A 72,089-nucleotide genomic window follows, 5' to 3' on the forward strand; every position below is an offset into this window, starting at 1 on the left:
CCTCTGGATGCATGGTTTTCAATTGCTATATTTTCAGTTTCACTAGTCTTTTCTTCCGTTTTCCCTTTGCTGGTTGTTAGTCTCATCTGATAAAGTCTCAGACCATGTATCTTTCATTTCTCTATTTTCTTGTCCCTCCATACTGATCCTTTGATGGTCTTTTATAATTATTTAAAGCTCCTATATGCAAATTATATTATCTCTATTATTTCTTGTTCCGTGTCTTAATTCACTTTTCCCCCACATTACTTTCACATTTTCTTCTCCTTTGCATGCCAGCAATATTTGATTAGATGAGGGACAGTAAATTGTATCTTATCAAGTAAAAGAAACACTTATATACTTATTTTTTAAGCTTTGCTCAGGAATACACCTACATAACTTGGAAATAGTGTCTCCCTTTCAAGTCTTGATTTTAAGCATTGTGGAATAAGATCTGAAAAGCCTTAGTCAAAGAGCAGCTACTGGAGAAATACCTACTCTCACTGATTGAAATATAAATTATTAATTTCCATTTGTGACCTGAAGGGATTCCTCGTCTGTTTTCATAGAACTTTCTAACACACTTACTTATTATTTCTACTACCCATTGCATGTTCTCATCAGAAGCAGCATGACTATGATGGAAGGAATTTGGGGGCAGATGCACACTCAGACTTTTAAATCAAGAGCTACCTCGTACATTGTCAGGCACATACTTGGCATTTAATAATTATTTTATGGGTCGATTGATTTGTTCACGGCTTACCAAGAACATCACCTGTTTCTTTTCAATATCATTGATAAGAATTTACAAAAGAGCAAGGAATATTCTGGGGGCACTTTTATATGACCACCTCTACCCAGCCAGTTGATTGATTGGACATTTGTATAAATAAAATTCTTAATATAGATGTGCCTTTTCTTTAAAGCGACATGTACATATAGCCTTTGTCCTAATTTTAGAATCATATAGCAATTTCGTCAATTGAGAATAATTTGACATGTCTACATAATACCGATGGAAAAGTCAGTTTACCATTACAATGCTTTAAAAGTGGTCACTACTTACTGATAGGAGAAAAACTGACTCAAAGAATATTGTATACATACAGACATAGATATAGATATATACATTATCAGTATAGTCCTTTTCTCTAAAAGAAATACAAGGTATATATTTTTTTCTTGATTATAACAATGATATTATTTTGGAAAATTTAGAACATATTGAACAAATGTCCATGTAATAAAAGCCTTTTTTTTCTTTAAGAAATATTCTAACATTTTCTTTTTTGACCAGATATAATATTCTACTACTTGGAATAAAACATCTTTATAATTATTTTATTAAATAGTTTTGATTGATATATGCTCATTAACTTAGGTGAAGACACACTTTGCTTAAATACTGCAGTGGATATTTGTAATTATTTTAGGTTTAACCTCAAAAACAATATTTTTATATAGACTATATGAAGATCAATAAAACACATAAACCTAAGGAAAAAAATAAAACTCTTTCTGTGAGTTACCTAAAAACCTTATGTATAATTTTTTTAAAGGTGTTGGTTTGAATTCATTTTTATTGAAAAATAAAAGAGGAATGCAATATGTGTAAGAACTGTTGAAAATTCTGAAAATGTAGTTTGATTAATGCCGACTTCACATATCTTTTATTTTACTCCAAAAGAAAAATGTATAGGCAAACTATGCCCTTGGGAATCACTGACATTTCCATTTGTATTATGTTCACTAATACCTGAAGATCTGCTTCCAAAATTCAAAGCCTGCTGAGGTTATAACTGTAGAAAATAGAATACAAATATTATAGTTTCAAAATGTTACTACACATGTGTGTGTTCACGCAGTGTGTAATTTACTCAAAAACAAAGATAACTACCATTTATGTGCACGTTTTCAGGTGCATATAGTAAGTATTTAAAAATCAACACATGCTTCCTTAAACGGGTTAAAATACTGACTTAAAATAAAAGGGAAAAATGGTAAACATTTCAATTTTCCTTGACATAAATTGCACATCATAAACATTACTCATTTTCCTCCTCCAAACAACCTTAAAGGAAGCTGAATTATTTTACTAATTCAAAACTTTAAGATGGAACTTAGGAGGTACGTGAACAAATGTTCTTTAAATATGATAGTTACATAGTTCCTGACTATATTCCAATGAAATGAGACCTCGTATAAGTAAAAAGTAAAGCAAAATTCAGGAAAGCCTGGCAAATGTTTAGATGGAATTGTTTGCTCACTTCCTGCATTTTATAAACAGACTACTTAGACAGCATGGACGAGTAGAATGCTCAAGGCAATTTAAGTGACATGAGTTCCTATCAACTGGGTTTCCATGCATCCATCCACCCATCCAGTGTAGGCTGAACTATGTACTCCAGGAAATACAAGTCATGTTCTTGGTCTTCCATTCCTGTGGGTTAAATGGGACCTTTTGTAGATGTTATTTTTAATTTGGGGGTAGCCCAACGGAATGGGGGTGGGTCAGTCCTATTACCAGAGGCAAAGAGAACGCCATGTAGAAAGCAGGAACTCTTTTGGCAATATGACAAGGAAGGGTTACTGGTTTAGCGTGTTGAATGGAGGGGCATTTGGCACAGGGTGCACCTGGGGCAGGCTTCTAGGGTGTGTGTGTGAGTGATTATTTTGTCATGGTGTGTTATATCAGTGGGTGGAGCCCCATGTAATGAGTGGGAAGGTGTTGTACTCTCATCCTGGGGAGGCCCAATATGTCTTCAAACAGAGGGGAGGGTGTCTCTTGAGAGTATGGGTGGCTCCCAATGGGGGAAGACACATTAGTGGGTCAATCCCTCAGTGTGGCTGCAAGTATCTATGAACCTTGTCCTTCAAGTAGTGAAACCTGTTTGTTGCTGGGGTCCCTGAGGGGAAGGGGAGGGAGGAATAGGATAGATGGAAGAGGGGGTAGTCAGGGGGCAATGAAAGTGTTCTGCACCATCTTGCAATGATGGATACAGGACATGTTAAATTTCACCAAAAATTTATAAAAGTGTCAAGTCTAAAATGTAAATCATAATGCAAACTACTGACCATGGTTAGTAGCTATGTTTCAATATCTGTACATCAGTTGTAACAAATGTACCATCCACATGTGAAAAGATCATAATAGGAAAGGGAGAAAAGATGTTGGGTATATGAGAGTCCCCTATATTCTGGATGTGGCTTTACTGTGACCTAAAACTTCTTTGAAGACATAATGAAAAAAGTAAGAACTGAGGAAGAAATGGAAAGAAAGTGCCACTGTACATACAGGACAACAGTTATTACAGCGATGAAAGGCAAAACCTCAAAAATTTAAAAAAAAATATTTTTCACTTTTTTAATACCCCAATTTTTTTCACTTTACTTTAGTTTTAGTTTTTCTAGATTATTATGTATTTTATTTCTTATGTTTAAGCCTATCGTTACTGTATCATTTTCCTTTTAATTGAATTTGGCAATAGACTTGGCTTCATTTTTTAAGAAGTTTTGGATCACAGAACGGTTCAATTATGGCAAGGGAGAAGCATTGGTGTGGGGTGTCAGTGATGGGTGATATGTGAGAGGAAGTTCATCTAGGCACACATGTAAGGTATATAAATATGTTCAAATTGTTCATGGGGCATTACCACAGTGGGTAGAGATTCACAGAACAACTGAAAGAATATTGAATTCCCATTCTGGGGAGCTCTGCCACATTCTCTAATGGAAGAGCAACAATCCCTCAAGTACAGGGGCAATGACCAGTGAAGAAGGATGATCCATTGATAGGCCCATGCTACTGATGACTATGCTTAGGAGACTTTTGCTCTTGAAACTGCAACTTAGCCTAGTATTATAGGGTACCTAAGAGTTACTTCCTGAGTGCCTCCATGTTGCTCAAATGTGGCCACTCTCTAAGACAAACTCAGAATATAAATGCATTACCTCCCCCCAAGCATGGGACATGACTTCCAGGGATGAGCCTCCCTGGCACCAAGGGATTACTACCAAGTACCAGCTGGTGATGGAACTGGAAAAAGACCTTGAATGAAAGGGGGAAATGGTAAAGGCAAATGAGTTTTCTCATTTTTCCTTGAGCATTCTACTCATACAATGGCTAAGAGACTTCAAAATGAGTCAGGAGATCATCAGAGGGGTAATGCTTATGCATGTCTCAGTAGGATCTCATAGCCAAAGTAGATACTACCCCAAATAGTGGGGTTCCTGTGGCTACAGAAACACCTAGGGCCTATGGTCATAGTAGATAGCTCTGGAGTTTGGTACCTTGCCAGTGGGCCCTACTTTGTAGTTCATGCTCCTGAGTGTGACGAAGTTAGATTTAGATGTGACTTCTCTACACATGCCCCTTCTGTCCCTTTTATTGAACCTAGAGTTGACACTGGGATTTGTAAGTATATGTTCAAGAGATTGAATCTTTGGGCTGTCCAAGTTCCAGCTGGGCAGTGAGCCTCAGCAGAGTTTCAACATCTACTCTCCTGTTCATTGGACTCACCCAAGACAACTAAAAAGGAAGTGAGGATTGTCATCCACCACACCAAAGAACTGAGAGAGAATACAACTGCAAGAAAAAGCGTTCCATCAATCAGCCATATGGGATCCAAGTCCCCTCTCAATTAGAGGTGGAGTGGGCGTCACCATCCCAGAATCCTCAAGACTGAGGAATAAAATATGGACCAGAGTGGACTTACTGGTATTCTACTATAGGCTTATTGTGATTCTAGCAATGGAAGAAATTATATCATTGGTATGGAGACAGTGTCCACTGAAGGTGCTGAAGGCAGTGAGAGGGAAAATGAGGTGTAATATGGGGGCATTTTTGGAACTTGGAATTGTCCTGAATGACATTGCAAAGACAGATACAGGACATTATATATCCTGCCATAACCTAGAGAATGGAGTGGGAGAGAGTATAAACTACAATGTAACCTATAATCCATGCTTAGTGGCAATGCTCCAAAAAGTGTTCATCAATTGCAATGAATATACCACCCTAATGAACGAAGTTGTGAATGTGGGGAAAGTGGGAGGTGTGGGGCATATGGACATCCCCTATATTTGTTATGTAACATTTTATGTAATCTATGGATCATTTAAAAATAAATTTAAAACAGGTTAAAAATAAAAAGGAAGAAAGCAGAAGGGGGAAGTTGACAGAAAGCAGCCCTGTCCTTGGGAACTCTCTTCTCATGATCTGGGGCCCATGTAAGTTTGTCAGCACAGGAGGACTGGGAGGTTCACAATGTCCCAGAGAAGCAGGGAGGGCCCCTAGCTCAGCTGGATGTACCATAGAGCAGACCCCCAGGGCTACTTGGCTATAATGGCACCCAAGGTGACATTAAGTCTGCTGGGACCAACCAGAGAGAAAACCCAGTGAGATTTACCAGTTAAGGAAATTAATTCAGAAAGCCAGCAGGGCATGCAGCAACTTGAAGGAATATAGCAATGCCAAAAAAAAACCAGACGGATCTCCAACATGGTACACAAGGAGCCATCCCTTCCTGGATTCTGTGAGTCCAGGGAAACCAGTGGAAGACAGGATCTTGGCAGTTTTGTCCAAGAAATATTGCCCAAATTCCAAGGAAATTGCATTAGAATAAGATATAAGCAATGTTAGAGCTGATTTTTTTTCTCTACAATCTAGGATGTGGGATAATGGGCTAATTCACACAGAGATATGTGTTGCAACGTCCACAAGAGTATGTCTATTACCAACCCATCTTTGATTTTGAAGTGAGAATTATGCTCAGGACAAGGGAATGGTGAATGCCAAATTCTAGTAGCAGAGATTTGTCAACATGGGTGGGAAAGACCACCGGAAGGTCAAAGGAGTAATTCATTTGTCACAGCTTCATTCTGGAGAGGTGACCTTTCACGTCAACTAGGGCTGATGATGATTAAGATAGTGTCCTACCTCCTTTGGCGCATTCCAATGATGCATGCCCGTGATGTATGGGAAGTTCGCAAAACAACTAACTTAATTTCATGGAACCATCAGTCCCAGAGGGTATTCATTTGTTCACATATCGGCCTCAGACAGAGCAAACTAATTAAATTGTTCCCACTGGCATTGACAGAGCACACTGTGAGGACACTGATAGAGTTTACTGGAAGAAATTGAGGAAGCTTCTAAGGACGTAAGAACTTGTTTGTTTGTTTTTTTAAATAAAGGAACAAGGACCCCAGATATATCAAGCCTCGTCATATAGACATGGAAGACATAGAACCTTTCCCATTCTCTCTCTTTGACTCCTGACCTGTGCTTTTAGGGAGATACATGCAATCATGTCCTTCCAATACTGCAATTTATGGAAATGTGATAGGTATTCTAAAGAGAGAGAAAAACTTGTCACATCCTCAAGAACAGTTTTGATCTCAAGGAAAATAGTTTTTTTAAAAAAATAGTTATGACTGACAGAAACAAATAGATTGACTCATACAAGCATAGGATGTCAAACACCCTTCTGTTCAAGAAAATTGGCTTCTGGTTATGACTATTGGTTTTCTTTCTACTTTTTCTTAATATCCCACTCTGCAGACAATTTTGTCTGTAGGTAATTCTACTTATTCATATTTGAGATAAAATATATGTAGGCGGAAACTCCCAGACCTCAAGTATACTTTGTTAAATCTATCCCAAGATGTAGAATATTTCCATTACTGGAGAAAATTCCCATGTACCCCACACTGGAAACCACTGTTCTGTTTTTATTGCCATCTTTTGCTTGTTGTAGAAATTCACATAAGCAGAAGTCCAACATAAATATCTACTCTTTTAGGTCCTGATTATTTCACTCAGCATAATATTTGTGGGAATAATGCATGTTCTTGCACTGATTGGGATTTGTGTGCATGTGTATGTGTGTGTGGTGAGTGATATTCCATTGTATGAATGTTAACATTTGTTATTCAGTCATCCTGTTGAGTATCCTGGAGTTTTTCAAATAAATTTTCTACGTCTAGTAAGTAAAGATTGTTTCTTCGTCTTAATTCTATAATGGATTATGGAAATCAGCATTGATTTCAAGACATTAAACCTGAACTACATTTCTGGACAAAATGCACTACAGGATGTTTTATCCTTTTTATATATTTCTAGATTTCATTTGTGAACTTGGTATTTGAGTTAAAATTCTCCCTGGAGATTCCTTTCTCCGCTTTGGTTATTTACAAGGGAAGGGCCCTTTTAGTTATTTCTGAACAATAAAACACAGGTAAGACAATTAAATAGATGACTTCACACACAAAAAAAAAAGCAGATAAAATACAGAGAACTTAATGCTTTTGTTAGCCTATCCCTCCTCACTAGGAGAGTTGATCTAATCATTTTTATCTCAAGTTCATCCTGAACACTGGATATAAGCAGGAGTTTTGAGATTTTATCCTCCTCTCCCTGACTTCAACTCCACCCCTGGTACATCTTTCATCAACTATCCATTATATTTTGGATACCAGTGTACCAATTTAGATGGCATTTTCCCCATTAGTTATAATTTTATATTTTGTACGGTTATCCAGTAGCCTAAGCATCAGGAACTATGGCATTCAAGTCTACACTTTGGTGCCCTAAGAGTTTTGTCTACATCTTTATTACTTGATTCCTTCTCCATTCCAAACTCTACAGGAACAGCTTAGCAACCACTCTTGATTTTAAAATCTACAGCCTTGATTCTCAGGGAACTGTGATGGTTCAGAAATGTATGTACCCCCACAAAATCATGTTCTTAAAGCTAGCCTATTCCTGTGAGTGTGTACCTGTTAAGTAGGGCCTTTTGATGAAGTTAGTTCAGTTAATGTATGCCTTGGGGTTGGTCTTAACTGGAGTTCTTGGTAAACGGGAGGAGTACAGAGAAAGAGAGAAGACTACAGAAGAAGGTGATAGTAACAAAACCCAGAAGAGAAGGGAGAAACCAGTAGCTGCCACCATCTGCCTTGCCATGTGACAGAGCGGTCAAGAAGTGCCAGTAACCAGTTGTGGGGGAGAAAGCATCACCTGATGATGCTTTGATTTGGACATTCTTATAACCTTCATGGTAAACTGATAGATTTGCATTGTTAAAGCAACCTATTTTATACTATCTTCTTTGAAAAGCTTAGCAAACTAAAGCACTGACCAGTTTATGTCCAAGAGGAAACCTTCCATCAGCTTAGAATTGCTCTCCTCTCTACAGTTCCTTGTACATATTGAGTGTTTTCAGCAGATCCTCTCATACACCTATCATGCTCTTTTAAGTGTAAATATTAATTTCCAGGCTTTGAACAGGTAGAAGATTCGACTATATTTTAGCATTGAATTCAACAGGCCATTAACATTGGGAATTGAGAAAAGAGAAGATAAAGCAAAGGATTGTAGTTAAGATGTACAATGGATTATCCTCACCATATCTGAAAAAAAAGACTCTTCCAAAGAATAAAGACTCATGCTCTTACCTAATTATATCATATATAGAATAAAACACTTTGAAATTCAAAAGGAAATTTAGTTTAGCTGGGATATACTGTTTTTTTTCCTTGTCTGCTATAATTTTTTTGTTGATATTAAATATTCTAAAATGTAGATTTTTGAGCCTTAGAATGATGAAATAAAGATCAGAGTGAATGCACTTGTGATGGTTAACTTCATGTGTCACCTTGGCCAGGTTTTGGTATCCAGTTGTCTGGTCTACCAAGCACTGGCCTGATTGTTACTGGGAGGGTATTTCCTGGACTTAGGTCATCGATAAGCTGATTGCATCTATGGCTGATTATGTCTTCAATCAACTGAGGAGCTTGTCTTCGACACTGAGAAAAGCTTCATCCAGTCTGTTGAATGTTTTAAAAAAAAGTGATGATTTCAGCAGACCCGAGAGAGAATTTCCATCTCTACTTCAGGCAGTCAGCTTTGCCTGGGGAATTCTTAGAAAACATTCATCTTCCCCTATATATTTTTTGTAACATTTATGTATTCTAATTACATTTTTTTTTAAAAAAATAGGCGTAATACAGTAGCATTTTCAGGACATTGGAATTGTCCTGAATGATGTTGCTGTGACAGATACAAGGCATTACATATCTTGTCATAACTTACAAAAATGTGTGGGAGAGAGTTTAAACTATAATGTAAACTCTAATCCATCCTTAGTAGCAATGCTCCAATATGTGTTAATCAATTGTAACAAATGTATCACACTAATGAAGGATGTTATTAATGTGGGAAAGTATGGGAGTGATAGAGAGTGGGGCATATGGGAATCCCTACACTTTTTATGTAACATTTATGTAATCTAAGTATCTTTTTAAAAATTTTTAAAAAGGAAAAAAAGAAAACCTTCACCTGAGTTCCCAGCTTGCAGCCTGCCCAGTGGACTTGGTCTTGCCCATCCCCACTGTCATAGGAAACAACTGAATAAAAATCTCATAATATTTATAGATATCTCTGGTTGGTTCTCTTTTCCTTGAGAACCTTGACTAATACAATGCTCTTCAGCACTTTGCCTCTAAGGGTGTTACTCCAAATAATATTTGAATTTCTTTACATTCAGTGGGCTGTGTAGTTACCATCTATGACTGAAGCCTTGCTGCCAGTGTTTAGACATGGGTGCATGCTGTTCACATGCATTAAAAATAGCTGTATTCCTCATAAGAGTGACATTGGCTCAAATATATTCAAAACCTCCAAGCTTTACTAGTTAAGCCTTCATTAATTGAAATCCCACTGTGTATTTCCCCAGTTCCCCTATCAATTCCATAGAGTTACAGGGAACTTTGCCTTTGTTAGAAAAGTACAATTACACAAACATTTTCTTGGGTTTCCCAGAGATTAAGAAAATATTTATCAGCAAGGAAAAAAATTGAAGTAAATTTCTATGTCATATTGCACACCCTTAGAGATGGCAACTTTTAAACCACATTTCAATGGGTGAGCAAACGTGAAGGGGATGTGTTTTGTCAAGGAAGGATACCATTCCTCATCAAACAAGACTGTCACTCTAAGTAAGTAGATACAAAGACGCATAGATAGAAGAACACTGATGTTCAGTGAAACAGTGAAAACAGTAAGAACTAAAATCTGGTTGGCCAGCTTTGAAACTAAATAGGATCTTTTAGAATGAAGAATAAGAAAGGTGACTTAGCAAACTTACGGATTAATACCCTTCAGCAGAAAAAGTTCATGTGTGTAATTAAATCAACAGTAATAGGAACAGCTTCTTTGTGGAACGGTCATACAACATTGCAACAGGCTGAAATCTCAGGCATCTAGAAGGAACAATACAGAAGTGACAAAACAGGCATTTCTCTCTTTAATACTCTGCCAGCATAGCTAGGCACTTATAAAAGAAAGGTCGAGGGCGTAAGGAAAATATCTGTCTGGTGAGTTGAAGGAACATAGTGAATCCTTGGTTTATCAATGGCAGCAGGTCTTCCTCTTTTCTTCCTGTGAAACTGATAGGTTTTCACAAATCTAAGAACAAGTTTATCTTCATTGATTCTGGGAGACAAAATGCTTTCCTGAGACTATAGTTTTAAAATAAGATGTAAAGGAGAATACGTGTTTATATCTGAAAACAATACATATGTGTACACTCTGTTATATTAAAACCTAATAACTTTCATGTCCAAAAACTATGCCTCCCCCAAAATGAATTTTCTCCTTTACTACTGAAATCCTACATTCTTAGTGTAAGACAATTTGCTATGATTCCATTGAGTGGTCAAACACATCTATGATAGAAAATATTCCTGCTTATATTTTAACCCATCACCTAAAGCGAGAAAATATAATTCACATTCAGAGAAAGATCCAGAGCAAATAATCTGAAATGATATCATTGCTCAAATCTCCCTATGCCAACTGAAGTGAAGTAGATTAACACCAGGAGATCATTGTGATTTTATTGTAAAATGTAGGTTTTTGTTTCTTTTTCAGGAGACACCAGGGATTGAACCCAGATGTCACTCATGAGACACAGGCACACAACCAACTGAGCTACTTCCGCTCACCTAAATAAAGTTGTATAAAAATCATTTCCAGGACAAGATTTTGGCATCTACACTAATGAATTAAGGAGAGATTCCATAAATGATTTCATTAAGGTGAATGAATAAACACTTAGTCAAAGGTTATATAAACTGAACAAACCCATCATCCACTATTTTTTTAAACTAAAATACATGTCTAAATAGTAGTCTTCAAAGTAAGCACATGTGGCTCATCAAATGCCGCAGCTTCCTATCTGCTACTGAGGACCTCCTTTCCAGAACTAAGAGTACTTGTTTTTATTCTTATTCCAGAAAAAAAGATGACTACCACTCCATTGCACTTTAGCAATGCCTTCTTCATTTTTATCAGTTTTGTACTAGTGATGACAAATAAGTTGAGGACATGATAAGGACTTCATTGTTTTTAAATTCTCAGAATAATTAGAAAGTGCTAATCTTCTAAGTAGGAATCAAGAAGCATCCTATTTTCTTGGTGGGACTGTTCAATCCCATTTGGCCCTGCTGAAGGTCAAATTGGAATGTACACGCAGGTTTGTAAGATTAGCAAAACATCTCCCGGTGGCTACCAAATTCGAACTACAGGATTTATAATAGAAATCCCTCAGCCTTGAGTAACCAAAGGAGAGTCAAGTTCTGTCTCCCAAGTCTTCTACTTTTCCAGTTAAGTGATGCCAGCGGAACTGTTAATTACCTGGCAACTCTGTGGCAATTACCTGGCAACTGTGGCAGCACATTTTTATTAAATCTAGCAATGCAGTTTTTAATTTAGTTAGAAGAGCTTAACCTTAGAAAATTTTTTTAAAAAGAGTTCCTTTAGCAACAACAATTTTTAAAAGATACAATTCATATTTTTTCTGAGGGACTACTTATATTAACAAATGTATGGATAAATATGTATATTAGATATGTATTATGAAACTATAGGCAGCATCATAAACTTATGTGTGCTGGCATATACACATGGGCATGTACATATGTACATGTATATTACATATAAAAGCTGTAGTATATTTGTGATATTATACATCATTCATATAAATATATATGTACAGCTAAGAAATGAGAAAGGTTTAAAGTAAAATATTGTATTGCACAATATTGAAAAAAATGAACATGCCTCGGAAGACTATCAGTAAGATTCTGATTCTGTATAAATTTCATTAGGTGCAATCAAATTACTCATACGCTTCTTTGTGGACCCTTGAGTAAACTGTCTAAGAAAATGAAGACCGGCTCCTTTCAAAGCACTGTATAAATACTATTTACAATGCAGACATTTTCATATTGTTTGCTTGTACAATGTGATGTGGAATCTGCCCCAGCTTCCTTCAAGCAGATACATCCTTGTAAATTTTGCACAGCTCTAGGAGAACACTGATTGGGAATTGTTGCTCCTGGGGCCAGCACAGCCAAGGAGGGACTAGAGTTCCTGCAGCAGACATGGACCTATTCCAATTTCCTTGCTTCGTAGCTGTTTGGAGACAAGCAATGGAATGGCATGAGACTGAGTATCCAGGGTCCGTGAATGTCAACCCCAGCTTCCTCCTCATCGTGGCAAAGCAATGTACCATTGTTTTTTCTACATTCTTTTTTTTTTCTTTATTTTTTTAATATTACATTCAAAAAATATGAGGTCCCCATATACCCCCCACTCCTCCCCTCATAACAACCTCCTCCATCATCATGAGACATTCATTGCACTTGGTGAATAAATCTCTGAGCACCGCTGCATCTCATGGTCAATGGTCCACGCCATAGCCCACACTCTCCCACAGGCCACCCAGTGGGCCATGGGAGGACATACAATGTCCAGTAACTGTCCCTGTAGCACCACCCAGGACAACTCCAACCCCCGAAAATGCCCCCACATCACATCTCTTCCTCCCACTCCCTACCCCCAGCAGCCACCATGGCCACTTTCTCCACACCAAGGCCACATTTTCTTCGATTACTAATCACAATAGTTCATGAATAGAATATTCATCCTGTGGACCATAGAATGGTTATGCCCACGCCACCTCTAGATCAAGAGGGGGCTTAGATTCCACATGGATGCTGGATGCAATCGTCCTGCTTGCACCTGTAGGCAGTCTTGGCTCCCTGGTGTGGTGGTTGACCTTCTTCACCTCCATGTTAGCTGAGTGGGGTAAGTCCAATAAACCAGAGGGTAGGAGTTGTAAATCTGTTGAGGCTCAGGGCCTGGCTATCACATGGTCAGTCCAGAGATAGAGATTCAGGTCCCCTGGGTATACATTAAACCCCAGCACCTACTACAGTTCTGGTAAAAGTAACAGGAGAGGCTTGTGAACAAAGATTACATCTGAGACTTAATTGTTTTCTGGATGCCTTTCCTGGAAGGTTGAGCCTCAAGCTTGCTTCTCCATTTTTTCCCCGTGATACAGTAAGCTATGCAAGAGCTGGAAAACCCCTTTGTTTTAGGTTAGCAACGAAGTGGACATTGTGGTGGCCATCCAACTGATACATGGATTGAAATATTTCTATGGTACACTAAGAGGCTACCAGGAATGGACTCTTCTGAATGCAAGCAAGATTTGATAGGGAGCTTTCCCCCTTCAAATGCCAAGAGGTAGTCAAAGGTTCTTGCAATGAAGACAGTGTGGCAAAGGAACAGGGTTTGAATAACAATTAGCAGATTCAAGAAGCATAGGGACTTTGTTTCTTAAACGGTGCATTCATTAAAAAATGCCGGGATGTGAGAACACAGGAAACAAAGCCCAATCGCACACCAGATTAAATTCATTCTTGATGGATTTTAAAAATACAAATGTACCAAAAAAAATTTTACATTTAGAGAAACACACAGAGGGTTATATTGATGATGTCATGTGAGATTTGTTGAGCAAGAATAAAATCAAATGAGCTATGTTTTTAGAATAAAATTTAAAATTATATTCTACTGATATTTGCAGCATTACCAACTCTCTGGATCACAGTTTGCTCAGACACTGTTGTCCTAAGGAAAATAAAAATGGCTCATTTTACTCTGATGTTTCCCTATTTGGACTATAAATAGGTTGATTGCCCTACCAATAGCCAAAGAGTAAATTAAAAAACGAGGTTTTTACAATCACAACATTAAGGCCATATAGCTTTACAATTATTAAAGATCATGGCATCTGGGTTCTAGTTTACCAAGTTTCAGTAACTTCAGATATTTACTTTTGGCTATTCTACAAAATACTAGAAAGTAGAGAGATATCTATATAATGATTCAATAATCAATCCTTTGTTAGTTTTTAACTGTTAGTTATAAATGGAGAATTGTACATCTAGACCTAGTCTCAGTTATTCTTAAAATTATGCTCTAGTGATTTTAAGAATTATTTTTATGTAAGCACGTGTTTGTTATTAGGCTATTGTGCTGCCAAACATCCTCCCCCCCCAAAAAAAATCTCTACAATTTTTTATTTAACTTATCATTTTAGAAATGTATTAGGCTCATGTGTTAAGAATTAAAGTTGGGTTAGATAATATAGCCCAATTTCCCAACAAATGAGTTGATTTCTTAGGGACTTGTCCCAATATACACAACGATGTAGAATTTCAGGATGTCTCCTTTTATGCGCATTACCATTTCTATTTGTTTGTCAGTGAAAGGAATTATCAGTTCTTTCTCTTTCAGGCTTCATGGATGTTCCAGATAGTGTCACTCTTTTGCTAGGTTTGTTTTCTCTTCACAGTTGTGGGCAATGCTTGCTGTCTGTCAAGGACGTTATCTTGTTGGCTTGGGATGTGTCTTCTCTAAAAGCTGGACATCGGTAAGTGGGAAAAACCCTAGAGGGCAGAGCAGGGGGTTGCATGAATTAAGTGAACGCTCTTCTAGAATGTGTATATTTATCATTTGCAGTGACTTGTATTTCAGATATTGACTCATTTCTCTTGTAAAGCATGACACTGCAACTTCACACTTAATGGAAATAACAAACCACAGCAAAATTATTTGGGCATTTTCAATGTGCTGTAAACCTAAGTAGCATTGGACACTTTTTTTTTTATTATTGATTTTGTAATAATATTACATTAAAAATATATATATATGAGGTCCCTTTGAACCCTACCACCCTCACCCCACCTCTCCCCCCCCCCAGCAATACTCCTTCCCATCATCATGACATAACATTGGACACTTTTTGTATTTGTCTCCTTTCACTCATGAGCTTGTTAAGTATTTGTAAGTACTTAAATCTTAGGCATTCTAACCTTGTTTTATCCAAAGTTTCAGATGGATCTGGACAAGTCTTAGAACCTAAGGTGAGCAGTACATAGGGAGAAATAAATTCCTAGAAAATTTTGAGAAAACACTGAAAGCAGATACAGAAAAAAATGATTCCACTCAGGGGAGAGCAATTTTAATATAGCTCGGCTTGCACTGTGGAAATTCTTTCCTGAACCTAGACATCCCTCACAAAATTAAAAAAAAAAAAAGTATGCCATAAAAATACAAAAACCTTAGGGAGATAAAAGGAGTAGAGTGTAGAACTGCTTTGTCGATGAGTTAGCAACTTCTACCACAAAGACAGGAGGTTGTCCCTTGGTTTTAGTCAGCCTAAGCTGGTTCAAGGAAAAGTCTCTAACTCAGATGACCAACAAAGCCTAAAACGTGGACGTTCACTGGCATGTTATCAAACATTGGTCTGAGTTTAACAACAGAGTTTTGGTTTCTTCTAGCGTCTATTTCTTCTAGGATTCTTCTGTAGCTTTCTTTTCCTCCACCCATCTCCTAACCATTATCCTCTTCAAAGATGCTTGCATACATCATTTTCTCATCTCTTTGGGCAGTTGAGTTCATTCCTTTTCTTCAAGGGTAGTCTAAAAACTGGTGACTTTCATTTTTAAAACTCTTCTAAGCTATACACCAAACTCTTAACTATCTACTTAACAGCTATAGTTAGTGGATAATATTTTTTGTTTTGTAGAGATAGCAGATAGCTGGTTGACAGTCTTTTAAAAGGCATGCCTCTCTTTTGTATTTTAACTGATAAGCTTAGATTTGGGTTTTGCCATGAATTTCTTTGAAAGCATGTCCTTAATATATATTTCAGTACATATTTTTCTTTTGAGGTTATCTCTTTTTCCCTGTTCTTGTCTTTCCACCTTTACATAATCTTTATATTGACACTTCTTTCTCTATCTTAATTTTCCTTTTCTATTTTCTTTAATTTACCTTGTTAAATCAACAGTTTAAGGGTTTTATTTTAGTTCAGTTAGTACTCTGTTTAAATCATAGACTTTAAAATGTCTTTCTCAATTTATTGAAATGAAAAATAGTAAAAATAGTATTTATTTCTGAGGTAGGATGAAAAAGTTAACTTTATTTGAAACTCATGTAAAATATTTCACATATTTTTGCTTATCCTTTTCTTGCACATCTTGTAATTCTTTGGAGACAATTTAGAATAAGAATCTGATTGTGTGGATTATGAAATTTTAAGTGAGGTCAGCGAGAATAGATTATTCTCTCTCATGGTGCTCTATTTTCAGTCATTTCTTTTTTGCCTAAACGATAGTAGATAGCTCAGGACTATTTGTAGAATGTAAACTTTCTGTACTCTCCAGGTTTGTGGATTTGTTGTATGGCTCTTACTTGTGAACGATACCATGGGTCTAACATATATTTTTATTCTTGAGACAGATATTTTTCCCTTAAACTGTATACATTATTCCATTTTTTCCTGGACTCTATTGTTCCTAAAGAGATTTGGGTAGGCTCTCTCCCTCTTTTTTTTTTTTTTTTTTTGATGGGGTGGGGTAGGTGATTTGCTTCTTGCACATAGATACTTTTAGGAGCAAGGATTACTTCTCCATCATTGATTTCACTCTCTCCAATGGCTGTATCCCAGGCTTGATGTGATCTACTGACAAGAACACTTAGTCCAGTGTTGAACCTGAGGGTCACCGTTTCCAGCTGTTTGCATAGGTAAACACTTTTAACCTGACAAAGACTCTGCTGGGAAAGACTGCATTTGAGAAAACTCAAGAAGAAACTTTAAACACCTTTCTCCAAATTTGCACAGCTGGTGAGTGGTAGAGCTGGGATTTTAACTAAGACAGATTGGTGCCAAAATTTAAGGGACTGACCGACATAAAGGCCTTCTGGTGTTTCTCTTTTAGATGTTAGCTTAACCAGACATGTTGAATCTTTTTGATTTACAGCCTTTTAAAATAAGTCCCTTTTAAAAGACATGACCTATTAATTTCATTTCGTTAAGCCTCCCCCCAAAAATTTTAATTAAGCCATCTTACTGTTTTATAATTTAAAATGTGATTTTATTAACACACTTGATGTATTAATATGTATACAAAATGCAAAGTTTAATAATATTAATGTAATATGTAATATTAATGTAATACATAATATTAATGTAATATTAATGTAATATTAATGTAATACATAATATTAATGTAACAATTAAATGTAACACATTTAACCAGGATAGGTAACACAAAGTAGGATTTTAAAAGAAAATCACCTGAAGACTTACATAAATTAAAATATCAGGGTAATATTGCTTTTTATATTGTGTGAGATCAGGGATAAAGCCAACAAACATTTAAAAGACATTACGTCTTATTTGTCTAAAAATATCTGGATTTGGGATATTAAATGATTTTTTTCTAAGCTATATACCAAAATAAGTAAAACACTATAATGAAAAATTATTGAAATATTTTTTATCTTAGAACCTACTGAGAACATTAAACTCATATTCAAATGATTGTTCTTTCTGACTCTCTTCAAGTCAAAACATGTAAAGAATAAAATATATTTCCTAGAATCTTTGAATGTCTTGCTTGAAAATATGTGAGTCCTTATTAACCTCTGTAAGCCAACAGAACAGGTGTTACATGAAATTTTAAGAGACTGCAATCTAATTCACTAATTTTCTTCAGAGAAATTGAGAGCAAATCATTCCTTTCTGCAACAATATTTCAAAGTAATAATATGGATGTGTTTTATCAACTTCCAACGGAAGCTAGAGGAGCTCAGTTTGATGAACAAGATTTACATAAGATACAGATGCATTGCTATTTATTAGAAAAGTGGATTCACAAAAGAAATACACATAATTAAACCATTAGATTTGGCAGAGGAGTGTCTCTGTGAATGAGTATCTTTACAATTCCCTTTGGAGTTGTCAGAGGCTGCTCTTTTTCTTTTTTTCCCACAGCCATTGTAATAATCACATTTCTTTACTTCAGTTTTTAGACAGGGCTGCATTGACTTCAGGTTTGAGAAATTATTATATCTTGCTTTAAGTGGCTGTTAAGAACTCCTCTTTAGTAAATTTTTGAAAAGACACACGTTTCCTTTCTCTCGTCTCTTTCACCATATTTTCAGAGCCTTGGCATGGCCTTAATTTTGAATTAATTGTTCAGATTACGCACAACAGGCAAAGATCATTCATTGAATCTAGAGAGTTGTTTTTCTTTCTGTTCTATGGAAGCCGTAAGGAACACTTGTGAGAACTACCACCACCAACTTCTGTCTTCCTCAGTTCAGCCTGTTGAGCTAATCTTAGCCTGGGAGCAACAGCTAACCAACCAAAAACAGAGTACAGTTAGCAGCTGCCGGCAGAAGCCAACCCCAAAATCGACATACCCACATACTAGGACTTTCCAGTTTTTAGCAGACTCAGTAGGAGAGTAGAATGAAGGTGCCAGAAATTTAGTGTATTATCATACCACATTCTCCACCTCTGGGCATTATTTAGCCACCATTTTCTGTACACACAGTGTATGACCAAGCACATCAAAGCATGCTTTGCTGTGGGGCATGCCCAAGATGCAACCCCTCCCAATTTGTCCATCTTATAGCCCAAAGCTTTGAACTCCTCCCCTACACAAGCCAATGTAATGCTGCTGCTACTTCTATTTAGAAAGGCTGATCTAAGACTTAAACTCTTTGCCTTGTGTGATCAAACCTTGGCACAGACCCCCAATCTCTGCACCAGGCAAGAGAACCCAGGAAACTTGTGTGGGTCCCCTTCAACTCTGTAAGTGTAATACTTTATTAGAGCCAAAAGAATATTTGGGCTGATTGCACATCATGACCATGCGTATTGTAAAAATTCCAATTCAGCAATATTCCCAATGATTGAGCCTGCTATGGGTCAACATGAAAACTGATGTTTGGGAGAAGGAACAAGCTCTGATACTTTTAGGGTTCGAGAAACTCATGTGGTTGCACAAAAGTGTACATACAAACAGAGCGTTCTTGACTCTGGTTAGAAAAAAGCTAGGGAAGCAGATTTGGCTCAACTGATAGAGTGTCCTCCTACCACATGGGAGGTCCAAAGTTCAAACCCAGGGCCTCCTGACCCATGTGGTGAGCTGGCCCATGCACAGTGCTGATGCACGCAAGGAGTGCCGTGCCACGCGGGGGTGTCCCCCGCATAGGGGAGTCCCACGTGCAAGAAGTGGCCCCCATAAGGAGAACTGCCCAGCACAAAAAAAGCGCAGGCTGCCCAGGAGTGGCACTGCACACACAGAGAGCTGATGCAGCAAGATAATGCAACAAAAAGAGACACAGATTCCCAGTGCCGCTGACACGGATACAAGCAAACAGAGAAGAACACACAGCGAATGGCACAGAGAGCAGACAACTGGGGGGGGGGGGGGATAAATAAATAAATAAATCTTTATAAAAAAGAAAAGCTAGAATCTACTTTTCAACCTTCTATTATCAAACACCAGAGAATATCAAAATCCTCAAGATATCCACTGACATGCAAATGACATTAACAAACAAACTGAATGTTATGTGCTCCCTCAAATATCCACTTAGTCCTACTGAAATCAGAGCCAAATGCAGGGCCAGGCGTGGCAAGAGAATCAGATTCACAGTGGAAAAGCCAACACACCGCATCAACGTTTATCAAATTTACAGATGAACCAGGAAGGAAACTCAAGTACACGTCTAAGGTTTCAGATTTCTCCGTGACTTGGATGAATGAATTATGTCCCCAGGCAAGGGTGCCTTCTTAACTCCCATTTCATTGAGTGTGAAACCTTCTATAAATAAACTTTGAATAGATTCAGGTGAGCCAGGGTGTGGCGGCATTTGTTAATAAGGTCTTCCAAGATCCTATTTAGGTGGGGCCAACTGACTCAGCAGCAGGCCTTAAGCCCTAGTATTGGGTCCTTATAAGAGAAAAAGAAAGCCTCAGGGAAGACACAGAAGAGCTGGTGGCAACAAGGAGAGGGAGATGTGCCTGTGAGGGAGGCAGAGATGGACTTGAATTGAAACAAGCCTATGTCAGAAAGCTATGCAATTTGGAGAGAAAGCATGGCCTTGAGTCTTGATTTTGGACTTGCAGTCTTGGAAACCAGGAGCTAATCAAGTGCTTGTTGGCTAAGCCAAACCACTGTGTGGTGTTCATCATAGCAGCCTGGCAAACTGACACTGACCCTGGGTAGCAACTAATTTTATATTCTGAACCTCAAAATATAAACTGTCAACTCAGATGTTTAACCAACTGGATATCAGTGATTTAATCACACCAGAGAAACAGCCATTAACTGTTGTCAAGGAACAATAGCGATGCAGCATTTATAAGAGAAAGGGGAGAAAAATAATTGTGTAGAGTCCAGAGCACTTAATCTTGCTGCAGTGAAGGATATTGATTAGCTAGCAGCCAACAAAGTGGCCAAATGGGGCCATTTGCCTTTGAGCAGTGTGGTACAAAGTATTAAAGAAAGCCATTTCAACTTTTTATGAATTTTCCATCATATCTAGCAAGAACTGTGGCTTGAGTGTAATAGGATATCTCTGCTTAATGCCTTTCAATATCCCACTTCCATTTTAGTTAATGAGCCTTCACAGAGTTTCTCCTAAGCAAAACCTAGATATCCCTTGAGGGTTCATTGCACTGTATCCTTAAGAGCAGCAGCAGTTTTCCTTTTCCTTTCCCAACTCTAATAGTGCTGAATTCCTCCTTTTTGCCAATTCTAGACAATCTGTCCATCTTCCTAACAAATAAGACATAGCTCCTTTAAAGAACCATACTCTACCTCCAAATATGGTCTATTATGAAATTCAGTCCAGACTTTACGCTCAGTTCATTGAAGAAATTTATATCCTGTAACCATTTGTGATTAGTCCATCTTCTGCATAAGTGATCACCTAAAACTCTGGTCCCTTAGTTCCTTAATCTACTTACTTCCCAACGTGTTTCATCTTGGATGCCAGGCATTTTAGCTTCCCCTAAATGTTTGAATGAACCATCAATGGCACCTGGAAAATGACTGTTCATCCATCCCAAGTTCTAACCATCATGTCCTATCTTTCCAACTCACTCTTTCCTAAACAACCCCATCAGGGCCACCCCTTCACTTAACCTGCCACCTTTTCACTCCCCTTCACTCCTAATGTCTGCACTTTTCTATTAAGTCAGTTTATAGTTCATGGTCCAGCATTTTCATCATTTCCTTGCAGGTCCTTCAATTGCCTTGCCCATTTCTTCTTCTGTTATGCCCTCTGCCAAAACTCCGGAGCAGTTTAGACACTTCCATCTATTACTCACCATTATCACTCACATCTGAATAAGCTCAATAAAAAAAAATCCCAAAAGAGTGTGATTGGGCTTGGCTTGAAATGACAAACACTGATCTCAGAAGGAAATGCAGTACTGCCCGTACCGTCACACGGAGGTGGACCGAATCAGTTCAGACATGGTCCTGGTCCTGGTTTGCATCCCACTGAACATAGGACATCTTCATGGTGATACTTCAATTAAGTATCCAGACTGGATGAGGTTGGGTTTTATTCTAGACTATTAGAGTCCTTTCCAAGCAAAGTGTAGGTCAAGTCGAGAGAGTCCAAGGGAACAGGCAGAAGAGGGAAGGCAATGGAACCCAGAAAAGAAAGGAGAAACAACCTTATACATTACATGGCACAGAAGCCAAGGGTCCCCAGCAGCCAGCCGCAATATGCCAGTCTTTGGGAAGAAAGCATCACCTTGTTGCCACATCATTTTTGAACTATTCTTCGCCTCAAAACCATGAACCAATAAACTCTTCTTCCCAACCCACTGTATGGTATTTGCTATGGCAGTTAGGAAACAAACATGTTTCCTCTGTGAAGTGTCTTTCCCTTGCCTGAGATTATTTTATAGGTTCTCTTCACTCTCACTAAATGTCAAATGGTCCTTCCTCACTCTGGACTAATGACTTTGCCTGAAACCAGCCAAGTCTTTACTTTTGGTTTTCCTCTTTCACCATTAGCAGGATACCACTAACTGAAACAAAACACTGTTTTCTCTCCTGTTACTATGATAAAAAATAGAACTTGAATCTAAAGTCCCCAACACTTTGAGCTCTGTATTACATCCCATCCACTCTTGCCTATGTTGGGATCTTTACTCCAAACGTAGTGTCTGCCCCTTGCTCCAAAGCCCTCTATTTCTATGCCTCAAGTATCCATACAGTTATGGTCTCATTTTCCTGAGCCACTTGAGAGTGAATCTCTCTAGACTATTGTCTATATACACTGTCCTCCGTCAAATAATCTAACAGTCTTTCCTCAATGCACCTGAATGAGTTCTCTGCTAGCTCCCATCAAAATCCTTCTTTTCAGAGTCAACGATAACCCCCATTTTCATCTTCTTCAACCTCTAAACATTATATGTACAGCATCATGGCAGAGCGGAGAAACTGTACTCCAGAGGCATACTCAGAATAAATTCTGATTCAGCTACTTAAGTGTAGATTTTACTTAACCTCTTTCTTCTAGTTTCATCAACCACAAAATAATGTATTGTCTCAGATGTTTTAAAAGGATTAGAGTTAATAGTATTCTATTCAAATACAGGTTTTTAAAAAAATCTTTGCTATGTTTCCTCATTAGATGTACTTCATTACTGCTGCCTTCCTGTGTGTCTTCCCTTTTTTAGCCGTATCTACACTTACAACAGGTGATGTCAATGCTCTGCATATGTGAGTATCATAATACTCTGATGGCTTTCCCATTTATTACGTTAGTGTTGACCTTCCACTTTAGTTCCAGGATCAAACACCCATTGGTAATCAAGAGCTAGATGAAAAACTAGAAGAACAGAGAAGGTAAGATTCACACAGTAGGTCAACAGAATCCGATAATAGGAAAAAGTGAAGGACTGTGAGAATGGTAAGAAAAGATGACAGAGATATATACATTTGTTCCAAATAACATGCTCTTGTTCAGGACTTGCTAAGTTATCAGGATTTTCCCTTGGGATTGTTGTAATCATTGGAGAAGTGAAATAAAAAATGTTGGGAATATTATTGAATGCAAGGAGACAGAGAAAGCGTTCTTTTCTATAGTCAGGTAAGAGGTGATGGTATCTTCCACAAAGATGGTGGCCATGGAGGTGGTGAGATGTGGTTTGTTTCAGGGTATACTTTGATGGAAGACCCAACAAGAATTACATGGGGTATGAGGAGATGGTTTTGGTTTGAGCAACTGGGTGAATGAATGGAGCATTTCTTGTGATGGGGAACCCTAAGGAGACAAGCTTGGGGTTTCATATATTTTGCTGAAGATGTCTACTGGACATCCAACTCAAATAGGATAATTTAAGACCTCACAAACATTAAGTGAGTTTTGAAAAATCGTAAGAGTAATGAAGGTAAGAGTGAGGAAATTTGAGGGGTTAATGGCCAAGTTGGGTAGTTTTGTGTGTTCCTGCTTCTCCCATAATCTTCAACATTCAGAATCCTCATCCTTCCTGGTAGGCTGCTGTGGTAAGACTTCTCTCAACTTATCAATGTAGTGATAATTTATCAACACTGTAGGAAATGGGCAAGTTATTTCCTCCTTCCATCTGTCCTTCTATGCAGACTTGACTCATGGCCCAGCCTCTGGAAATGTGCCAACCCCTAATTCCATTTAAATGGACTCTTTCCTTGTTTGAGTTTCAGAAAAAGATTGTATGGTAACTATGAGCTGCTCTTCCAACTTTATAAGTCTTAGTTTATATTTTAAGTGCTTAGATGTTCCAGTCCTAAAGGGAGATTTATACCCATTTTGGAATGTTAATTATTTTCACTTCATGTTTCCTTAACTCGGATAAAAAGAAAGAAGCACATTTCAAGTTAGATTTTAAAGCTCATATGTTCCTACACATAATGGCATAAAATTAAAATGTTCCCTTCCTCTTCTATTTTGAAATATCAAAGTTTAATGAATTATTCTCTACCTCAAGTATTTTACTATCACATTTAGTACCTCTCCTGCCAGCCATCATTGCTCTAAGCAGAAATCAAGTTTTGCTACTAGCCTTCATAGGAACATTTTCACATTTGTAATATCAATGATTTTACTGTGAAACATTACCAAATCAAACTTTACTGCTCTCTGATTAAAGTGACCTTAAGGATAATAACACTATAAAGCATCCAACTCAACTCAAACTAAAACTTGACCAACCTTGAAATTCGTTGCCCATGGTCTGCATTTGAAATAACTCTAGAGATCTTTCTTTTTGAACAACTTACTCCCCTTTATCTTCAGGATTATGCTGATAGAATTTAGATGATTAAAATATACAATATTTATCAAGGAGCTTTTACAGATAATATTCAACATGTGTTACTGAGTTACTCTACTGATGAAATATATCATCTGAAGAACAGAATTCATGAAGCAAATCTTACCAGTATTTAACTCTGAGGAACACTATAATTATGGTAGTTAATTTATTAAAGAACTACCATGTTAATAAGAATATCATTGTGCTAAACACTAGAGATGCTCTTTAATCTTTACAGTAGACATGTAGGTTGTACACTATTTCCCCATATTTATTTTGAGGAAATGAACATTATAGATTTTAAGTGTTTTACTAAATGAGGCAGATAATGGGCTCTGTATTTCTGCAAAGTCTACTAACCTCATTAAGCTGCCTCTTACATACATAGTCATATACTCCATCAGAAAGTGTCACTCCACTTTGGTTAACATGCCAAAGAATTTCAGCTTTGCGGTAAGTAAGTCACAATGACTGAGAAGAGCTATCTGCCAAAGAATTTAATGTAACCAGGTAGGCAAGAAGCAGCTTTACATTTCCAAGTAGTTATGGTTGGTGATTATTTTCATATATTCTCATTACAAAATCCCTATATTGAAAGCATATTCAGACTGTGAAAAATAGCCTAAGAGCAACCTTCAATCCTACCTGGATTCCTCAATAGTTAACATTAATCAAAGGCCTTTTGAGGGTTTTGTAATTAGTTGCACAATTTTTTTCTCAGCAGGGAAAAGAATTTTGGAAAGATAACAAGCTGGAGGATATATTTAAGCTACACACCCCAGTAAGTTTTATTATACAGGCATGAACTTTGCTTCAGTTTTGGACAAAAGAAAGGCATCATAATGAAGAGCCCTACAGAGCGGTGAGAGAATTTGGATTGTCTAAGAAATATCTAGCTCATCTTCACAGGTAAATGATCTTCTACAACCTGATAAAAAGTGAAATAATTTGCAATTGATTTTAAGTAAATATATGGAATAAACACATTCATTTAGGTGTTGGAAGCAGAAATGAATGCATTCTGACATATGAACGTGAAATTGTGAGATTGTCCATCTAACCTGCTAGAAGGAGCCACCATGTTTCCTGGTTAATTTCACAGTCAACTATTACTCATATACTTTACTGCCTGTAATTTCTGGACAATGCTACTTCCTTTTCTTCTGTAACCATCTTTATCTTAAGTAGGTTAACCCTAAACACCACGTTTCTGTTTGTTTTTTAAAGCTACAAATGCAATGGAGAGAGAATATGAACTTTACTGAGGGTAAAAGCAGTAAGTACAGCTGATGCAGAAAGTACCTTACACTAGGAACTTATTTACTGGTTGATGTTCTCTTTTGAACCCCTTTTGTCAAGGCAATTCCTGGGTACCCTATTTTCAGCTAGTTATATCAGCTCACAGCTCACCTGTTCTGTCCATTTCCCATTCCCCTTTCTACCAACAATGGTGCCCTCCCATGGAATGCCTGATATTCAAATATTTTCATGATACAGAGGAGTTGAGACTGTATTGGTCTCCCTTGTATTCTTCTCTGTCTCTTCTCGGTGTCTATTTGCTGCGTCTTGTTTCTTTGTCCGCTTCTGTTGTCTTCAGCGGCACGGAAGTGTGGGTGGCGCCATTCCTGGGCAGGCTGAACTCTCTTTCACGCTGGGCGGCTCTCCCTACGGGCACACTCCCTGCGTGTGGGGCTCCCCCACGTGGGGGACACCCCTGCGTGGCAGGGCACTCCTTGCGCGCATCAGCACCGCACAAGGGCCAGCCCCACACGGGTCAAGGAGGCCCGGGGTTTGAACCGCGGACCTCCCATGTGGTAGACGGACGCCCTAACCACTGGGCCAAGTCCATTTCCCTCCCTTATATTCTTAATGGCAATTGTTAGAAAGTTCATTTCAATCTGAAAATCTTGTCTTCCCATTAAGATATTTTTTCAAATAAAGTAAGTGTGTATGAAAGAGGGAAGGAGAGGGAGATGAAAATACAAATTATTTAGCAATCTCTGGGGACACTGACTGCTGAGAACATTTGTGCACACACTTACCAAATTAATTCAGGGAATCAAGATGTGTACTTTAATTACTGAGCTTTCCAGGGGAGAAATGAGCTTAAGGAACTTAAAAAAATTTAATGTGAATTGACGATATACCTGGAGACTAACAAAATTATAATCAAAATAATGACTTTTGCTCAATATGGCATATGGAAATGATCAGGGAGTGTATATTCCTTCCCATTTCAACCACAAATATCTGAAAAAATAGGAGAGGCCATCAACCCAATATCAAGAAAGAAATCTTTGGTTAACAGAAATTAAGAAAACTTCATCAAAGCTATAGCATGAGCTGAAATCAAGAGAACAGGGGGTAGTTGGGCCATTATCAAGGTATTAGCAGGGGGATAATGGATATGTGGATATTCCCATAGAAGGAAATATTTAACAACCCAAACACTGTAAGCATGGGTAATTAACTTTATTCTTAGTTTTTCTGGTCGTCCTCATTAATATTCTCACTGTTTTGCATCACAAAAGACTTCTCTTTACCTGGAAAATCATAGAATACGTGAGAAGTATAAACATCCTTCTTTTTGAAGGTATCTGAAAGCTAACAAGATGGTAAGGGTTTGAGAAGCCAGGAGAAACAACCTCAATGCCTGGTAGGTAGTGTTTTCCTCAGCAGGTATTTAGTGATTCCCCACTGGCAATTGAGGCAAGAGTCTTTGAAAGTCTGGAAACCTGAACAAAGCTGTTAGCATTCTCACTGTAACATGGGACTATATTGTACACAAAATCCTGCCTTGATCTATAAATATATATGTCTTCAGTCTTGTGTGCACATACGTATTATCTTACTGCAAAAATTGAACATACACATTCTTTGCAAAGAAATTTAATATTGAAATGAAAATTTAAGTCCCCTTCATCACAAAGTCTGAAGGTCAAAAGAAATAATTTCTCACAAAAAAAATTCGGATCCAGTGCCATTTGGTTATCAAGTAAGATAATAATGTAGGAACTAAGAAATACTAATAAATTTCCTCTAGGGTTTAGGGAGAAAACCAGAACGGGAATAACAAAGTAGTTCTGAATGTACAACAAAACTCAAAGCAGTGATGAGAAGGAATAACAAAGAGATGAGCAGGTAGAAATAGGTTTTAAACCAGACATTTCATGAGTTACATAATTATCTCAAGTTTCATTATTTTAATTGGATATTCACAGCCTTGGGTTTCTTTATGGCACCTCACATGAGACAGTGAATGAAAAAGTGATGTTTCAAAAATTATACTTTAAGCATTGGAAAATTAGGGAGGCTCCCTGAAATCTGTAATGGTCCTAGGAACAGGCTGCATTAGATAGATATTTAAACACTTGGAGGAATATGCAAATACAGTAAGTAATGTACAAATTGTATCTACAGAGATAATAACGGGAGTTTTCCAATGATCACCTCTAATCACAGTTTGCCACTGAAAGAGAAACAAAATATTCAGTTGCCCAATGGGCAAAAATCATACCTAGAGATGACAGCAAGTGATTTCTTTCTATTTAGCAACAATTGTCCTATTCAGTTTTTTTTTTTTAATTTACTTCTCTCCCCTTCCCCTCCACCCCCCAGTTGTCTTCTCTCTTTGTCCATTTGCTGTGTGTTCTTCTGTGACAGCTTCTATCCTTATCAGCAGCACCGAGAATCTGTGTTTCTTTTTGTTGCGTCATCTTGTTGTGTCAGCACTCCGTGTGCGGCGCCATTCTTGGGCAGGCTGTGCTTTCTTTCGCCCTGGGCAGCTCTCCTCACAGGGCGCACTACTTGTGCATGGGGCCCCCCTATACGGGGGACACCCCTGTGTGGCAGGGCACTCCTTGCACGCATCAGCACTGCGCATGGGCCAGCTCCACATGGGTCAAAGAGGCCCCAGGGTCTGAACCACGGACCTCCCATGTGGTAGGTGGACACCCTATCCATTGCGCCAAGCCTGCTTCCCCTTTTCAGTTTTAAGGAACTTTTGGGCGTGTTTATAATTTTCAGCTTAGCCAGTGGTAATTATGTAAATGTCCATTTTATATTATAGCACCTCTTTGATTGCACTTATTCAAAGCAGATATTACCAAGAAAATTAAAAAGCCAACATTTAAACTATTTTCTTTGAGATGACTACTCACTGTCCAATAAAGATGAGCAGGAAATGGTAATTATCTATGCTGAAAAGTCATTTTAAGAAAAGCTTGCAATGAATAAGAAGCTTAGAACATGGATTTGTAGATTAACCCACTGCTCACCTACCAATTGCTTGGGGGCATGGTTAATAAGTATTTCCTTAGGGTACACTCTAACCAAGAGGCTCTAAGAATCTGTGACTCATGAAGTTGGCTAGCAGGGCAGTTCTCTTCAGAAGGTTTCCTAGGACCCAGTTCTTGCTCTACTTGTTTCTGAGACTTTGCCTGTAAATAATGTGGAGATAGCGCAACCATCATCTCCACGTTCTAGCCTCTAGGAGAGAGGAAAGAGAAATGTGTTGACCATATCTTCATGGAAATTACAACGGGCAATACCCACACATGTAGGCAAGCAGATCACATGTAAACATAGGGCCTGGCAATATCCTCCACTTTTCTTCCCATGGATATTAATAGGCATGCTTGTGAGCCTATACACCTGCAATAAGAAAAAGGCCTAGAGTAGCATTGTGCCTGGGAGTTTCCTCCTGACAGCCTTCATGTTACTCAAATGTGGCCACTCTCAAAGCCAAACTCAGCATGTAGATACAGTGCATTCCCCCCAGCATGGGACATGACACCCAGGGATGAGCCTCCCTGGCACCGAGGGATCACTACCACATACCAGCTGAAGATGCAACTAGAAAATGACCTTGAATTAAAGGTTCAATGTGGATCAGCAGAATATCCCTGTCTACATATAATAACGTGACTTCAAAATGCTGTTTGACCTAATGTAAGGGGGAAATGGAAAGGAGAAATGAGTTTATAAGACTACGAGTCTCTAAAAAAGAGTCTGGAGGTTGTCAGAAGGAATGCCCTTATGCACAACTGAGCAGAGTCTAAGAGACAGATAAAGTAGATACAACCCCAGGTATTCGTTCTTTTGAAGGATAAAGAGACCCACGGGTTCTATGATCATGGCAGATGGGGTTCACTGCCATGTCAGATGGCCCTTCTTTGGAGCTGGTGTTTCTGTGTGATGGAACTGGACTCAGAGGGGATCTCTTTTCACAAGACTTGCATGCTACTGTACTGGAATTGTAGTTGGTGCTGGGGTTTAAGATATATTTAGGGGATTTGAATCTCTGGACTGACAATATGATACCCAGGCCCAGAGCCTCAACAGACTTCAGCTCCTACACTCTAATTTATTGGACTTACCCCACTCAGCTAACATGGAGTTGAAGAGGGTCAACCACCACACCATGGAGCCTGGAGTGTCTACAACTGAAAGCAGGAGGAGTGCATCCAGTATCCATGTGGAATCTAAGCCCCACTTGACATAGATGTGCAATGGACACAACCAATCCAATGTCCACAGAGAAAATGTGGCATGGGTGTGGGAAGGGTGGCCATGGTGGCTGCTGGGTGCGGGGAATGGGAGGAAGAGATGAGATGGGGAGGTGTTTTCGGGACGTGGAGTTGTCCTGGGTGGTGCTTCACGGTCAATTACGGGATATTGTAGATCCCCCCAGGGCCCACTGGATGGAACGTGAGAGAGTCTGGGCTATGATGTGGACCATTGACTATGGGGTGCAGTGATGCTCAGAGATGTACTTACCAGGTGCAATGGATATGTCATGATGATGGGAGAGAGTGTTGCTGTGGGGGGAGTGGGGGGTGGGTTTGGTGGGGTTGAATGGGACCTCATTTTTTGAATGTAATATTAAAAAAATAATAATAAAATAAAAATAAAATAAAATAAAACATGAAAAAAAATTCTCCAACTTTTAAATGTTCTTGAAAGATACAGAAGCCTTCAGTTGACATTCAAAATTTTCATTGGAAGCATTGATGTGGGTTATGGGTGGGAGGCTCTTTGTCTCTTCAGAGATAACCTTAACCTAAGCTGTCTGTCCTGACTTGTGGGTGTGGGACGGTAAGAGGCTGCAGTCCTGCCCTTGGTGACCATGGCAATAACTCCAGTCCCAGGAGGCAATTTAGCCATGCAAACTCTATATATACATACCAGTCAGTCCAGGGAAACTCTGATGGTGGTGATGCCGAAACTTAAGGGAACTTGGACTTGGCCTTGAATGGGAAATATAATATAGCCTGTGCATAAATTCAAAATCATCTAATTCTGTATCCAAGTGTGCCTAGTCTCTAGAAATCCAGTTAAGAGATGGGCTTTGAATGTTCAGAAAGGATGTAAGACTGAATGTGTATTCAAAGTTGCATCCAGACGGAATGTGGGCAAGATGCTAATTCAAGCTCACCTGAAATGTGGGCGGTATGTTCATTCAAAACCTACCTGGTACTCAGGCAAAGACTTAACTAACAAAGAATGAAGTTTTCTTTGATAAAAGCACCATTTGACTCCCCACGCTATATAAAAAGCACTTGAAAATCTTGTTCGAGCCTCGGGTGTGAAACAGAAACCTCCCGAGTCCAACCCGCCTCCAATAAATCATTTTTCCTTCTCAAAATCATTCCTGAGTCCTGGCCTTTCTAAACTCAAATAATTGAGCCTCACTCAACTTCTACAACAGCATGATATCCATTATATTTATAGCGCCTGGTACAAGGGGAGAAACCACTTCAGGCTTAGAATTCTAAGAACGTCCTTCAAATAAGTTGTGGGTGCAAGGAACAAATCAACTTCCTTAGTGTCAAACTCATCCTTTAAATTAGCATTCTAGTGACTATCCTATATAAACACCATGGTCAATGGAAATATGTTTGCTTGCATACCATTTCATGCATTTCCCGAAGATTATCTGTCAGGGATAGGATATAAGTACTTAAATAGCCTTTCAACTTGGGTGGTGATCAACCAGGATAACCTTGAATTGGCTATTGTTGTAGACGTCGAAAGAGGTTCAATTATTGCGTAAGGAAAGGTCAGGATTCAGTAATAATTTTGGGAAGGAAAAAAGAATTTATTTACCACCGGTGGGGCTCGGGAGCTTCTTATCCAAAACCTGAGCCTGGAATAAGATTTTTGAGTTCCTTTTATACAGAGGAAGAGTTAAATGAGTCTTCGTTTTAGTGCTCCATAAATTTGAATTAAAATATATTCCCCACATTCTGGGTAAGCTTTTAACATGAACCTTATACATTCCAAGTAAGCTTTTAACATGAACTTTATGCCTTCCAGGTAAGCTTTTAACATATTTGGTTTGCACCTCCCTTGCATATTTAAAGGTTATAGAGCTTACATTGTTTAATTGTTTTTTCCCTGGGACTGGAGTGGTTGCCACGGTTACGAAGGCCATGGCTGGGCTGCAGCTCCCGCTTCAGACACACACAGCTTAGGTTATCTAAGAAGAGATGCACAGCCTTCCACCCATAGCCTACATCACTATGATGACAAACTGTCTACAAGTTTGGCTGGCCTACAGAAACACAGATGCATTCCATGCACGTGCTGCCTGGCAGTTTCAGGCACACCTGGCAGAATTATCTACCTCCTTCCCACTTTGGGATTGTTTGGCGAGGCAGTCATTCTTGGGAATACCAAAAGGCAGCAGGGCAAAATAAGAGCTGTAAATCACCCATACGTGAAAAGCCTCCGTCCATAAAGTGATTTGCCTCACCTCCTCTTAGGTTTCATTTGCCAGAACCTTCCCCATGGCATCAAACCTGCCAACCTACCTTGTGCCTGAAGGTGAACGTAAATGAAGTAAAAAGACTACTCATATCTATTGCATAAAAAATTGTTTTGGAGAAAGGCATATTGGCATGAAACAACCTCAACTGATGCTAATGCCCATCTTTACTAAAGGTCACCAGAAAAGCTTGGGGAAAAAAAAAAAACAAACTATTGAAAGAGTCAAAGCATTGAGCAATAATTCCTGGGGGTACAAACTGTCAAGTCTAAAAGCAAAGTCATTGTGTACAAGTTTTTCAACAGTCATTCTTGAGTGGAAGAGGAAGGGGTCATGTCATGACCTTTCTTAATTTTTTTTATTTTTAATTTTGAAAGATTTATTAATAGATTACATGCTATATAAAAATATAGGGGATTCCCCTAGGCCCCACTGTTATGACCTTAAACCTGTGGGCAAATGAAAAATATTATCACCCTAACCCTGGGTGAACCATCAAATCGGTCATTTCTAGTGACAGATAGAGATTTTAAGACATTAGTCAAATTCCTTAAATGCAGGTGAAGAGAGTGAGCTCTGGAAAACTTTCCTAGATACCTGAAAGTGTTTCTAACTAGTATTACATGTACTGTGACAAGAATTGACTATAATTGCTTTCAAAAAGAGGAGATTGGCCAGCATCAGCATTTTTATGTCTTATACCATAGGTTGGAAAAATGTGATTTCAATTGTTATGTGCTATAACTTAGCCATTGTAAACAAAATTTAACTTAATATTCTTATTAGTCCCAAGTTTGATAATTTAGAAAATGGATTTTTCTTAGTTGCGGGAAGCAATATGGTAGCTAAAGTACAGGAAAATTTTATCGCTATAGAACATGTTGGTGAATGATTTGAGAATCTGCTCTTGACTTATAGCTACTTTGTTTTAATAAAGTCCTATTTTTCTTGAAAATACAGGCACAAAAAAATACACCAGGATTATACATTTCCAGATATTGGTCAAGTGTAGAATCATTTTAAAAGAGAAATAAATAGAAATGGGGAGAGAGATGATCAAATGCTGCACACATGCCCTTTCCTCAAGATTATAAGGGTCTACGTTTATATATGGCTTTAAATGTCATGTATTTTTGGTTATCCTTTTCTGAACCTTTTAGAGGCACAATGCTTTTAGGGCTTAGGAGAAATAAAGGCACTTGTCTCTACAGTGCAAGTTAAATGATGATTGACATGTCCATGCCCCAAGCCAGATATTTCTATATCTTTATGTGTTTCAGTATTGTTTTCCATTAAAGACTTTTTGAAGAATCATGAGAAGTGAGAAATGATGCTGATGTGTCACTTATACTGGGTTTTCTCCAAGAAACAGAAACCTCAACTAAGATGAGTTAACAAATAATAGTTCAGTCTATGTCAAGATCATTATGCAGTATGTTCATGGATCTGTGTCAGAAAGGCCTGAAATCAAGAGCTGGGTGCCATCCTTGAAGGCTCAGGGTTTTTATGGGTCCTTTCCCCCATCTTTCTTCTTCACCATTTCCTGGACTTAGCCTGGCTCCCATCATATTCCCAACATGGTCGTAATTTAAGGCAACTATGTCCCATCTTAAAGAGACTTCGCACCAGAAGTGTCTTGCTTTGCTCTAACTAAGCTAGTCTTTGGCCAGGGAGAAGGAATTATGGTGGTAGACCTTGTAAGCTGGCTCATTCAACACCCTAGCCAATGGATTTTCTCATCTTCTCACATTTATAGTCTGTACCAAGATGACACTCCCATTTTTCCTTATAGCAAGATGCATGCCATGGGCCACCCGTCAATGAAGATAAACCATAATCTCCTGGAGTGGGCTCTTCTCATCTGGCTTCTCCTCTGTCCTACGCACAATGTATAGGCAGTTCCCAGAAATGAAGCAGGTATGCAGAGAACAGGAGGCTAAAGCCAGAACTGATGGGAGAACAGAAGGATAGATTGGCCTTGGATCCCAGTCGAGATGGCTGCACAATTGTGGCAGCATTGGATTTGCAATCCCTGCAATTCTTTTTCATAATTTTCATTTTGCTAGGGGTGAGAGTTTTATTTAGCATCATTTGTTTTCCAGAGAAGTGCGTGCATGTAAATACCATTTCAGGATTAAAAAGCTCACAAATCTCTTTGCAAGGAAAAGATCCCCTTTAGACAATGGTATAAAAAGGAAGGGAGAGGGATATGTGCTGTTGAGCTGTGAAATGAATATCCTTGCTGCATCATGTCAATAAAGCATTTCTTAATTTAAAAAAAAACAACAAAGCTTTAAACTCAATGGCGGAGGGGGGCAAGATGGTGGCTGAGTGAGCTTACCTGATAATATCTCCTGCAAAGCAGCTGCTGGGCAGCATTGGAGGTTCTTCGAGACCAGGCTGTTTTAGGATTTTTGCAGGACAGGAGTTGTCTGGACATCGATTTGGTGGGAAGGTAACAGAGAAAATACGTCTATAAAATATAATTAAGACTCTTTACACGGAACTCCAGGCTGTGCGTGGATCGCTGCCTCCTAGGGTGGGCAGAGCCGAGGCGCCGGGAACCCCAGAGTTTTTCTTTGTTGTTTTTGTTTTGTTTTGTTTTGTTTTCTCGGAGGCTCTGCGGTACTGGGGAATTCATAAGCCCTGAGCGGCCTATTGGGGGGTTAATAGGACAGGAGGCACTTGCAGACCGATTTGGGGAGACAAACGGGAGTTTTATTGTGAAGCGGGGGAATTTTTGATTGCAGACACAAACAATAGCACTTCCGCCTAGAGCCACGCCCCACCCCAAACCTGGCTGCCGATCTACAGTGGACTTAAAGTGATAGCAATAAAGAGACGCCACTAGGGTCTGGCAGGGTGGGAGACATTTGGAAGCGGTTTAAGGGAATATTTTGCAAAGTGTGGGAATTTCAGGTTTGGACTCTATTATTAGCATTTCCGGCTGGAGCCCCACCCCGGGCCTGGCTATTGATCTGAGTCATTAAATTGGCTGCAGTGTAGAGGCGCCCCCAGGTGGCCGTTCTGGGGGATCACAGGGTGGGAGGGGTCCTGAAGTTGAATTGGTGATACATCCACAGAATAGACCCCATTGAGTGAGTGAATTGTGGGGTACAGACACACAGGATAGAACATGCGGATGTGACCTCACCCATAGGGCTGGCACCCAGCTGCAGGGATCCCTGAAGGCTGTGATGCACTGCGGTGCTCCCAGGCTCCCTGTTAACCGGACTTGAGGTTGCCAGGTCTGAGTCCCCTAAACCCTGGTGGCCCACACGCCAGAGACTCACACCTCTTGAGTCTGCAATATCACAGACTTTCCATCCCGGAATTCATCATGCCCTGAGGTCCATTTGAGGTCCTTGATTGTCCTAGCCCTCAACATTTGCATTTTTTCTTTTTTGTTTTGTTTTGTTTTGTTTTTATTTTTATTCTATTTCATTTTTTTTAATGTCCTGATTGCTAACATTGCATTATCCCCTAGTCTTTTCTCCCAGCATATGCCCCAAAGTCTTTTTTTTTTCAGTTATTTAGGGTTTTTTTTTTATTGTTATTGTGGCTGTAGTGGTAGGTGTATATCTTTTTTTTCTTTTCCCTACCTGTTCCCCACCCTTTACCCACCCCCTCTTTCTTTCTTCCTTTCTTCTCCTTTTTTTTTCTTTCTCTCTCTCTTGTCCCTCATTTTCTTCTTATTTTATTTTATCTTAACTATACAATAGGTGCTGCAGGGAACACCTCACATTTGCTGGATTTCCTCATCCTCCACTGCCTCATTTCTGTGTGAATAGATTTTGACTACCTACACTATCCCCTTTCCCCTACATCTTGATATCCTCCATCATCTACTGTCTCTCCTATATTCCACCTCCCTTTCTTTGATCCACAAAGTGTCTAACTCTTAATTTCTAATACCTTTGTTTTGTTTTCTGTCTGTTATCCACTCTTGAAACTATTGCCTTTCTTTTCTCTTTCCCTCTCTCACGAAAAAAATAGCTTTTTAATTCATACCATATTCCTCCCATATTCAGTCGACTACTTCATTATAGGTACTCTACCTACTGCTATAACTCTACACAACTTACATGAATCTACCATCCATGCTCCCAGATCTCATATTGTTGCTCTGTTAACATATATCGCCAATACTACTTTACACTTTTTCCTTGCTTACACAATTGCCTTTCCCCAGCCCTAATATTTTCCTTTAAAGTGGACTCAACCAGACATAAGAAGTTAGAATAAGAAGAACAAAGTGACAAAGAGATGATATAACACTTACACAAAAACAACAGCTAATTAATCTCCAAGACTAGACAAAGAAGCTAAGGAACTGATTAAACCTGTCAAGATAAAATGATGACCAGACAGCAACAAAAATCTACAAACCAAACCAGTAATCAGGAAAACATGGCTGAATCCAATCAACAAACTAAAAATCAGGAAGGGGAGCAGAACTTCGCACAAGTAATGAAAGATCTGAGAACATTTATCACCAACAAATTTAATGAAGTAAAGGAAGAGGTTAACAACATGAAGACAACACTTGGAGGGAAAATTGCAGACATACGCAAAAAGATAACATATATGATGGGAATGAACACCACAGTTCAAGAAATCAAAAATACACTTGCAGCAAATATCAGCAGACTAGAAGAGGCAGAGCAGAGAATTAGTGATGTGGAAGACAGTACATCAGAAATCAAACAGATAGTAGAAGGGGTCGATAAAAAGATAGAAAAAATCCAGCTAGGACTTTGGGACCTGAATGATAATGCAAAACGCTCAAACATACGTATGATAGGCATTCCAGAAGGAGAAGAGAAGGGAAAGGGGTCAGAAGGAGTGTTGCAGGAAATAATGGCTGAAAACTTCCCAAATCTACTGAAAGAGACAGATGTACATATCCAAGAAGCACAGCGCACTCCACTGGTCATAAACCCCAACAGGCTCACCCCAAGACATATACTTGTCAGATTGTTCAATGCTCAAGACAAAGAGAAAATTCTAAAAGCAGCAAGAGAAAAGAAAACCATCACAAACAAAGGAAGCTCCATAAGATTAAGTGCTGATTTCTCATCTGAAACCATGGAGGCAAGAAGGCAGTGGTATGATACAGTCAAGGTACTAAAGGAAAAAAATTTCCAACCAAGAATACTCTATCCAGCTAAACTAGCATTCAAAAATGATGGAGAGTTCAAAATATTCACAGATAAACAGAAACTGAAAGAGTATGCCAACAAGAAACCTCCCATTCAAGAAATTCTAAAGGGAGTTCTGCAGGAAGAAAGGGAAAAAAAAGGACAGGCAGAGTTGGAGGAGAGTGTAAGAGCAACAAAAAAGACAAAAATAGAAGGAAAAAAATGCAAACAAAATATGACAAACAGAACTCCAATCAAAATATGGCTAACACAAACAATTCCTTGAAAGTAATAACACTGAATGTCAACGGATTAAACTCACCTATCAAAAGATTCAGACTGGGACAGTGGATAAGGAAATATGACCCATCTATATGCTGTCTACAAGAGACACATCTTAGAACCAGAGACTCATGGAGGTTAAAAGTGAATGGCTGGAAAACAATCATACAAGCAAACAATAATCAAAAAAAGGCAGGAGTATCTGTATTAATATCAGACAAAATAGACTTTAAATGCAAAACAATTGTGAGAGACAAAGAAGGATACTACATTTTAGTGAAAGGGACAATCTGTCAAGAAGATTGAACAATCATAAATATTTATGCTCCTAACAAGGGCGCCTCTAAATACGTGAGGCAAAAGCTGGAAAAACTGAGTGAAAAAATAGATGCATCTACAATTATAGTGGGGGATTTTAATACACCACTATAAATTCTTGACAGGACATCTCAAAAGAGAATCATTAAAGAAACAAAACATTTGAACAGTATATTAGAGGAGCTGGATCTAATAGACATATATAGGTCATTACACCCAAACACAGCAGGATATACATTTTTCTCAAGTGCAAATGGATCATTCTCCAAGATAGACCATATGCTAGGCCACAAAGAAAGGCTTAATGAATTCAGAAAGACCGAAATCATACAAAACAATATCTCTGACCACAGTGGAGTGAAGCTGGAAATTTGCAAGGGACAGAGGCCCAGATTTCACACCACAATTTGGAAATTAAACAGCACACTCTTAGAAAAACAGTGGGTCAAAGAGGAAATCTCAAAAGAAATCAATGACTACCTTGAAACAAATGATAATGATAACACAACATACCAAAATTTATGGGATGCAGCAAAAGCAGTACTGAGAGGGAAATTTATAGCCATAAATTCATATATCGAAAAAGAAGAAAGAGCAAAAATTGAAGAACTAACTGCACAGTTGAAGGAATTAGAAAAATAACAACCTAGTAACCCAACAGGAAGAAGAAGGAAGGAAATAACAAAGATAAGAGCAGAACTAAATGAAATAGAAAATAAGAAAGCACTTGAAAAGATAAACAAGAACAAGAGCTGGTTTTTTGAGAAGATCAACAAAATTGACAAACCTTTAGCGAGACTAACAAAGAAAAAAAGACAGAAGGTGCAAATACACAAAAAAAGAAATGAGAAAGGAGATATCACCACTGAACCCACAGAAATAAAGACTATCATAAGAGGATACTTTGAAAAACTGTATTCCAACAAAATTGACAATTCAGAGGAAATGGACAAATTCCTAGAAACACATAAGCAGCCCATATTGCCAAAAGAAGAAATTGATGATCTTAACAAACAAATCACAAGCAAAGAGATAGAATCAGTCATTAAAAACCTCCCAACTAAGGAGAGCCCAGGGCCAGATGGCTTCACAGGTGAAATCTACAAAACATTCCGGAAAGAACTAACACCAATCCTGCTGAAACTATTCCAAAAAATTGAAACAGAAGGAACATTGCCTGACTCCTTCTTTGATGCCAGCATTACCCTAGTACCAAAGCCAAAGACACCACAAGAAAGGAAAATTACAGACAAATTTCTCTAATGAACCTAGATGCAAAAATACTTAACAAAATACTTGCTAATCGTATTCAACAACACATTAAACGAATTATACACCACGACCAAGTGGGATTTATTCCAGGTATGCAAGGATGGTTCAACATAAGTAAATCAATCAATGTAATACACCATATAAACAGATTGAAGATAAAAAAATCACGATTATATCTATAGATGCAGAAAAAGCATTTGACAAAATACAGCACCCTTTCTTGATAAAAACACTCCAAAATTCAGAATACAAGGATATTTTTAGAACATGATAAAGAGTATATATGAAAAACCTACAGCCAACATTGTTTACAATGGAGAAATCCTAAAATACTTCCCTCTAAACTCAGGAACAAGACAAGGATGCCCATTGTCTCCCCTTCTATTCAACATTGTCTTAGAAGTACTTGCTCAAGCACTGAGGCAAGAACCAGATATAAAAAGTATTAAAATTGGAAAGGAAGAAGTCAAAATTTCATTATTTGTAGATGACATGATCCTATACATAGAAAACCCTGAGAGATCTACAACAAAGCTTCTAGAACTCATAAATGAGTTTAGTAAAGTCGCAGGTTATAAGATCAATGTGCAAAAATCAGTAGCATTTCTGTACACCAATAATGAGCAAGATCAGGAGGAAATCAAGAAACAAATACCATTCACAATAGTAAATAAAAAAATCAAATATTTAGGAATAAATTTAACTAAAGATGTAAAAAACTTGTACACTGAGAACTATACAAGACTGTTCAAGGAAATCAAAGAAGACCTAAATAAATGGAAGAATATTCCTTGTTCATGGATAGGAAGACTAAATATTAATAAGATGTCTATCCTACCAAAATTGATCTACACATTCAATGCAATCCCAATAAAAATCAACACAGCCTTCTTTAAGGAATTAGAAAAACTAACTATGAAATTTATTTGGAAAGGAAAGAGGCCCTGAATAGCCAAAGACATATTGAAAAAGAAAAATGAAAATGGAGGAATCACACTACCTGACTTCAAAACATACTACAAAGCTACAGTAGTGAAAACAGCATGGTATTGGCATAAGGAGAGACACACAGACCAATGGAATCGAATTGAAAGTTCAGATATAGAACCTCATGTATATAGCCATATAATATTCGATAAAGCCACCAAACCCTCTCAACTGGGAGAGAATGGCCTATTCAACAAATGGTGCCTGGAGAACTGGATAGCCATATGTAGAAGAATGAAAGAGGATTACCATCTCACACCTTATACAAAGATCAACTCAAGATGGATCAAAGACCTAAATATAAGAGCCAAGACCATAAAGACCTTGGAAAGCTGTATAGGGAAACATCTACAGGACCTTTTAATAGGAAATGGCTTCACGACTTTCACACCAAAAGCACGAGCAGCAAAAGAACAAATAGATAAATGGTACTTCCTCAAAATTAAAGCCTTCTGCACCTCAAAGGAGTTTGTCAAGAAGGTAAAAAGGGAACCCACACAATGGGAGAAAATATTTGGCAACCATATATCTGATAAGAGACTTACAACTTGCATGTATAAAGAACTCCTATATCTTGAAAATAAAAAGATAAACAACCCATTTAAAAAATGGGAAAAAGATTTAAACAGACACTTCTCCAAAGAAGAAATACAAATGGCTAAAAAGCACATGAAAAAATGCTCCAAATTGCTAGCTATCAGGGAAATGCAAATCAAAACTACAATGAGATACCATCTTATTCCCATAAGATTGGCAGCTATGAAAAAAACAGAATACAAATGCTGGAGAGGATGTGAAGAAAGGGGAACACTCATCCACTGCTGGTGGGAATGCAGAAGGATCCAACCATTCTAGAGAACAGTTTGGCGGTTTCTCAAAAAACTAACCATAGATTTGCCATATGACCCAGCAATACCACTGCTGGGTATATACCCAGCAGAACTGAAAACAAGGACACAAACCAATATATGTACACCAATGTTCATAGCAGCATTGTTCACTGTCGCCAAAAGTTGGAATCAACCCAAATGCCCATCAACAGATGAGTGGATCAATAAAATGTGGTATATACATACAATGGAATACTACTTGGCTGTAAGAACAAATAGACTACAAACACACGTGATAACATGGATGAATCTTGAGAACCTTATGTTGAGTGAAGCAACCCAGGCATTGAAGGACAAATACTACATGACCTCAATGATATGAAATAAGCAAGCTGCCTCAGAGAGCTAGAGACTGGAAGATAGGCTTACAGGAAATTGGGAGGTGGAGGAAGGATGTGAGCCGACGTCTGCAGGGGTGGAATCTATGATGAACTGGCGGTAAGTATGAGCACAAAGAAGAAATAAAATGGGGACAAGGAGTTGCCTTTGGGTGGGGCTTTGCAGGTTTGAGGGGAGCTGGGGATGGGCGGATGGGTAATAGTGCCCAAAAAATTGGGGGGAGGGAGGGGCAACATACGAACATAGGAGAGTGTCAGGTGTTGGTTGAGAGTAAAATGCTGAGAAAATCGTATCAAAATATAATTAGGAGAGTTACCTGTTTAGGATGCTCAGAGGGGATGATCTGATGCGGGACAGACTCCTGGGGAATGTCTGAATGTTCATTTTGCCAGGGTGGGTTGTACCATTGGGTAGAGAACCAAGTAGTGAGAGTTGGGGTGGACCCACATCCTGGGGAGGACTAATGCCATCAAATAGAAGGAACTGTATCTCTTGAGAGAAAGGATGGCTCCCAGGGCATTAGGGCAGTTGAGCAAGTCAGGCCCTGAACACTGTTGCAAGTTTCTCTGGACGTGGCTCCTTGGGAAATGGAGATTGGCTGTAACTGTGGGCCCCAAGGGGAGGGGAAAATGGATGTTGAATGGATGGAACCAAGGTAAATGTGGGGGTAAGAGAGGAGTTTCGTGAGAGTGCACAAGGATGGATATAAAACATGTAATATTACACCAAAAACATATAGGATACGACAGACTAATAATGTAAACCATAATGTAAAACAGGATAACTAAAAATTTAGAAAACAGTATATCCTAAAGTATGGACCACAATGTAAGCACAGATGTCACCTTGTTTGAAAGCTATTGTCTCAGAGTCTGTACATCAGTTTAAGTAAATATGATATGAATAAGTTATAAGATTATCGCTGTGGAAGGGAAAAGGTTTTATGGTGGATGTGTGGGAGTACTGTATATTGTATATATGAATTAATGTGATCTAGGGCTCTTGTGAAGAGAAGCTCAATAATTAGGAAAAAAGAAAAGAAAAAGATAGGATGTAGAATTTTTCCAAATTAATACATATTCTAGATCTAACCTTTAAACTCATCGCTGTATTCCATTTTACTAGTAAGGGAACCTGACATTATATTGGGCTTCACTTTTCAGGAAGTTTTGGCTCACAGAGTGGTTCAACAATGGCAGCAGAGGAATACTGGTATGGGATGTTATGGAGAGGCGATATATGGTTGACAGGGAGTTATACAGGGCATATGTCCAGGGTGCATGGTAATGTTTGGATATACTCATAGTGGAAACAATTAAAAACAACAGCTGGGGGAGGGATCCTGGGTTCCTGGCCAGGGGTGCTCTGTCATGGTCCCTAGGGGAGCAGCGGCAGTCCCCCAGGTGCAACGGTGAGAACCAGGAAGGAATGAGGGTCCAACAGTGAGCCCCTGATACTAATGACTATGCTTGTGAGCCTATACACCTGAAATAAGAACAAGGCCTAGAGCAGCACTGTGCCTGGGAGTTTCTTCCTGACAGCCTTCATGTTACTCAAATGTGGCCACTCTCGAAGCCAAACTCAGCATGTAAATGCAATGCATTCCCCCCAGCATGGGACATGACACCCGGGGATGAGCCTCCCTGGCACCGAGGGATCACTTCCAAGTACCAGCTGATGATGCAACTAGAAAATGACCTTGAATTAAAGGTTCAATGCAGACCAGCAGAATGTCCCTGTCTACATATAATAACAGGACTTTAAAATGCTGTTTGACCTAATGTAAGGGGGAAATGGAAAGAAGAAATGAGTTTATATGGCTATGAGTCTCTAAAAAAGAGTTTGGAGGTTGTCAGAAGGATTGCCCTCATGCACACCTGAGCAGAGTCTCAGAGACAGATAAAGTAGATACAACCCCAGGTATTCGTTCTTTTGAGGGCTAAAGACACCCACGGATTCTATGGTCATGGCAGATGGGGTTCACTGCCATGTCAGTTGGCCCTTCTTTGGAGCTGGTGTTTCTGCAAGATGGAACTGGACTCAGATGGGATCTCTTTTCACAGGACTTTCATGCTACTTTATTGGAATTGTAGTTGATGCTGGGGTTTAAGATATATCTAGGGGATTTGAATCTCTGGACTGACAAATTGATAGCCACGCCCTGAACCTCAACAGACTTCAACTCCTACACTCTGATTTATTGGACTTACCCCACTCAGCTAACATGGAGTTGAAGAAGGTCAACCACCACACCATGGAGCCTAGAGTGCCTACAACTGAAAGCAGGAGGATTGCATCCAGTATTCATGTGGAATCTAAGCACCCTCTTGACATAGAAGTGCAATGGACACAGCCAATCCAATGTCCACAGAGAAAATGTGGCATTGGTGTGGGAAAAGTAGCCATGGTGGCTGCTGAGTGTGGGGAATGGGAGGAAGAGATGAGATGTGGAGGCGTTTTCGGGACGTGGAGTTGTCCTGGGTGGTGTTTCAGGGACAATTACCGAACATTGTAGATCCTCCCAGGGCCCACTGGATAGAACGTGGGAGAGTATGGGCTATGATGTGGACCATTGACCATGAGGTGCAGCGATGCCCAGAGATGTACTTACCAAATGCAATGGATGTGTCATGATGATGTGAGAGAGTGTTGCTGGGGGGGGAGTGGGGGTTGGGGGCAGTGGGGTTGAATGGGACTTCATATTTTTTTAATGTAATATTTTTTAAAAAATGAATAAAAAAAAGGTAAAAAAATAAAAATAAACTCAATGGTATAATTCTCTGTGGGAAAAGGGGACTCTCAAGAGAAAAGCAATCATTCCTGGAGATTTCATGTACATCCATGACATCTATTTATACTAGTCTTCAAGAGTTTTTGTACCTTGTAAGTGTCAATTCCATTGTTTTACTGTTGAATAAGAATGGTCAATTTGGTGATGTGGGAAGAGTAGGGGGTGGGGAGTGGGGTTTTATGGGATACTCTTATTTTTTTTAATTTAACATTTTGTATGATCCATGTATCTTTTAAAAATTTTTAAATCTATAGAAAAAAAGAATGGTCAAATAAATACAAAGATATAAGATACAAAATAAAGATAATATAATGAATGCCCATGTGCCTATTGCATCTTCAGTTGTTAAATAGATGGACAAACTAGAGTTGCACAAAAAACCCTGATGTATTATTAAAAATTTAGTGTATATTGTCCAAAAATAATTCAGTATATATATGTAAGAAATGCAAAGATTTGATGTAACTATAATCACTCTACTAAAACAATTCCTTAATATTATCAAGTACAGCATGTTCAAAAGCTTCCTCTTATCTAAATTGTTTAATTAATCATTTGTTTGAGCCAGAATGTACAAGAATACACTTGCTACATGGTTGGTAGTTCCTATAACTCTTTTATGCTATAGCATCTTCCTATTTTTTCCATTTATTTGAACAAGTGGGATGGTCATCTGTATTACCGTGTTTCTCCATTTTAATTTTCCTGATTGCTTCCCTTTGGGTATTAGTTATCATGCCCCTTATCCCTGCTTTTACCATAAATTAGTACTTGGAGATCATTGAGCAGATTCAGATCTTCTTTCTGAAGTGGTCTTCATACCATGTGCTTCCTATTGCATCACATCTCTGAGAACACAATGGCTGGTTGGCTCTCCGTGAGGTTAATCATGACTGCTATGGTCAGACTACTCCATTCATAAAATTCTCCCTGTATTTACACTTAAGCTTCCCAGCAGGAGTGAATGATGACTACCTACAACGTTTCATTAAAATGTGCATCTTGGTGATAGTCTCATCACACCATTTCTTTGGCTTGTATTGGTTGTTAATCAATAAGGAAGACCGTTCCAACATCAATTTTTGGTTATCTGAGCCGTGATTCTTAAAAGAAAGCAGAAATACTTTGCACTTTTCCTTTTTAGTAGTGCCCAGAATAACTTTTATCTCTTGCAGCCACTGAAGTTGATGGAAAGGAGCTGACGGAGGTTTATCAACACGACTTTGAAATATTTGCATTTCAAGTCATTATCTTTTCTTTCTGGTGTCTAAACTGCCCCATCTCTGGCTACTGGGGCTCTAAGTTGTTTAAAAGTGACTCCAGTGGCTCTTTGACAGCTTTTTTTAATTCCCCATGTATGACAGGCTCACCTTGGACATGCCCTGTCTCTGGCCTCAAATAAGCCATTTCTCCAAGCGTATTTAGAGAACTTCATCTGGATATTTGGGATACCCATTGTACCAAGCTCTGTCAGAGTTCCAGGCACTATCAGGGTACAAAGTTAGGAAATAAGTTTGCTTAGAGAAGATACATAATGATTCTTGTTAATTTCCAATTAAATTTGAAGATTATACAATTTTCACACCTTTGGTTTTATGTTTATGTTTTGTCACATGCTAAAAAGCCTTGGTCCCTGATGATTCCAATAATTACTGTATGTTTTTTATGTATCTCCATTATAACCAATTTGTTTTATCTGTCCATAGTAGTCATTAAATAGTAACACCAATAGTATTACCACCCACTTAGCTGCCAAAAATAGATGAAGATTACTCTGCATTTCTTTATAGATTATGTAGATCATCAGGAGTATAAAAAGGCCACTCCTTTGAAAGCCATTTCAAAGACTGCTACCTGTGTGGCACAGCCACCAACTCACTATATCATGAGTCCCATTCGTTTCACTTTGAATTCAGTTTTGAAGACAACTCATTTTGTTGTTCTGTTGTCTTTACATATTTCTCAAGTCAGAGCTACAAGGTATATCAGTATTAAATATTCCCCTTTCCCCCTCTATCCTCTCACAGAGTTACCATCCCAGCTCTGCTCATCCCTCTGTAAATCTTCTGAGGACTTTCCTTCCATCATCTTCTTGAACTCATTATTCTCTTCCTTCACTTTGTATTTCTCCATTAACAGCAGCTTAAAAAAACAGCTCACAAGTAGGTATTTCCTTTTTTAATAGTCCATGGGGAAAGGGAGAAAAACCTGTAAGTAAAGCAGGGGAGTACATGTTCCTTCATGATGGTAGAAAGATGTAAATAAGAGATTGGAATAAATGAGGAGACAGTTTTGATTGCTATGAGGTTTTTTTGGCCAAAACCCCACTTTTAGACCCAGTCTTATGGTGGGAGGCCATCCTGTTGTGTCATCTGCACAGTTTTAATGAATAACAAAGTCATTCTTCATCTTAATCCACATTCCTCTTTGAATATGTTAAGGTATTTGTAGATACTCTTTGAATAAGTCCAGGGGAGTCGGGAGTGGACTCATTTGTGAACATTTTCCTCAAAGTTTCTCTTTAGATATCACCAGATATATTAGGGTGGGTCTTAATCATATTATTGGAGTCCTGATGAAGAGAAGGCCAGGGGAAGGAGTCAGAAGTTAGCAGAAATGGAAAAGCAGACAAGAAGAGATTGCAGTGAGGCAGGTATGCACCAGGCAGGTATGCTCCAGGCAGGTATGCCCATCAAGGAACCTCAAGGATTGTGGCAAGTCAGCACCAAAATGCAACAGAAACTCTAAGGTTGACACATTGTTAAGTCAATCCCCTGTAAAGAATGCATCCCAGCAGCCTAAGGCACCAAATCTCCTACCGGTTCTTTGTTGAGTTTCAAATAGCAGTATTTGCCCTTCTGGAGAAGTTAAACTTAGTTTCTGCCCTTTTTACTCACTTCCTCCTCCCCTTGGGAGGAGAAATGATCCATCTGATTGTGGAGAGTGGAAGTAGCATCTGGGCAAGGGTAGAAATACACAGTTTCTGCTAAGCAAGTACTACCAGATTTCAGAGCATGTGAGAGATCAAGAGCCAAGATGTTTCTTGCAAATCCCAGAAGATATAATATGGAGCTAGACTGATAATGGGATTATAATTTAGACAAGAATATCTGGTTTCATGCAGTCTAAAATGAGATTCAAATGAGATTTCTAAGAAAGATTAATTATAGCCTTGAAATTGACCCTTTAGAATTATAAAAAGTAAGAAATCAGAAGCATTTGTTTGGCAAAAGACACCTTTTTCCAGACCAATAGAAGCTATTTGCTTCTGCGATCCACCAGCCATGTCCAGGCAGGCTGGGCACCTGTTCTTGTCTACAGCGTGATAACAAAAGGCAGGCTTTGGGACATTACAAGGCTACTTGCTATCAGATAATTGAGGAAATATGGTTATCTTTTGAGTAGTTAAGTGTCAGATTCCAACAAATGATTTATACAAAGGGAGGGATTTCATCCATTATTGTGTTTCTCCTCACAATACTTATATTAAGTCTATAGTAAAAGCATCATCCAGAGTTTATAGGTTTACAAAGTACAGTTTGGAGAGTTAAAGTAACTTTCCCAGGATCATTCAGACTGTAGCCAGAAAGTAACTTTCCCAGGATCATGCAGACTGTAGCCAGAGAAACTTGTACTCTAGAATTCAGTGCTTTTATCCCTCTGCTTATATTAACCCTTGATTGGATGTTAATGGAGTCAGGTTTGGGGAGTTTTTTCTCCAGGATGCATTAGCTCTAAACCAATATTTACTGAAAGCTTTATTTTTAACAATCCCCCAAATATGAATAGTTTAAAAGTTAAGGCCATAGACAAAACATATTACATAGAAAATAATTGTCATCCAATAGTTCCCATCTCCATAGGCATACTTTTCCATATTTTTTGCCTAAGACAAAATCCACATTAGGGCAATATTTCAGTTTTGAGTATTATTAACATTAGATCATGTATTAGGAGCAGAATCTCAAGTTTACGACAGAAATGAATTCTATTATATGGCCAATCAGCAGCTTACTTTTATCCTTAACGAATCTTGATGTACTTCCTTACAAATTTCTATCACATTCCTCCTCTCCACCAAAATATTCCATTGCACTGATGGGCCTTATTCAGTTTTCCAATCACCTAATAATGGACTTTTGCTGCTTGTAATTATGTAGAGTTAATGAAACTTCTAATGGATATTTATTGATCATCTGTAACAGGTGCCCTCACAAAAGATTCTGAGGTGAATAAATAGACACAGCTTCAGACTCAGTATTTAAACTGGTTATAGTCTCTGAATTGATACTTGTATTTTGTGATTTCTAACTCAAGCTATGTAGATTTTATCCTCTTAATCAGAATATCCAATTTATTGGGATTCTATTTTTAGTTACAATAAAGTTACAATAAAGTTATTTAAAGGCATGCTTTTAATATTTTCAAAACTGCAAACAATTTAAAATCATGTTTCTCTACTTAAAACATTACTTTTATTTGATAGCTTTATTATTTTATACCAAAAATATGAAAGGAATTTACTTTTAATAATTTTCCTGATAAAAGTTAGAGCCATTGTTTTTTGTTTGTTTGTTTTTTAAAGATTTATTTATTTATTTAACTCCCCCCCTCCCCCGGTTGTCTGTTCTCTGTGTCTATTTGCTGCATCTTGATTCTTTGTCCGCTTCTGTTGTCGTCAGCGGCACGGGAAGTGTGGGCGGCGCCATTCCTGGGCAGACTGCACTTTCTTTCCCGCTGGGCGGCTCTCTTTACGGGTGCACTCCTTGCGCGTGGGGCTCCCCTACGTGGGGACACCCCTGCGTGGCAGGGCACTCCTTGCGCGCATCAGCACTGCACATGGGCCAGCTCCACACGGGTCAAGGAGGCCTGGGGTTTGAACCACGGACCTCCCATGTGGTAGACGGACGCCCTAACCACTGGGCCAAGTCCGTTTCCCAGAGCCATTTTTTTCATCTCAGTACAGCTGCCATGCTAGCCTCTGAACTTTATTTTATGGTATCCTAATATTATCTAAGACCATTTTGAAATGCTCATTTTATTTTACTTTGTTCTGATACTTTTTCAGACACAACATGGTTTTAATTCTCCCTCTTGGGTTAATTAATTTTCATTTCTATCCCATTTTGTTCAGAAAACTTGACCTCAACTACTTAAAGGCAAGGGAATTTATTGTAAACGTTCCATTGGTTTTTGAAAATACACCAGATTTTTGGTTTTATAATATGTGCATTGTTTAGATATGTTTTCCCCAATGCAATTCTTGTTTTTATCCATATCTATTCATAAAGCACACCTGATATACTGATATATTTAACATATATGTATGTTAAACAATTCAATATTTTTTGTCAAGAGATATTTTGGACTTGGTTTTTGTTTTAGTTCTCTTACCCCTGCAAACTTGTGCAGAAGCACAGTCCAGACAATACCTTCATTTTGGGGTTCTGGGTGCCAGCACCAACAGCGTACCTTTCTATTGTTGGAAGTGCCCCAGTCTGTGATACTTTGTTATGGTGGCCCCAGAAGATAAACCCAGAACATGAAACAAATCGCTTGGAAAGTGATTCAGGATGCCCTGTAAACAGCAACCAGCCTTTTCTTGGCTCTCTGACTTGCCAGCAGTGGATACTGTCTCATCTTCTAGAACCCGTGAAAACTATTTCAGAAGTCCCACCAATTTTCATAACTGTTTTGGGCTTTCTGAGCCAAACTCATATCAAATATTTTACATGCCTTGATTGATTAGCCCTTAACTCCTAAATGATCGTTCTCAAGTGATTTGAGTAAACATATGCAAATTTGTAATTGTGATGATTTTTAGTCCAAATAGTTAACCCATTTGTCCAGCTCAGAAGCAAGACACTTCATCTCTAATGAACCAGTGTTCTCAATGTATATAATGTCGGGAAGCGGACTTGGCCCAGTGGTTAGGGCGTCTGTCTACCACATGAGGTCCGCGCCGTGGTTCAAACCCTGGGCCTCCTTGACCCGTGTGGAGCTGGCCCATGCACAGTGCTGATGAGCGCAAGGAGTGCCGTGCCATGCAGGGGTGTCCCCGCGTAGGGGAGCCCCATGCGCAAGGAGTGCTCCCCGTAAGGAGAGCCACCCAGCGCGAAAGAAAGTGCAGCCTGCCCAGGAATGGCACCGCACACATGGAGAGCTGATGCAACGAGATGATGCAACAAAAAGAAACACATATTCCCGTGCCACTGACAACAACAGAAGTGGACAAAAGAAGAAGACGCAACAAATAGACACAGAGAACAGACAACAGGGGGAGGGGGAGGAGGAGAGAGAAATTTTTAAAGACGGTAAAAAAAAAAATTATATAATGTGGACTACAGAATTGTACCTGTATGAAAAGGTGCTAAGACAAAAGCAAGCATTTTGGTTGTGATTCTACACATTACCCCAATTTCACTTGTACACTTTTTTGTGCTAACATGCAAATGTATAGCTTGATTGGGCAAATTTCAATTTTTTTTTTTTTAAAGATCATTTAAGGGTTTGCGAAATGCATTGAATTTTAGTCTTGTAAATTACAAACCTTAGCTTCCATAACAAGGGTCTGCAAATTTTTCCTGTAAAGGGCCAGAAAATAAATAATTTACACTGTGTTGACCCTCTGGCTTCTGTTAAAACTCAGCTCTGCTGCCTTAGCTTCAAGTGGCCATGGACAGTACATGAACAAATGAGCATGGCTGTGTGCCAATACAAAGAGGGCTGGATTTTACTCGTATCCTGTCTGCCAACTCTACACTATAATCATGCACAATAAAGATAAAAACTAAAGTGTAAACATTTTCTGCCACAAGATTATTCCAGGGATCTTACAGTTTCCAGTTCATTTGTTCCTGAAGAGACCCACGAAGACTTAAATGAGGCAGGCTCTGAAAATGAACCTTGGGATGCTGAGAAGGCACAGGATTTGATTTGTTTCTAATACATATTTCCAAAGCAAATATGTATCAGAAAGAAAAAAGGCAAGCCAAATCCCTTTCCAGTATGTCTCTTGTTTCCTTACATGTATTATAATTCTCTGTGTTGCGTTTTACAAAGTCCAATTTCTTTGTCGTTTTTAAATTGAGATTCCAGGCTTTTCTGAATTTGGCACTTGAGTAAGTTTCTAAATTTATTTCTTGCCAACTCTAGGCTTGGTAGAAGCCTAGGATTCTGTGAACTTGTGCTGCTATGCACATTTTTTGGAAAACCTCTGCTTAGATTTTCTCACCTCTGCTTGAATTTCCCTTTCTTTTTTCTCCTTACATCCTGGTCTGTTAACAACCAAATCTAGAATCTTTCATAATTAAGGAATTAAAAGTATACTGCTGGTGAAAAAGTTCCTGGGTTAGCTGTCCATTATATATTATTTATAATCCCTATACTTTACATTTATACTTGATGTGCATGCTCTTTCTCCAATAATTTGAGGTTCATGATAATGTCTGATTCTTTAATGCAGGGGTAAGAATATTGCAAGTAACCTCGGCATTTGGCACTTTATGCTCAAAAAAATTATGCTACTCTTGCTCAGAAAAGTTGGGTATTTCTCTAGATACACACGTTATGGTTAATGTTTTTCTTTGTTTTAGAAAACACGGATGTCTTATACACCCTCCTTCTAAGCAAAACCAGCAGATTGGGTACGTTGAGTGAATTAACCAAGGAGATCTATGGATTTGATTTCCCTTTCCTTACCTGCCCCCTTACAATTACAGTAGTAGCTTTTTAAAGTACTCCCAAGAGCAGACTTAAAACTTTGCTTTGAATTTCTAATTTCCAGTGCTGCTGAGGAAATGGATCCTGGAATCCGGTAGACTTCAGGTTCACCAGGTTGAATGACTTTTGTCCTGGGGCGACCCTACTCTACCAGTTTAGATGAGCAGGCGGGAACTCACCCACGTGGTTTAAAGTCCACGTACAGACAGTATGGAAACAGGAAGTTGGTTAAGGGTGTTGGTACGTTCGTTTTACATTCTTTTGTTAAGATAAGTAGATTAAGCAGACTGATTTTTCCATACCTTACAGCAGGGATTCTTTAGGGGACTGTGAGCTTGAACTGAAATTCCAAAAAATATACTCTTTGTGGACATGTTTTGGAGGTGTGACATATATATTAAATAACACACAGTAGAATGTGGACTTAGTAAGAGGTCTGTGGTTTTTTTACCTGCCTGGCAAAGGGGTCTGTGGAGCAAAAAAGGTTGATAAAACCCTGCCTTATGCAGTTTTAATCCAGGAAAACTACATTTTGTCTCAATTTTCCAAGTTAGTGAAAAAAAAAAAAACACAACAGGTAAGAATGATTGAAACGTGCAGCACAATTTCAACTAATCCCTGCCTTTTGCAAACTTTTCACCGCAGATATTGCTTTTACTTCTTTTGTAATCATAATTTAAAGACATAAAATTGGAGTAAAATGACATTAGCTGGACCCGAGTTACGTGCAAAAGTAGACTCTACAGAATTTGAGAACTAAACAGACAGTTCTTTATTCCACACTGCAGTAAAAGAATATGGAGGCATCTGATAAACAGATTTCACAGATAGTGACTATAGCTAATTTTGAAAATAGTTGTAAGCCTCTGAAGGAGATGTGCATTGCTTTCTGTCGTTCTCATCTTGTCCAACTCCTTCACTTTCCTTCCCCTTCTCAGTCCTCTCATAGCTATTTTCTCCCTCCTATAAACGGTGACGGAGGAGTCACTTTTGTGATTGCAGGTTTCCATGCTTTCTTCCCCCTAACAGACCATTATTTTCTTTTGGGCATGTAGCATGTCTCACCTATCTTGATTTTCTAATCCACTCAGCATCAGGTACATATTCTACACAATAAATTAAATAATTATTTGGGACAAAACGAACTATAACAAAGACTGAAAGGGATTGTATATCATCTATTTTAAATCTTGATTAAAGATCTTCATCTTATTTAACAATTCATATCTGAATAGAAATTCTTCAATCTGGTTCATTTAGTTGTTATAGCTTCCTTCTTTGGCACACTGTGGATCCTTAGGTGAAGAAGAAAGTCCAATTTTGATAAGGTTTTTCAAGGTACGGTCATTAGCATGGCTGGAATCCATGAGCTGTTTTGTTGCTGTTGGGTTTTTGGTTTTGTTTTTTTTAGGAGGTGCTGTGGAGCTTGCGTGTGGGAAGCAGGTGCTCAACCACTGGGCTACATCTGCTCCCCAAGCTGCTTTCTTGATATGAGGAATTGTCTATTTCACTTATAACTATAAATTACTTGTAATTCTAAGAGAGAAAAACATGAAAACATGAACTTTTCCCTTGGAAAATGCTTTGCAAACCTGTTTTCAGAGTAATTGTGTTTGATTGAAAAGAGCCAGAAACAGCTGATAAGAAAAGAAAATGATAGGAATCTTTACGTGAATGCACTTTCAGCTTTTAACATTTATTCTAGAGAAGTTCAAATGCTTGAATTGACACAGCGGACAAAGTTTAGTTTTCTCAGGGGTACCTCATAACCTGACGGGTTCCTACAAATTTGGGGACAAGTGTGCTTAGTTTTACGGATAAATATTCTGAACAAAGCATTCTGGGATATTTTGCCCAGAAGAGTATCTTGAGCCTTGTTTTTGATAGATGGCATTCAAACAGCTTGCCTAATTCAACGCATCACATGCCCACTGCAATTTAATGTTCAAATTACATTATTAATCGCTTATTCACATGTACACTTTTTGTATAATGAGTACAATGAGATCATCATCGGATGTCTGTTGTTTTTTTCTTAGGTATTGTACAGAATTGGGTATATGCTGGTTAGTGGTAGATAGGTACATGATTGTGATATTGAGAGAAACCAGGTTCTTTTCTCCTGATGCGTCTTTAAAGCCAATTCCTGAGATCCCGGGTTTCAAAGAGAAAGTTTATTTAGTTGTGTAAGCAAAGGAGCAGAGGCGCCCCATGGCTCAAAACCATCTCTCAGATTTGCAGCAATTCTATATTTTATAACATCAGGCTGCGCTAAGACGTAAGTGGGGTGGCGTTTGCACAGGTTAATTAATAAACAAAAAAGGGCTGAACAGGATGGGGTGTCATGGGTGAGACACAAAGTTACAACCGTTGTATCACATTGTATCTGAGATGAAGGAATCAGGAGAGCAAGATCCTGAAAACAAAGGCCCACTACAAGGCTTATCACGTGAATATCAGCAGAGAGTAGAGTGGTCGCCTGTCAATAGAAATGTCCATATTCAAAGGTCAGATCCTTCTGGAGTCAGAAATGGCCACAAACAAAGGGTGAAGTCAGTCTACAGAGACTAACCCTTCTGTCTAATTTAGAAAACATCTACATAGGAAGAGTGGCTATAGCTCAGTGGTTGAGCACCTGCCTCCCATGTGTGAGGTCTTGGGTTCAATACCCAGTATGTCGTTTAAAAAAAGCACATGTGTATAATGTTACAGTAATTGTGACTACTTTTTCTTTTTTTTTTTTAAAGATTTATTTATTTATTTATTTCTCTCCCCTTTCCCCGCCCCACCCCGGTTGTCTGTTCTCTGTGCCTATTTGCGTCATCTTCTTTGTCCACTTCTGTTGTTGTCAGTGGCACAGGAATCTGTGTTTCTTTTGGTTGTGTCATCTTGTTGTGTCAGCTCTGCGTGTGTGTGGGCGCCATTCCTGGGCAGGCTGCACTTTCTTTCAAGCTGGGCGGCTCTCCTTACAGGATGCACTCCTTGCGCGTGGGGCTCGCCTATGTGGGGGACACCCCTGCGTGGCAGGGCACTCCTTGCGCACATCAGCACTGTGCGTGGGCCAGCTCCACACGGGTCAAGGAGGTCCAGGGTTTGAACGGCAGACCTCCCATGTGATAGACGGACGCCCTAAGCACTGGACCAAGTCTGCTGCCCACTTGTTCATTCTTAACCTTCGGTTACAATGTTGCTTTTTTCCTATGATTCTTTTACACTCAAATTACCTGAAAAATATTGAATGAATTCAGTACAAATAACCTTCCTCATCAAGGAAAAATATGAACTAGGAAAAAGAACACTAAAACTGCACCCTTTGAGAATGTTAGCCTAGCATCCACAGTAAAATAAAACGTAAATAACCATGACATCAAATGTGAAAACAATGTGTGTTGTCTTATAATTTCCATCATTTAAGTCATGTCAGCTGTGTGTCCGTGCTTATGAGACCGCATTCCTCATAGTTTTGATCTGAACAGCTGCGACCTTGCCTGATGAAACACTTCACTCTGAACTTACCCAGCAGCGTAGGAATCTTGGTGGGACAATGAGGAAAAAGAAATGATAGCCTGCTATTCTTCCAGGACTCCATCCTTTGATACTCAAATTGTTCCATTTGATTATTCCCTCTTTTTCTACTTGAAGTCCAAGTTTCTGGTCTGTTCATGATTTTGCAGGGGACTCGATTGATTATCTAGCTTCACTTTTATAGTCTTAAACACCTGATGCTTGGGCAAGACTTGAAATTGATTTGTGATAAAATGGAAAAGCTTAGACTTTGTTAGGTCCTAGAAAAACCAATTGACAGAGTTAAGTGGGTGGAATAAGAGTCGATGCTATAAAGAAACAAGCTACATTCTGTAGAAGACAGATTTATAAGCAAGCAGTTCATTAAGGAGCTGTCCCCTACAACGAGCTAAAGTGTACTTCTTGAACAAATTCAAAGTTAAACTTCACGTAAATATTAAAAATCCAAATAAAAGCTCAAATCCCAAAATGTACCTGGAAACAAGTATTAGCAATCTTAGTTCAAATTACAAAGACAAACTGGGGTCCTTATTTCAGATTTTGAAATCCTAAAATCCAGTTAACAAGCACTGGTGCACTTATTCTCATGTTCTAAAATGACCAGTCAACTGAGTAAATTTATAATGTTATTTCAAGATTCCAAACAGCACTATGGTATTAGTTTGATTTCCAACTGTAATTCCAAAATCCAAAATGATATCAAGGACAAGGATGAGACACAATTCATTTCCAAGCCCAAATGTTTTCACTATTTCTTATTCTGATCCAAATTTCTATTTCTGTCTTTTTTTATTCATAATAAAAACTGGTACCTTATCAATTTAAATTTCAAACAACACAAGTAGTCTTACTCAAATTCCTATTCAACTTCTGAAATCCATAGCACTTTAGTAAAAAGGACTGATAGTTGTAATTATTAGATCAAATTTCAATTAAAACTCCAAAATACAAATAACACTGATGCACTTATATAGCTCAAATTCAACCTGACATTGGTATGCAGATATGCTCATGTTCCAGTTCCACTGCAGAATCTAAATGTCATATAATCACTTAGTGAACTAGGTTGAAATAAGTAGAATGGGTGCTGTTAGTTCAAATACCAAAATCTAAGTAGTTCCAATAGTCAGCACTGGGGCAATTGTTAGCTGAAACTCTAAATAATGCTGTTGGAATGATGAGTTAATTTTATTAATATACCAACATTCAAATGACTCTGATATACTTAATCCTTCACATTTCAATTCTAATTCCAATATCCACATAACTCTGTAACAGGCACTGGTGAAATTTGTACTTTCAAATTGCATACAAAATGTGCATGTACTCAAATTTCAGTTTACTTTGCAGTTCAAATTCCAAATAATCCTCATTTCCTTATTAACTAAATTCCCAATTCAAAGTCCACAATGCAAATAAAACTGATGAAAGCTTCTGTGCATGTGTTTTACTTCAAATTTCAAATACTGATATTAGATCATATTCCAATATTCAGGTAACTCCCCTAACAAGCTCAGGTACAATAAATCCCAAGTCAAATTCCAACATGTAAACGGATCTGGTAACAAACATAAATCTACTTATTAGGTATGAATGTAAAGTAACACTGGTATTTATTAGGTCATCTTCTAACTTTAATTCAAACATCCAAATTCTGTGATACCAAACTATGGCATAATCATTAGCTCAACTTGCAAATAATATGGATGATTTTTACTGATTCAAATTCCAACTCAATATCAAAAACACAAATAACACCGATGACAAGCAACGGTAAACTTTTTCCAAATAATCCGACTATAATTAGTTCAAATTTCAATTAAAATTTCACATTAATAGACAGCAAGCATTTTGGGGACTTAGAATAAATTTAGAATTACGGGTGTATTTAATAGTATATAGTCTAATCACAACTTCAAAATGCAAATATCTCTGATAAGCACCACTGGTGCACTTAAGTTTTAATTTCACATAACACTTGTAATTGTTTTAATTCAAATTCCAATTAAAATTTCCAAATCTGAGCAACACTGATCTCAAGGACCACAATTGATTCAAATTCCAAATAACACTAATTTATTGGACCAAATTTGAACTAGTAGTTAACTTACTAATTAAACTTCAATAAGGACTAATACACTGTGTATCATTTGCTAATAAATTCAAATCCTCCAAGCCAAAATAATAAAAACAAACCCAGCACAGCAGCGTACTTATTAGCTTGAACTCTAAACAACAGGGGTGGGCATATTAGCTCAAATTCCAATGAAAAATCCAAGTGAGTTTGATAACAAGCCCTGACAAATGCACACTTGAAATTCTAAATAACCCTGGCATGCATTTACTTGAAGCTTCAATTCATGTTACAAAATCTAATAACCCTATCCACCACCCCTGGTGTATGTACTCACACTATCTACACACAACATTTTTAAACTTATTGATTCAATAATGAATTTCAAATTCCAGATTATGTTTGCATGTTTTAGTTCACTTCCCAATTAAGATTTCAAAATCAAAACACCAGTAACAAATACAGGTATACTGCTTAGTTCCAGACGCAAATAACATTGCTATAATTATTAGCTCAAATTTCAACTCAGATTCTATCATCAAAAACAAAGAAAATAGTATTAAGCACTGGTATACTTAGTGGCTCAAATTCTCTATGACACTGACGATTCAAACTCAATCTGAATTACATGCAAATTCAAAATTCTAACCAAAGTGTAACTAATTTCCAATTAAAATAGAAAAATACAAATAAGACCACAAAATGCACTAGTATACTTATTAGTTAATTCCAGGTATCACTGGCGTAATTCATTCATTTTATTTTAATTTTTTTCTTAAATTCCACAATACAGACAACGTCAATGAGAATGACAGATTAGTTTTCTAAGTCCAAATAATCTAATTACACTAATTAGGCATTTTTATTCAAAGATCTCTGGTAATAAGCACTATTGCGCTTAAAAATTCAAATCCCAAATAATGCTAACATAGTTATTCCAATTTCTAGAGGATGATAATTTACCTATTGATTTTCATTTCAAATAACACTGTTTGCTTATTCATTCTAGTTATTATTCATCTTCCAAAACACACGGGATTTGATAATAGACCTTGGTGCCCTCGTTAGTTCAAATGCTATAGGTAACTAAATTATTATTAAGACCAAATATTAGAACACTCCTAAAACAATACTTTTATACCTATTAGCTCAAATTCCAAAAAATGTGTATACTTGATTCAAATTATAATATTTTTCAAATTTCTAAACAAGAGTGTTTGATTAATTTCCAAGTAACATGAATGTACTTATTTCCAGTTTTATGCAAATGGATGCCTCTCAAAACAAGCTCTGTTGCATTTAGTACAAAGATTCACTAATTAGTTCAAATTCAAATTCCAGAATCCAGTTATCTCCATATGCAGTACTTCATTTAGTTCCAATGCCAAATAACACTTCCATAATATTTGCTCATACACCCACTCAAATTTCAAAATACAATGTCAATCCCAGACACAGGCACGTTTACATGTCCATATTCCAAAAAAGCAAGGTCGTACCTCAGTGGATTACTCTTTCAAATTCCACTGTCTAAATGACTAATAAGTACTGATTGGTTCAAATTCTAAACAGAGGAGCTATTATTAATTCCTATCACAATCCATATCCCCAACTCCAAATAATGCCAAGAATGAGACTTACATGTTCTTCAAACCCAAATTTCATATGAAGAACATTTTCTGCATTGTTTCATTTTCTTAAAATACATGGAAACTTTGCCTAATTCCAAGGCATCTCTTTTGATTCTTACTAATACAGAAAGGAGAAAAAAGTAAAAGTCAATATGAACAGGGCATTTTATGTAGATTACACTACGATGCTGAAATCCTTTTCAAATGATAGAAATAAATTCGTACGCGGGGGTATTTGTTAGTGCACAAGAATATATGTTGAATGGTTTTATTTAAGATACATGACGGCATTTTATAATCAACTTTGTCCAGTTTGCCTCTCTGAAAGGGAATTACAATGGCCCTTGCCTTACGTTTGTGGTGACAATTAGAAATGCAAGCTCCCATAGTGTGCTGGGAGGAGAGACTGCCGTGTCGTAAATTCAAGTGTTCCCCAATGCTGCTAAGGTGGGATGGAATCTTTTCCCCCAAAAGAGGCTTGTTCTTCATCTTCACGTTCCTTCCTGTGGGTAGGACGTGCTGTAAATAGCACATTTTGAAGACAGTATGAAAGTGTGGATGAAGTGAATGAGGAAGGGTCTTGATCTGAATCACAGGAGGCCTTACCAGAAGGAAATTTGGACACAGCCTGGGGAAGTTACAAGGGCCCAAGGACATCACGTGCACCTGCCAACACGAGAGTGCCATGGACCCCAAAGAAAACACGGGCCCGCTGGCATCGTGATTTTGGACTTCAAGCTTCAAAACTCTGAGACCATGGCTTGTTTAAGCCAAGCCATTGTGTGGCATTTGTCGTGGTAGCCTTGCTAAAAGAAGAAAAGCTAGTCTCATGTATACAGTTTAAAATGAGCAAAAGTCCAATTTCCATATAGCACCAGGGTGCTCTTAGTAAAAATGGAGAAAACAGTATGTTTTACCTTAATTCCTAGAAAACTTTACATTTTAAAAAAAAACAGCCCTCGTAACAATTTCGCCCTCCAAGTGACTCAGGAAATTTGGCAACCATCAGATCTTGTAAGTAAATGCGTGTTACTCTAAGAGATCAGATTATGTTTTTCCTAATGCTTGTCATACCACGGTATCTCCAATGAAGTGGATTTGTTCTAAAATATCTCATTGCTTCAGAGTCAAATGACTCATCTTTAATTCATAGTTTGCAGGATAAACACACTCATTTTATTGCATCTTAGCAAAATTAAAAATATTTCCGCAAGTGTAGTATAAAAAGAGTGCTATTCAGTGTGTTAGGTTTTTGGCATATGATTTTTACATTTACAGGCAATGTTTAAACAATTTTTAATGTGCAAAATAGGAAAGTACTTCATGTTTGAGAGAATTTGGTATTTGACATATGCCTCAAGTATATATTGTTTATGCAATTAGATAGCATTGTGTTAAAGAAGTTATTTTGAATACATTTCATGCTTTCTGCTAAAGATAAGCAGCCCTGTATGAATCAAATGTATTAATTAAAAGTGTGTCTATATAAAGCAAAAATAGAAGCTTGCTAAACTAGTTATGACAGGCAAGTGAAAGGGAAAACTATCTATCTTTTGAGATGCATTATAATCTCAAATAATTCTCAAACAGGGAAACATAGTAATGCTTAAAATGTATTCAATTTATTTTAAAATAAAAATATATACTTTTTAAACAGGAGAAATGATTTTTTTTTCTTTATTTTCTATGACAAATTTCAGTTTATTTTCTAGTTTTAAGAACATAACCTGAGGAAAATTTGTGGCTATTTCCAGTAAGTTAATAGGCAAGGAAAATAAAATGGAAGCTTTTTAATAATTAAATGCCTAGAAGTCCCAGCTTGCCCTCCTAACGCCATTTAATTGGAGGCAGGTTGGAAGACCTCTCAAAGACACATTGTGCAGCTCAGTATGGTTTCTGTTTTTGAAACATTATAAATTAATCCCACCCTGTATGAGCCTCCTTCAAACTACCAGTTTGGAAAGTAACAAATTTACAGTTCAAAACCTACAGACTATTATTGTTGCAAGTCCCACCAGTTTAAGATTTCTGCATGTTTAACATTTGTTGGTCACTTCATCATTTCAGTTAAAATTAGATTAAGGGAAACAAAAGTAGTAACCCATTCATGAATACTGTGCATTCTCAAATGGATAATACTAGTGGAACTGTGCTGAATGCTACACTCGCCAAATTCTATTTTCAAAATCCCTTTTTCTCATCTAAGACAGATAGTAAAACATGTTGCAGAACTCCAATAATTGGCTTCTTTGCTTCCAAAGGTCTGATTCATGTCTGTCTTCAAAAGCTACGTGTTAAAAAAGAGATTCTTGACTTTCTGGTATGAAGTTGTCAAGAATTATTCCTAAAAGCTTTGGAAACTACTGCTGTTACTAATGCAAATTGTTTTCTTAAAACCTTCAATTTCATAGTGTTTCAGACTTCGCTTCAATGTTCAAGAGAACATTGCTCAAGAGAGACTAAGTTTTTTAAAAAATTTGAAATGTATCAATTCATAGTTGAGGAAAACAAAGTGATGAGCTGCTTATACTGAAAACTTCATAGAATTACGCAAAAATTCTGAAGTACAGCTAATGCAACTGAAATCCATATGTGTGGGTGGTAATAGATACCATGTTTAAAAGAGCACGTCTATCAACACAATCAAATAATGAAGGGCACCTGTCTATAATCTGGTTATTCTCTGTTGCAGCATCTGGGGAGTGGAATGTGGGCTTTGGTGAGAAGCACTCTATGTGTTTCTGCCCGTGCATACAGAATTTTGTTTCACCCGCAGGCAACCTGAGGGAGCATTACATGGTGCCTGGGAGACTAACTCTGAAATCTAACAGTGTTGAGTGAGGCCCAGATTACCACAACATTTGGAATTAAAGAGTTAATCCTTTCATTTTTCTGCAGGATGACCTTGTAATTTATGCCACATGTCTGAACGCTAAAGAAGCACATCAACTTTATGAAGCTGGGACAATAAGCAAAGATCAAAGTTGTACCAGGCAGGTAGGACATATGACAAGCCAAGCTTTCTGTCCTCATTTGCAATGATTAGAAAGACATATTTAGGGGCAGGAACTGCATTATGGGTCTATTCTGAAATGATGGATTAACAGATGAATGAACAAATACAAAAATGTAAAGAGCAAAAGATCACATCTCAACTTTGTCAATAGGTCAATAGTTGACCTATATGTCAATAGGTCAATAGGGTTCAAGTCATAAACAGCAGATTCTAAATTTAAATTAATATACTTGCATTGGTTTCGGTCTTATAGGTGGGCCCTAGAGTGTAGATCAGTTAAGGGTCAGTTGATTAGATTGCTCCAGTAGGGCATTGTATTAGTCAGGGTTCTCTAGGGAACTAACCAACAGGAGATATCTGTCAATAGTAAGAGATTTTATAAGAGTCTCTCACACCGCCATGGCCATGGGGATGCACAAGTCCAGGTTCCGCAGGCAGGCTGCAAACCCAGGCTACTGTGAAAGTTCAATGAAGGTCCTTAATGAATTTCTGGGAGACGTTGGCTGTCCAAAGACAAGCTGGGAAATTCTCTCTGAATGCTGAAATCATTTCTCCTTTTAAGGCATTCAACTGATTGGATAAACCATCACTCATTGCTGATGGCAATCTCCCTGATTGATGCAAATGTAATCAGCCATCTATGCAGTAAAGTCACTGGTGACTAAAGTCCATAAATGTCCTTGTATTACAATTAGCCCAGTGCTTGCCTGACCAGACAACTGGTCACAATTACCTGGCTAAGGTACACATGAGCTTAACTGTCACAGGCATAGCCCAGGGTGAGTCTTTTATTTTCCTTATTTTTTTTTAAATGTTACATTAAAAAAATGTGAAGTCCCCATATTCCTCCCATCCCCCTCACCCCACTCTTCCCACATCAACAACCTCTTTCATCATCATGGAACATTTATTTCATTTGGGGAACACATTTTGGAGCTCTGCTACACCACATGGACAGTGCTCTACATTGTTGTCTACACTCTCCCCCAGTCCACCCAGTGGGCCATGGCAGGACATACAATGTCCAGCATCTGTCCCTGCAGTACCACCCAGGACAAGTCCTGAAGAAGTCCCCACATCATATCTCTTCTTCCTTCTCTCTACCCTCAGTAGCTACCATGGCCACTTTCTCCACATCAGTGCTACAATTTCTTCCATTACTAATCACAATAGTTCCATAGTAGAATATCAGTAAGTCCACTCTAATCCATACTCTATTCCTCCAGCCTGTGGACCCTGGGATGGTGATTTCCACTCCCCCTCTATATCAAGAAGGGGCTTAGATTCCACATGGATGATGGATGCAATTCTCCTGCTTGTAGTTGTAGGCACTCTTGGCTCCCTGGTGTGGTGGTTGACCTTCTTCACCTCCCTGTTAGTTGGCCAGGGTAAGTCCAATAAACCAGACGGTAGGAGTTGCAAGTCTGCTGAGGCTCAGGGCCTGGCTGTCACATGGAAAGTCCAGAAATTCAGGTCTCCTGAGTATACACCAACCCCAGCGCCAACCACAGGTCTGGTAAAAGTAACAGAAGAGACATGTTTAGAAAGGTCATATCTGAGTCCAACTCCATCACATTCAGGAACACAAACTCCAAAGTAGGGCCAAGTGACTTGGCACTGAATTCCAGACCATCTGCCATGACCATAGAACTTGTGGGTCTCTGCAGCCCTCAGGAGAACCAGTACCCGAGCTTCATCTCTCTGATCTCCAGGGTTCCTTCCCTCCATTGCTGCAGCTTTATCTGTATTTTCAGCTTTCTGTTTCTCCACTTTTAAAGGACTCTGGTAAGAGGATTAAGACTCATCCTGGCTGTCTGGAACAGCCCTTTATAAGTGGAGGAATAGAAAGCTGCAGATACAAATAAAGCCGCAGATAAGGAGGGAAGGAAACCTGGAGATCAGAGAGGGACCTGGAAGGGAGAAAAGCCACAGAAGGAGCAGCCTGAAGCAGAACCAGCAGCGTGGCCCAGGGGAGAGGGGAGAGATGGCTAAAAGAGCACTGTGCCCTGCCATGAGTCTGATCACCTCCAGCTGAGCTCAAGGAGAAAGGGAGGCTGGAGGTGAAGGCGGAGACCAGCCGCCATCTTGCTTGCCACATGGCAGGACTTCAGAACCCCCAGCAGCCAGCCTTGGAAGAAACAGCAGCTCTGATGAAGGCTTGATTGAGACATTTTCACAGCCTCTAACCATCAGCTTTTAACCTAATAAATAAATACCCATCATAAAAGCCAACGTATTTCCATATATTGCATTGGCCGCATTTAGCAAACAATACTTCACCTTCTTCAGTGTTTTCATACTCCTATCTTCGAAATATATCCATATTTCATGGTGGAGGCTCACCCTCACTCAGAAATCTTAAGCTGTTGTGCTGGAAACTCTCTAGGGGACTGCATGTTTAAACATGCAATCATTTGGCCCACGATTTTGAAATATCGAATTCAGAGAAAACCATTCTCTTTCGGCAGGATAACCTTTCCTGTGGCTTTGTGTTTCCACTGCTCATTTTACTGATGGGAGTCAGCATTGGGTCAAATGACTGTACCCCACAAGATGTCTTTTCTCTCAGGTAGTTTGCTCCAGTTGGCAGCCCTTGGCTGTGCATCTGGACATCCATTTTGCCCCACTGTATTAACTGTCATTCTTCTTGTCTCCTTCCCTTATCATTCTGGAGCAGTAAGAGGGACTATGACACCACAGCCTCTGGACTCACCAAAATGATACTAGCGTACCTTCTAGATCCTTCTGAAAAGCAGGACTAAATAAGTCTTTCACAGGTATTACCCCATGACACGAGAGGTGGTACTAGTCCACGGTGATGCACCACACTGGAGAGAGAACCTTGTTAGGTGAACCTTCTGCCATGCCAGTGACCTATAATCTCAGGTCCATCTTTATCTCCATTCCTCCCAGCCACTTCCTGTTGATGTAATGGGGAATCACTTACTTGCTGGGTTGGAAGACACCAAGCTCTGACTCAGAGGTAATGTTGTATGATGACCTCTGGACTCTGATAGGATGTATGGACTCCACCAGGGCCAAGTAAAATCAAGAAGCTTTTGTTCAGAAGAGTACTTTGCAGAGGTAGCATGACTTTTCCCTCCATGACCTCAAGGATTTGGCTAAATTATTTCGTGGTGCCTTTCCACAAACTTCTATCAGCATCAATGTCCATAAATCCAGTGCAAGACAAGTTTGCAAGAAAGAGGTGTCTGCACAGGAGTTGAATGAACTGTTTGGTGCAGTCTCCGGTCCGCTGTGCCCCATATAATGACAGCAGCCAGTAGGGTGAAGATCTGCACGTCAATTCATTGTTATTTCAAGGAAAATCGAAGTGGTATATGTTTGTAGACTATACCAAATCCTTCATAGCGGGTTTGCACCTGTGTCATTTCACGGTGCTTTTCATTAGCATGCACGCATCTTGCTTATATGTCTGGCATCATGGTCATTTCAGTATAGACAGTGATGAATCTTGGGATGGTGAAATAATCAAAATCCTGAAGATCTACCTTGTGGCAGAGATGGTAAAATTCATCTCGTTCCTGAATCAAGATTATGGAAATGTAATTCCAGGCATTCTAATGGGCAAGTCACCTCCCCATAGAGGGTCATTTTTTATGGAGATGAGGAATAAACAAAAGGGAAAATAGACAAAACACTAGCCAGCTCAATGGCTCTGCAGCAGGTGGCATTTGGGTTGATTTGCTTCAGAAAGCTAAAGAGAAAACAGCTGAGGAGCAGGTGCAGGGGAAGCCACAGCTTGAAGCCTCATCTTGTCCCGTTCTGTGAGTATCTGGGTTAACGCACACACTCAGGGGACATGGCAAAAGATACAAAAGCCATCACCACCTATGACTGAAAACTAGCAAGGCTACCTCTCACCTTTTGTCATCCGTTAGCAAGGCTTCTTTAACGAAAATACCATCACGCTCACCGTACATTTTCTAGATGGTCTTCCAGCCAGGTGCCCGATTTATGTTCTGCTGATTCAATGGGTTTACGTGATATATGAAACAAGAGCTGAGTTAGGTCAAGGGAGGAAGAAGAGAGGTGCTGCTTGTGCAACAGGTTTGAACGCAGCAGCTTGGAAAGTGGGTCAGGCAGTTTCCTGATAACCCATTCTGGTTTTTTCCACTGGTAGCCTTAGACCTATTGGGTAACTTTAGCTATCAACCCAGAAGTTCATGGAAATCGTTTCTTCAGCTCTGATGACTATTTAAGCCCTTTAATGCTCATTCACGTAATTTTTGTATTCTACTATAGACTAATTGTGATTCTAGCAATGGAAGAAATTATATCATTGATGTGAAGACAGTTGCCATTGGAGGTGCTGAGGGCAGGGAGAGGGAAAAAGACGTGTAATATGGGGGCATTCTCGGGACTTGGAGTTGTCCTGAATGATAGTGAAGGGACAGATGCTGGACATTATATATCCTGCCATAACCTACCGAATGGACTGGGAGGGAGTGTAAACTACAATATAAACTATAATCCATGCTGTGTAGCAGTGCTCCAAAATGTGTTCATCAATTGCAATAAATGCACCACACTAATGAAAGAAGTCATTGATGTGGGAAAAGTGGGAGGTGTGGGGAGTGGGGCATATGGGAATCCCCTATATTTTTTTAAGGTAACATTCTGTATGATGTACATATCTTTTAAAATATATATTTTTAAAAAAACATAAAGTTTGGCTATTGTGAATTCTTTCCTCTGCCATTTGACATTGTCCAGAGAAGATGCAGGTAATAAAGAAATACAGATTTGTGACTGTTTATCACCTCCCCCCCACCGCCAAATGAATTTCAGCACATGAAATTCTTTCCATCATCTTTATGGAGCTCTATCGATTTATAAGCAGTATAAATTGAAGACAAGGCTTTGGTGGGAATGCTAATGAGGCAAGTGGCCAATCTGACCCTATTAGAATTGTCGGCCCTAAGACTGATACAGGAGATGAAAGAATGGGCTGTGCTTTTGCAATGGTTGATGGGGATTTTTGGATTAACTTGAAGGGTGAGCATGGCTCGTTTAGTGAAAACTTCTTGTAAAAGATACAGTGGAAATCTTAGTACTTTGGGGTCTCTCTTGGCTAACACATTTCAGAACTAAGAGAAAAAGCAGAAGGTAAATTTGATAGAAAAATTTCTAACATTGCAAATTATCTCCATATCCTAAAAGGCAAATTCCTAAATTTTTATTTTAGAATTAAAATACTGAACAGAGGGTAAATAATTGAAATCAGACATTTAGGGGATTCTATTTGAAATATACGAGAATTAACCAAAATTCAGTTCTAATGACTAAACAGTGCAAAACTTATGCATATATTTTTGGTGCTGAAAATATTTTTTAAAAAAGTTTACAAATATTCCAACTCATCACAATTACCCAACCATCTTTCTCCTATATGCTCTTAAGTTTGTAAACTGCAACTGATCCTAGCCAGGGAGCATTTGGGGCATATCATTTCACAGTTTTCATCTACAATATAAAGTTCATAATTCCTAGCTAATCCTTGATTTCCATAAAACCCTGCATTACAAATAGATATGTAGATACGATTTACTGCTAATACATACAAGAAGATATTCCATTATTCTTTCTTATAGCATGTATGATAAGCATTTTGTTTGCTGCTTCTATCCTTTAAAAAATATTGGTATTCATTTTAGTCCTTAGAAACAAGCTCCAGAGATCTTAGTTCAAAGTTGAAAATTGAGATATATGTATTCCTATACCTGAAATAGATGTGTCCTCAATTTTGATGAGTAGAGGGTAGATTATGGTAAAATAATACTGATAGAACAGTTTCTCACTTATTGGTCCCTGAAAGATGCCACTCACCTCGGTAGGGACTTCTCAAATGTGGAGCTGTTAAGTATAATTCCCATGATAGGAGAGAAAATGCACCTTGTGTAATTGTCCTCATTTTATACCTGCTCAGGTTATGACTAACTGTACAATTCTGCCCAGCATGTTGGAATGGAGCCAGAAAATGGGTCACCACCTATCAGCACCAGGTCACAGGAAGATGCTTCACAAGGGGTAGAGGCATTGGTGCATCGAGAAAATGGATTTTAGGAAGCCTGCTTCGTGGAACACTGAGCAAATATGAGGAAAATTGAATATGCATCTCGTGACTAGAAAGCATAGTTTGTATCTAATAACTTATCAGTGGGGGTCAAAATGGAGGGCCCTAGGCCAAACTTGCATTGTACATTTTTAGAAAAATATTTCTTTATAAACTTGTATAATTTCGGAAAAGATGAAATCTCCATATTCCCCGCGGAATATGCCGTCATTGGTCTGAATGAGATTCTCTTTGGGGCCCCCTGTGGGTCTCAATGATTATCTTTAAGTAAAAAGTCACAATCACTTGATTTTTATGACCAGCTCTCTCCCATTAAAATGCATGTCTGTAATTAAGTGCTAATGCAATAAATGGGTTATAAATGAGTTGTAATGGTAAAAGTTAGAACTCTAGTCTTAAAGCTTCTGAGAGCAATATACAAAAATCTAGTTATTGCCTTCAGTTTGAAAATAGTTATAACTTTGTGGATTCAGGTCCAAAATAAATCAGAATACTGCCGGAAATGAAATAAAATGAAAATGTTAGAAGGAATTCTTTTTCTTCCGTGACAGAAGTTATATATAAATATGAGTAACAAAACCAACTAGTTTGAAAGATAAAGTCAATTTCTACGAGATGTATCTGACACTAAATGGGTTTGTATGAAACACCTTTTATATACGTATTAAATGCATGTTTTTAATACTGTTAAGTCTAGAACTTCATTACGTTCTAGATCTAATTATGATCATGGGTAATTTGACAAGTTATGAACCATGTATAATCATTGAATGACAATAGACTGAAAATAGTCCAGACAAATAGCCAAGATACCTTTATGACTTTTTTGGTACAGAATAAATCATCTCAGCAAACCAATTATCACATCCACATGTGGCAATTTGATATTGTTTATGAATGCCAAAAATGCTTATTGGATTATGTTTGTAAACTGGTCTGTCCCTCTGGGCAGATTAGATTATATTGGATTCAGAGGCTTCACTTTTACTTGATGAAATTATGATTAAGGCTTTGATTGGGCCACATCATTAGAGCTATGCCTCCCCGCCCCCTTGGTCTTTGGTAGACAGGGACTCAAAGAGAGAACGACAAGGCACAGGAGTTAGAGTTTTGAGCTGGAGCCTGGAAAGAGCACAAAGAGGAACAGAGCAGGTAAGCCTGTAGAGAATCGAGCCCCGGGAAGAGAGGAACCCACGAAGCCTGAACCCTGGCAGACATCATCAGCCATTTTGCTCCAACACGTGGAAATAGACTTTGGGAAGTAACTTATGCTTTATGACCTGGTATCTGTAGCCTTTTACCTCAAATAAACACCCTTTATAAAAACCAACCCATTTATGGTATTTTGCATCAGCACTCCTTTGACTGATAAATGTACCATGTGAATGAATGGAGGAAAAAAAAAAAAGATTTTCAAAGGCTTTGGCATAAGTGTGTATACGACATAAAATCTTTCCCCTGGTAGAAATTTCATAGATTGTACTCGAAAAACAGAAAGGCTATTTTTAAACTCCATCATTTCACTTTGTCTATACCCAAGTTTCATGGCAGTTTAGGGCAGAGGTTGTTTGCCACGGGTATTTTTCTTCCGTTTTGACACTGGTATTTATCTGCACTGTATCACTGACAAAAGGATCTGCTAGAACGGTATGAAAATAGGACACCTTCGGAAGCCTTTCTGTTCACGAAGTTGATGGAAGAATAAGAGGGTCATTAGTTATATAGACAGGGTATACTTTCAGCATCAACTGAAAATTGTAGGTTACCAAATTAATGAAAACCTGAAGAAGAAAAAAAAAGATGTAAGTGATGCCTTACCCATTTTAGTCAGTGTTCTATTGCTACTACCCACATTCATTACCCATAGCCCTTTGACATCTGAGTGGGGAATCTTTCCTGGAATTTTAAATTGAGTTCTCCAGGAAAATGCATCATGCAAGACAGACATTATCAAACGAAAACCACCCCTTCTTTCATTTGGTTCATGCAAGCTTGTCATTTAGAAGGTGGGAATCAGTGGAGGAAAAGCACACAGGCCTCTTGACAAGGTATATTTCAGACTGTCAGAATGTAAAGTTTTATATCCATGCGATCTACATAATTTGTGTTTTGAGTCTCCCCTGCAAAAGTGCATCTACACGCAGGTGAGAGAAACCACCGCAGCCCTCTGGCACCAACTCAGCCTTCATTGTGCTGCTGAAGAAATGTTACCTGGAGACCCCCAAGTCCACCCTCCCATTTTCCTCCTCTACTACTCGGATCTCCCTTGCTCTGCCCACTTTCTGGTATGATCTTCCACCCCACCGCTGACTCTCCAAGGTATCTTTTTGCAAGTTTTCCCCTCCCATGCAAGCCTGGCCAAGTGCCCCCTAAGCAAAACCAGTTTTTTGCTACGGCCAACTCGCAGTCACAACAATGAATACTTAGTAAACTTCCATTCAGTCTCATCATGTTCCTTCGCTGCTACCCCTATGCCATTTTCTCCCACCTCATTCCCACCTGCACATATTCAGCCACATTAGTTACATGTTTTTCCTTCTGTTAAATCTTGCACAAACGCCAGCTTCTTATAAGCACAAAGCCTGTTCATTTCTAGTATTTGCTAACACTTTCTAGTCATATTGTTTTGAGAGTAGAGAATGTTGTTTGTGGTACTTGTGACTAAGTGATCAATACTGGTGGATATTCCATTGGACCTGGACTTGGCAAATTCTCTTGACAAGGTATATTTCAGACTGTCAGAATGTAAAGTTTTATACATATATCCATTCGATCTATTTAATTTGTGTTTTGAGTCTCCCCTGCTTTTTTTATTGGAGTCAACTATTCAACTCAAGAGTCCCCATTTTTTTAACTATCTGCAAATGTTCAACGCAACGGTATGGCAAAATCACAATCTTGTGCTACCATCAGAAATGGGATGAAAAGATAATAACTCAGTACAGTTTAGATTAGTAACTTCATTTAAATATAGGCGGGGTCACATTTCATTGTCCCCATGCTGTTGTGGACTTAAAATGAATATTCTGGGAAACATGACTCAAAGACAGCAGGTTTGGAGGGAAAACCATTTTTATATGTAAGTGAAAGTAGTTATGGAATGATTAGCAATAACATCTCATTGAAAACGCTTTCAATTTAGTGCGAATTTACAAAGTTGATGGATAAATTATTTCCTCAGAGAGTTGGACAACTAGAAAGGATTAGAAAAATAAGTTGCCCAATTAGCACTGAAGTTAGGGTGTGATCTTCCATTGCAAGACCGAAAACAAGTTCACAAGAGACATATTGTATTCTGTGCATAAAGGTATATATAAATTACAGTCAATGAGTATTTTTTTTAATTTTATTAAAGTATTTTTTTTTTTTAAGATTTATTTATTTAATTCCCCTTCCCTCCCCCGGTTGTCTGTTCTCTGTGTCTTTTTGCTGCGTCTTGTTTCTTTGTCCTCTTCTGTTGTCGTCAGCAGCACGGGAAGTGTGGGCGGCACCATTCCTGGGCAGGCTGCACTTTCTTTCACGCTGGGCGGCTCTCCTTGCGCGTGGGGCTCCCCTACGTGGGGGACACCCCTGTGTGGCAGGGCACTTCTTGCGCGCATCAGCACTGTGCATGGGCCAGCTCCACACGGGTCAAGGAGGGCCGGGGTTTGACCGCAGACCTCCCATGTAGTAGACGGACACCCTAACCACTGGGCCAAGTTCATTTCCCAACAGTCAA

The sequence above is a fragment of the Dasypus novemcinctus genome, chromosome X (assembly GCF_030445035.2).
Source record: "Dasypus novemcinctus isolate mDasNov1 chromosome X, mDasNov1.1.hap2, whole genome shotgun sequence".
NCBI lineage: Eukaryota > Metazoa > Chordata > Mammalia > Cingulata > Dasypodidae > Dasypus > Dasypus novemcinctus.